At 40.1% G+C, this 72,089-nt stretch overlaps 2 protein-coding genes across 7 annotated transcripts in view; both read right to left on the bottom strand.

The window, feature by feature from the left end:
* Positions 1-17,345: 17,345 nt before the first annotated feature.
* Positions 17,346-47,337, bottom strand: LOC104865997 (liver carboxylesterase 1). 4 transcript variants are annotated; one of them, XM_010629820.1, is made up of 15 exons: positions 47,275-47,326; positions 45,086-45,090; positions 44,251-44,450; positions 40,327-40,471; positions 37,982-38,115; positions 36,000-36,153; positions 35,227-35,335; positions 32,665-32,765; positions 30,963-31,001; positions 25,781-25,921; positions 24,631-24,711; positions 24,220-24,367; positions 19,436-19,567; positions 18,436-18,508; positions 17,346-17,652 (listed from the first exon to the last, which is right to left on the bottom strand). In XM_010629820.1, the coding sequence occupies exons 1-15, from the start codon at positions 47,324-47,326 to the stop codon at positions 17,469-17,471; spliced, it is 1,698 nt and encodes a 565-aa protein (XP_010628122.1). In that variant the 3' UTR covers positions 17,346-17,468. The 4 variants fall into 4 exon arrangements, with proteins under 4 accessions (XP_010628122.1, XP_010628113.1, XP_010628104.1 ...); XM_010629811.1 differs by having other exon boundaries at positions 32,665-32,769; positions 35,231-35,335; XM_010629802.1 differs by lacking the exon at positions 45,086-45,090 and having other exon boundaries at positions 18,436-18,496; positions 19,418-19,567; positions 32,665-32,769; ... (1 more) ...; positions 44,251-44,458; positions 47,275-47,337.
* A 9,666-nt stretch (positions 47,338-57,003) lies between these two features.
* Positions 57,004-72,089, bottom strand: part of LOC104866183 (liver carboxylesterase 1) — a 47,895-nt gene continuing 32,809 nt past the window's right edge. For 2 of the 3 annotated variants that reach the window (XM_033758019.1, XM_033758020.1), the window contains exons 6-14: positions 71,591-71,698; positions 70,573-70,677; positions 70,270-70,308; positions 69,036-69,176; positions 67,406-67,486; positions 67,013-67,160; positions 61,059-61,190; positions 59,915-59,987; positions 57,004-57,248 (exon numbers count right to left, since the gene is read on the bottom strand). In XM_033758019.1, the coding sequence (XP_033613910.1) occupies positions 57,065-57,248; positions 59,915-59,987; positions 61,059-61,190; positions 67,013-67,160; positions 67,406-67,486; positions 69,036-69,176; positions 70,270-70,308; positions 70,573-70,677; positions 71,591-71,698 (1,011 nt within the window). In that variant the 3' untranslated portion in view covers positions 57,004-57,064. The remainder of the gene's footprint in view (positions 57,249-59,914; positions 59,988-61,058; positions 61,191-67,012; positions 67,161-67,405; positions 67,487-69,035; positions 69,177-70,269; positions 70,309-70,572; positions 70,678-71,590; positions 71,699-72,089) is intronic. The other variant, XM_033758021.1, reaches the window with a different exon arrangement.

Raw genomic sequence — 72,089 nt, 5'->3', positions numbered from 1 at the left:
GGGACCTCTAATTCCAGTTCTTCAAGGTAACTCCATACTGATTTCCAAAGTGGTTGCACCAGTCTACACTCCCACCAGCAGTGGAGAAGGATTCCTCTTTCCCCATAGCCCACCAACATTTGTTATTGGTTGATTTCTTGATAGCAGCTATTCTTTCTGGGATGAGGTGGAATCTCAGCATTGTTTTCATTTGCATCTCTCAGATAACAAATGATGTTGACCATTTTTTCATATGTTTATTTGGTATTTCTCCTTTTTTGTCTGATAAACGTCTGTTCATTTCAGATGCCCATTTTTGGATTGGGTATTTAAATTTGGAAGGTCTGATTTTTAAAAATTCTAGATAGTAGACCTTTGTCTGAGAAAGCTGGTGAAGAGTTTTTCCCACATTGTGGGTTCTCTTCACACTATCGGTTGTTTCTCTTGTTGTGCAGAAGCTGTTTAATAAGAAGCCCTTGGCAATTGAATGTGTTCTGGGTGGAGGCAGGTGGAGAGTCCCCGAAGTCCCTGGCCTAACTCTCCTGATAAAGCAGAAGGTTGTGGAAGAGTCCGATAGAGACTGAAAGTGTAGAAGCAAAGTTGTACTTTTACTCAGTGAGCATGCAAGAGTACAGCTGCCTTCTCTCGGAGAGACAGGCAGGGGTGCCCGAAATGGAGCCACCACTGAAGGCGCTGAAGATGTTATTTTTATAGTATTGGGGGGCCCATCCTGCCTCTGGGCTGGGGGTGCCCTTACTTGATTGGTTAATGATCACCTTAGCTCATTACTAGGGACAACAGGGAAAGGTCTTTTCAGGGTCTTTTTACATCTTAGTGCCAGGGTTCTTTTTCCTTTTGGTCTTAGCAAACCAAGCTTTGAAGGATACAGGGTGAAAACTGCAGACTGCTAGCTTTTCACAGGAGGTTAAGTCTGTTCTGCCAGCTATCTGGACTCCTCCAGGGCAAGAGCTGGAGGTGGGTGTCCCTCATCTCTCCCTGCCTATGGGTCTCTTTCCCTACAAATGGAACCACAATCATGCGCCAGTATCTTTTGAGTTGTGTTTCATTTTGCCTTAAGCGGTCTCTGGCCTATGTGACACAGGAGTGAATTGTGATATGATGAGATTTATATTTGGTTTCTGCCTCCCTCACTCTTGTGGCACTCAGCTCCTAAAATGCTTGGATTCTCTATGCTAATAAGATGACTGGTGGCAGGGGCTGCTGTATAACTTCAGAGGAAGGGCTTGTTACCAGGGATCAGCCACACAGGCAGAGATTTTCAGCCTCATACCTGGTCCTCAAAGAGAGGGAGAGAATCCAGAGTTTGAGTTGATTCACAACTTCCATTGATTTAATCAATTGTTCTTACATAAGGAAACCTCCATAAAAATCCCAAAGGACTGAGCTTGAAGCCTTCAGATTACTTAGCTCTCAGAAGCATTGGGAGAGTAGAAGCTCACTGAAGTTCATAGGAGTTCTGCACCCCTTCCCCCATACTTTGGCTTATACCTTTCTTTCATCTGGCTGTTCATCTGTATACTTGTAAAAGCCTTTGTAATAAACCGGGAAGCATAAGTATTTCCCTGAGTTTTGTCAGCCGTTCTAATAGCTCATCAAATCTAAGAAGGGAACCATTGATTTATAGCCAGTTGGTCAGAGTACAGGCTACTATAGTACAGTTCTCAGGGGGCCTTGACCAACCCAAACCTCCCCCCTTTCTGGCTGATAATTCCCAGTAATGACTGAAGAATGTGCTGAGGATGTACTATTGTGGGGTGCATGTGTGTGTAATTGTGTGTATGCATGTGTGCGTGTGTGTTTGTGTATTGCCCAGAGCAGCTTGTGCTCTGTTCCAGTCTCCACCAGGAATAGAGTGGGCTTTAGCAGTTCAGCCCGCATGGCATGATAACCCCAGGGTATAAAGTGCAGGGCAAGCTGCTTTTTGGGGTCCTCCAGCTGTGGGGCAAGTAAGACTCCTTCTGCTCCCGTCAGCTTTCCTGCGGGCTTCGGTGAACACCTGGCAGCAAACCCTAGGCTTCTGTTGTCCCTTGATGCCTGTATGCGAGTAATACAGTGACATCGCAGAATTTTGTTTGAGGGTGTTTTCTTCCCCTGGACGTGGATAGGTTGGTAGCCAGTGTACAGTAATGAACCTGCTTCCCACTTACAACCTGGAATTTGTAACTGGAATATGGCTTAGGGGACAATCTGGTGGGATGTGAAATCTGATGCTGTTTCCTAGAGGATCATGTCAGAATTGAGTGGACCTGTCAGACAGTTGTGTGGTGGCCAGTGGAGAACTGGTGTGTGTCACAAGTGTCACAAGTGGGAGTGAGTATGAGTGTAGAGAAGGGAAAAGATGACTACTCCTTATTGAGGGTTAGCCCAGGTGAGAGACAGTCCCTTTGCAGAACAATGCTTTGTAGAGTTTCCGGGGCCCTTCGGAGGTGCTAGAAGAAACAGGATTGGTTCTGTCTTAGAGGCTGGCAGGCTACTGGATCAAAAGGCATTTGATACAGTTTGAAGAAGAAATAAAATTTGAGAAGTTCTCATCTATATGACTCCTGCGTGATTTGGACTGCAGATGCTGAAAGAAGCAAGAAACTAGTCTTAATTCTATTCTAAACACGCCCGAAGAAACTCAATGACACCATTTGGGACATAGGTGGGAGTCTAACGCCATCCTTGAAGCGGGCGTGACTATATACATACCTCCCACAAGAGGGCAGCAGAGAGTCATGAGCCACTTTATACCTTTGGTCAGAATCAAGCCTCTGAAATTAGCGATCAGGACAGACCCAGGTGTTTTTAAACACAGTCCTGGGTAAGGAGCCAGGATTGCTTTGCACTTAAGAACGCAGGCTCTACATCCGGGCTTCTCAGGCTCATATCCCACCCAGCTCATTCGCCGTGGCTGGCTTCACGGTCAAGAAACCCTGTGGCCACAAGGCCCTCCTACTGTAGGACTCCACAGGTGTTTGTTGACCTGTTATCACTGTCTTAGTGCTCATAATACATTTAAAAATGAGGGCTCCTGTGGTTTTTTTATTTTTTGCAGTAAATTATGTAGCTGGTTCTGTTTGTCATTTGCTAGATGAGTTTTCTTAGGGCCTTGTGTTGCTTTTCATGGGGCCCTTGCCCAGTGTTCACTTTCGAGTGTTGCCCTGAAAATGATGTGAATATTAACTAAGTAATGTAAAATTACAATGACAAATACATAATAAATACCCAATAAAATTTAGTTCCTATAACTGTCTAGGGTTCAAAGGTGTGATCCATAATCACCAAAGGCTAATGTCCTCTTTGTGTAATGACCATCTGGCTGGCTATTTGTCAATCAGTCCCTCCAGTCCCATTGCCAAGCACTTGTTAAGGGCCTGTGAAAACAAACCTGACCTTGGCCCCCCACACTAGGAACTCACAGTATCACAGGAAAACCTGTGAACACGATTGAACTCGTCTCCCTTTCGATTCCTGGTGCCAATGTATAGACAAACACAGGTGAGGACAAAGACGGATGGCTACAGCTCCCAGGGTCTGAAAACAGGAACCCATGTCTGTGTTTCTGCCCCACTGTACCCACTGGGCAGTCTCGGGCATTCCTCCCTCCAAGGATCAACCAAATAAGAGCAACAACCTCCTGCCCCCGGTTGTCAGGAGATTACTAAGAATCCTTGACTTGCCAATGCTGCATCTACCACCAAGCAGCTGCTCACCGTACGCCAGGCTCCTCTTCTTCCACTTTTCAGCTCATACCCTAGCCCATCCAGTGAAAGCAGGGGCAGGAGGCTCTTTCCTGGCACCCACAACTGTCAGGTTGTGAAGATATGAAGATCACCTGATAGGAGGACCCAGGAGGGCACTGCAGGGGTCAAGGGCTCTATCATATTCTTCACTGCAAGATCAGCACCTGTTTGTCCTGTCTCCCAGACAGGAGCTTACTCTCTGAGCCTCTTTCAAGGGAGAAGCACAGAATACCTTTTCCTTTTGGTCCAGAACAAGGGCACTTAAAAAGTTCTAACGTCCATTTCTCTTTCTGGGCCACAGGAACCAGAATCAGGCTGGAACGTGAGCAATGACGCATCCTACAACAGGCTCAGGTGATATTAATGGGCAGCCAGGTGGGGAACCCCTCATCCAACGACTCTTTCCCCTTCAGGTTTTTGCTTCTTAAATCCTTCCTGCATTTTCTTATCTACAATCTCTTTTTCAAGTTTTTTCCTTCTTCCTTTTCCGGAACACACTGTTTCTGTTTTCAGTCATGTCTTACTTTGGATGAGGACCAAACTTACGCAACCACATTCCCAAGACTTAGCTGGTCATCGGTATTTAAGAGACTGCTCTGTGGATGGGTCTCTCACAGCCTCAGGTCTCTCATGCCTCTCTGAATGTTGCGGGGGTGGGGGTGGTTGCGAGTCCGTGTCACCTCTTGGAGCTATGCCGAGAGGGGTCAGCTGTGGACGGATGCAGAGGCACAGGCAGCACTGTGGTCGGCGGGGAGGATGTCTCATACCCCTGTAAAGTTGGGTCAGTCTGGAGTGTCCAGGCAGTGTGGTTCAGGGAACTTTGTGTAGTGACAGGGATAAGGGGCCCTCCAGCTTTGTTCCAGTGGTTCTGTTATCAACTTCTAGAGGACTTTGAACCAGTTTCTTTTTCTCTCTTAGCCTCATTCTGCATATGTAGAGGTGGTCAGTGTCCTTCCTGGTGCTTTCCATCCTTGACATGGTAGTAGACCCTTTTCATATCCTGCCAAACTTTATGTTCACTGTTCTTCTGCACCTAGGTGGCTTCCCTCTTATGTGTGACACTGTGCTGGGGCATTACCCTTGGGACAGGTCACAGTGCTCAGGAGCAGCCTTTAAGTGATGACAGATTTGGTGTATATATATCTTCTCTTCCCTGCTCACATGAGTCTAGAGTTTATTTTATACCATCTCCTGTTGGTCCTCACAACTACCTCCAGTTGTCCACTAGGAAATTTGCTTATAGCTCACCTGCATTACCTAATTTAATCCTTGTCTCTCTTTTCTACTCCTTTGACACTACTTCCTGGAACAACCGTCCACAAGACTACATTCAAATCCTTGTCTCACAGCCTGCTCTTGGGAAAACCAAACCCAAGACATGCTAGGCCTCTGTGATTCTATTATTACATGCGTATACATGGAAGGTTGTAGGTCTTCTTGGAGAATTGACCCCTTTATCATTGCCCAAAGTCCCTCTCTCTTCTTTGTAATATCCACCTAATATGAGCATAGCCACCCAACTTTCCTTCTGAGTGTCTGTGTGGTATGCCTTTTTCTTCCCTCTTACTTTAAACCTTCTTATACCCTTATTTTTATTGCAAATTTCTACCCAAAGCTTGCTTTGCAAGTCAAAACTGATGATGCCACCCCTGATTACAAGAATGTGAGAACTATTTTGTATAGTCTTGTTGAGGTCTCTGGGGGAACAAGGCAGGTTTCTCCAGCAGGTCTGACATGGCTCTAGACAGGAAGGAAAAACTCTGGCTCAGGGGAATTTGTGTGTGATTGGAGCAGGAGCCATGGTCAGATCTATGAGATTTGAGTTGTCTACTGGCACCAGAGGAAGAAATGCCTAGACTTTCTTATCAGCTTCTCCAGATAAGAGACGAAGAGGGGACAGGGGAGCAGTGAGGCTTAAAAGCTTTCAGCAACCAAATATCATAAAGTGGAATCAGGCTTTCATTATGCAGTACACAGTTGGCCCTGGTTTTTAAATCCAACTGATAATCTCTTGTAATTGATGGGTTTGAATCACTTTTATTATATATAATTTTTGATATGGTTGGATTAAAATCGGTCATCTTCAAGTAATTTTTCTATTTGTTCATGTGTTCTGTTTCCTTTTCCTGTTTAATTGCTTGTATTAGACTGAGAATTTTTTTATTTGTTTTTTCTTCACAATTGGGCTTTTACTTGTACATCTTTAAAGTTTTTTTCAGTGATAGTTTTGGGTACACAATACACATCTTTGCTTAATCTCATCATATATAGTACGAACCACATGGCATGTAAAAACCTTACAATAGTTATCTTAAATTCCTATCTATGTATTTTGTGCTGTTTCTGCTATGTACTTTATTCTTATACATGCATCAAACCCACAGTCCTTGGTAGTATTTTGTTTTAGATAGTAATTTAAAATAATAAGGTAACATTTACATTTATTTTAAAATTTTCTGTTTCAATATTTAGATCATTGATCCATTTTGATTTTAGTTTAGCGCATGGTGGGAGACATGAGTCTCGTTTTAGTCTTCAGCATCTAGAGAGCCAGTTTTTCCTAATAAAGAGGCTATCTTTCTTCCGGTGAACATGTTTGGCTTATTTGTCAAGTATAAGGTAGCTAAGTGTATTTGGGGAAGTTTCCGCATCTTCCAGTCTTTTCCATTGATCCTCAGGTCTGTTTATTTTTCCAGTACCTTGCTGTTTTTATTACAGTAGATCCATAGTATAATTTCAAGTCAGGGATTGTACAGCTTTCTGCCTTGCTTTGGTTGCCTGAATTGTTTTAGCTATACTTGTCTTTTTTGGTTCTAAATGAATTTTATGAATGTTTTCTCTAGTTCTGTGAGGTATGCTAATGGTATTTTTATTAGAATTGCATTAAATCTGTATAATAATTTTGGGACTATGGCCATTTTCACTATGTTGGTCCTTCCTATGCAAGAGCAAAGGATATCTTTCCATTTTCTGATATCATCTCTGACCTCCTTTTTCAAAGTACTTTAAGTTTTAATGTAAATATCTTTTACTTTCTTTGTTGGATTGATTTGTAACTATTTCAGTTTTTCAGTGCTATTGTTTTCTTCAATTTTCATTGAGTTTATTGGTACTTTTTAAGTATACAGTATAGTTACATTCATCATTGGGATCTTGTACATTTACATGACAGATCTTGCTTCTCATTTTTTCCCCATGCCGCTGCCCTCCCTTTTCCTATTTACAAAGACTTTTTTTCCTTTTCATATATTTTTCCCTTATTTCCTTTCCCCTACCTTTCCCACTTCCCCTACACCTTTAGCCCTTTCAGCCGCTGCCCTCCCTTTTCCTATTTACAAAGACTTTTTTTTCCTTTTTATATATTTTTCCCTTATTTCCTTTCCCCTACCTTTCCCACTTCCCCTACACCTTTAGCCCTTTCCTTCCTATTTCACAGTATTAATTATACAATTTGAATTTTATTTACACTTTTAGTTTTTCATGGCAGAGAAACTATTTGGTGTTTGCACATGTGTGTGTCCTATTTATTTCACTTAAGGGTACGATCTCAATATGCATCCATTTTCCTATCAATGACTTTAGTTATTTATAGCTGAGGTAGTACTTTATAGCTGATTAGTAGTAGTACTTTCTTTATAGCTGAGTAGTACTCCATTTTATAAAAAACACATCTTCTTTATCCAGTCTCCAGTTGATGGGCAAGCAGGCTGTTTCCAAGTTTTAGCTATTACAAATCATGCCGCTATAAATATGGGTGTGCATATATCACTGTGGATATCACTGTAGTATGATTCTTTTAATTCTTTTGGAATAATACCCATTAGAGGGATAGCTGGGTCAAATGGAACCTCTAATCCTAGTTGTTTGAGGTGTTTCCATGTTGATTTCCACAGTGGTTTCACCAGTCTACACTCCCACCAAAAATGGCGAAGGATTCCTTTCTCCCCATAGCCCTGCCAGCATTTGGTATTGGTTGCTTTCTTGATAGCAGCCATTCTTTGTGGGGTGAGGTGGAATCTCACTGTTGTTTTAATCTGCATCTCTCAAATGACCAGTGATGTTGAACACTTTTTCATATGCTTATTTGCTGCTTTTACTTCTTTGTCTGAGAAATGTCTGTTCATTACAGATGCCCATTTTCGAATTGGATCTTTATATTTGGGGGGGTCTGACTTTTTTGAGTTCTTTATATATTCTACATAGTAGTCCTTTGTCTGAGGAGCAGCAGGTAAAAAATTCTTCCCACATTGTAGTTTCTCTCTTAGCTATGTTGGTGGTTTCTCATGAAGTGTAGAAGCTTTTTAATAAGATGTGATCCCAGTTGTTGATTCTTTGTGCAAGTTACTGTGCTACTGAGGATTTGTTCATAAAGTCTTTGCCTATGTCAATGTCTTCAAGAGTTCTACCTATCTTTCAACAAGTGTTTCTGTTTTAATATTTAAATCCACTTGGATTTTAGTTTAGTGCATAGTGAAAGATAAGGGTCTATTTTTAATTTTTGATAGGTTGAAATCCAATTTTTCCAACACAGTTTATTGAAGAGGATATCTTTCCTCCACTGAGGATGGTTAGCTCCTTTGTCAAAGATGAAGTAGCTGAGAACATCTGGAGTTGTTTCTGTATCTTCCAATCTGTTCCACTGATCCTCAGGTCTTTTCCTTTGCCAGTACCATGCTGTTTTCATCACAGTGGCTTTGTAATACAGTTTCAAGTTGGGGATTGTGACACCCCCTATCATGTCTCTGTTGCTTAGAATTGCCTTTGCTATTCTAGTTCTCTTGTTCCAAATGAATTTTTGGATTGTTTTCTCTAGTTCTGTGAAATATACTGTTGGACTTTCAATCAGGATCACATTGAATCTGTATAGCAGTTTTGGTAGTATGGCCATTTTCACTATGTTGATTCTTCCTACCCAGGGGAGAAATTTCAGTGTACAGGTATTTTGCTTCCATCGTTAGATTGACTCCTAGATACTTCATTTTGGGGGGGATGATGCTATTGTGAAAGGAATTGTTTCCCTGATTTCTCTCTCAGTGAGTCTGTTGTTTGTGTACAAGAAGACTATTGAGTTTTGAGTGTTGAGCTTGTATCCAGCCTCTCTGCTGAAAGTGTAAATTAAATTTGGAAGTCTTTTGGCAGAGTTTTTAGGGTCTTCTATGTAGAGTATCATGTTGTCAGCAAATAATGATGGTTTAACTTCTTCCTATCTTATCTTTATTGCTTTAATTTCTTTCTCATGTCTAATTGCTGTGACTAATGTTTCTGGAACTATATTGAACAGGAATGGTGACAGTGGACATCCTTGTCTTGTTCCTGATTTTAGCATGAAGGTTTTCAGTTTTTGACCAGTTAATATGATGTTGGCTGTTGGTTTACATAGCTAGCCTTTATCAAGTTGAGGTAAAGACTATCTATTTGAATGGGTGTTGAATTTTGTCGAATGCTTTTCTGCATCTATTGAGATGATAATATGGTTTTTGTCCTTGACTCTGTTAATATAGTGTATTATATTTATTGATTTGTGTATGCTGAACCATCCTTCCATCCCTGGAATAAATCCAACTTGCTGAGGTGTATGATCTCGATGACCCTCTGTATTCAGTTTGCCAGTGTCTTACTGAGAATTTTTGCATCTATGTTCATTAGGAGGATTGGCCTGTAGTTCTCTTTTTTGGCTGGGTCTTTCCCTGGCTTTAGAATCAAAGTAACACTTGCTTCCAGGAATGAATTTGAGACTATTGCTTCCCTTTCAATTTCATTGAAATGTTTAATGAGTTGTGGCAATAGTTCTTCTCTAAATGTCTTGTAGAATTCAGCAGTGAAGCGATCAAGACCTGGGCTTTTCTTCATTAGTAAATTTTTAGTTACATTTTCAGTTTCACTGATTGTAATTGGGGTGTTTAGACTTTTTATATCTTTTTCATTCAACTTTGGTAATTCTTTGTTTTTCCCCTTTTGATACACTGTGGATCAAACTCAGGTCCTTGTGTTTGCACAGCAGGAGGTAGAACCACTGAACTAAATCCTTGGCCACAACTTTGGTAATTTTTAAGTATCTAGAAATCTGTCCATTTCTTCTGTGTTTTCCATTTTATTAGAGTACAACTTCTTGAAGTAGGTATTGATGATGCTCTGGATTTCTGCTGGATCTATTGTGACTTCACTTTTTTCATTCCTAATTGCATGGATCTAAGCTTTTTCTTTCCTTTTTTGACAAGATTGGCAAGGGTTTATTGATTTTATTTATTCTTTCAAAAGACCAACTCTTCTATTCATTGATTTTTTTTGTTTTGTTTTGTTCTCTTAGTCTCTATCACACTGATTTCTGCTCTGATATTTATAATTTCCTCCCTTGTACAAACTTGGGTTTTTCCTTGCTCTTCTTTTAATGCTATTGTTAAAGGTGTCATTTCCCTAATTTCTTTCACAATGAGTTTGTTATTCGTGTACTGGAATGCTATTGATTTTTAAGTGCTGACTTTGTATACAAATATGCTACTGAGTTTAGGTGTTAAATCTAGAATTCCTTTGGTGGTGGAGTTTTTGAAGTCTTCTATGTAGAGAATCATGTAATCTGCAAATAATGATAATTTGAACTTCTTCCTTTCTTATCTTTATTCCTTTTATTTATTTTTCTTGCCTAATTGCTCTGGCTAATGTTTTCAGAACTATATTGAATAATAGTGGTGATACTGATCATCCTTGTCTTGTTCCTAATTTTAGAGTGAAAGCTTTCAGTTTTTGACCATTTAGCATGATGTTGGCTATTGGTTTATCAGACTATTCCAGTTTGCTATAAGTTTTTTATCATGTGTTAGGCTTTCTCAAGTGCTTGTTCTGTAGCTGTTGAAATGATCATGTGATTTTTTTCCTTAGTTCTGCTGATATGGTTTATTATATTTATTCATTTGCGTATGTTGAGTCATCCCTGAATCCCTAGGCTGAATCCTACTTGATCATGGTGTATAATCCTTTTGAGTATTTACTGCATTCTGTTTTCCAGTAACTTATTGAGGATGTTTGTATATATGTTCTTCAGGAGATTGGCCACTGGTTTTCTTGTTTTGTTGGGGCGTTCACTGGTTTTGGTATAAGTAATACTTACTTCCAGGAATGATTTTAGGAGTATTGCTTCCATTTCTATTTCATTAAAGAGTTTGAGGAGAACTGGCAATAGATCTTCTCTAAATTTCTTGTAAAATTGAGCAGTGAAACCATCAGGACTAGGGGGTTTCTTTATTAGTAAACTTTTAATTACATTTTCAATTTCATTGACAAATATTAAAACAGAAACACTAAATCTGCTGGAAGAGAGAATAGGTAGAACTCTTGAGGACTTAGGTATAGGCAAAAGCTTCATAAAAAAACCTAGATCACGAGGGAAATAATATAAAGAATCAATAACTGGGATCTCATCCTACTAAAAAGCTTTGCACAGCAAAAGAAATCACCAACAGAATGAAGAGACATCGAAAGTGAAAAAAATTGTAGCCAGTTGTTCCTCAGACAAAGATATAATATCTAGAACATACATAGAATTGAAAAAAATCAGACCCCTCAAATTTAAAGACCCAGTCCAAAAATGGGCATCTCAAATGAATAGACACTTCTCAGATGAAGAAGTAAAAGTGACAAATAAATATGAGAAAAAATTTCAGCGTCACTGGTCATTCAAGAGATGCAAATTAAAACAATGCTGAGATTCCATCTCACTCTGAAAAGAATGGCTAATATCAAGAAATCAACCAATAACAAATGCTGATGGGGCTTTGTGGAAAAAGGAACCTTTCACTACTGTTGGTGGGAGTGCAAACTGATGTAACCACTGTGGAAATCAGTGTAGAGATTCCTCAAGAAACTAGGATTAGAGTTTCCATTTGGCCCATCTATTCCCCTTCTGAGTATCTTTCTGAAAGAATTAAAAGCATCATAGTGCAATGATATATGCACACTCATGTTTATAGCAACACAGTTTGTAATAGCTGAATATTGGAAAAAATCCAAATGCCTATCAGCCAATAAATAGATAAAAAGAAGTGGATTTTTTATACAATGGAGTACTACTCAGCCATAAAGAAGGTTAAACTTGAGACATCTATGGCTAAATGGATGCACCTTGAGACCATAATCTTCAGTGAAATAAATCAGACTCACGTGTGTAAATATTGCATTGTTTTTCTCGTGTGAGAAACTGAAAGTGTAAATAAGGTCCAAAATGTATAATAATATGAAATAGGAAGAAATTGTTCAAAAGGAAAGGGTAACTGAGGGAGAGGATAGAAGGAAGAGAAAGGAAATAGAAAAAAGAAGGAAAAATGGAAATAAATAAGGAGGAGAAGAATGTTTGATGGGAAGGGAGAGAATTGAGGAAAAAAGAGGCATCATGATATACCAGGTATAGGTAAAAATTCCCTGTGATGAAAGTGATCATTATGTATATCTGAATAGTACCAAGAAAATTAATAAAAATATAAAATTTTCTGTAGATCTTTACCTCTTTTTAATATAATAAGTTTTTATTTTTATGTTATATACATTCTGCATAAAGAAATTCCTTTAATATTTTTATAGCATAGAAATGCTAATAATAAATCTCTCAGTTGCTTATCTGCAGTTTTTATTTTTTATCTTTGTGGGATTTAGAATTCTGAGTTGAAAGTATTTTGATCTGGCACTATGAGACTATTTATATTTAGTGCTCCAACATTTTCTGGTTTGTGCAATTCCAAGGAGAAATCTGAAATAATGCTTTTCTTTGCTTCTATGTATGTAATTCTGATTTTCTCTGGTTACCTTTAATACTTTCTTATTATGTGTCTAGATGTATATATTCTTCTTCTGTTTAATTTTGCTTGGGATTCTCTGAGCTTCTTGGATCTATGTTTTAATTAGTTTTGGAAAATTTTCCACCATTATCTTTTTTTTTAATTGAGTGTATTGGTACATTTTAGGTATAAAGTACAGTTACTTTCATTATTGGGATCTTGTACCATTACATGACAGGTCTTGGTTCTCATTTTTTCCCCTTGTCCCCACCCTCCCTTCACCTCCTCCTCCCCTCCCCGTTTACAAACACTTCATTTCCAATTTTTCATGTTCTTATATTTTTTCTTTTCCCTTATTCCCTTCCCCTACCCTTCCCGCTTTCCCTTAAACCTTTAGCCCTTTTCTTCCTATTTTACATTGTTAATTATCCCATTAGGATCTTATGTACTATTATAGTTTTTTCACACCAGAGAAACTATTTGGTATTTACACGTGTGTGACTTATTTATTTTACTTAGGAGTATATCCTCAAAATGGATCCATTTTCCTGTGAATGAATCTAATTTCTCATTCTTTATGGCTGAGTAGTATTCCATTTTACAGGCAAACCACACCTTCTTTATCCAGTTTCCAACTGATGGGCAAATGGGCTGCTTCTATGTTTTAGCTATTACAAACTGTGCTGCTATAAACATAGATGCACATATATCACTGTGATATGATTCTTGTTTCCACCATTATCTATTTAAACATTATTTTCTGACCATTCTTTTTTTCTCTTCTTGTACTGCGATTTTAGTTGTACATGTGTTGAACCAAGGTATTATCCCATAGCTCCTGGGTCATCTGTCCTGTTTTTCCCCGCACTGTTTTGCTCTATTTAAACAAGGTGACTTTTGTGGAGCCACCACCCATTCCTTCCTCAGACTTACCAAATCTACAAGCCACTGGAGACAGTTGTCCTCTGTTTTTAAAATTCCTAACATTTCCATTTACTTTTAAAAATTTCTATTACTCTGCTTCAATGGCTAATTTGTTTTTTGGAAGACGCTGTATAGTTATTTCCACTTTCCAGTGTGTTAGTTCTGACATCTATGTTATCTTTGAAGCTGGGGTCAAGTGATTTATCTTGTGTTACTGGGTTGTTTCCTGTGTGTTTTAATGTTAGATTCAATGTTCTACATCAGGTTTAGGAGAGTAAAGAGAGAAGTAAGCAGGATGGATGACTAGAAATGGGCATGCCTCATCTTTTGTTAGACTGTGTGTGTGTGTGTGTGTGTGTGTTTGTGTGTGTGTGTGTGTCTGTGTGTGTCTGTGTGTGTCTGTGTGTCTGTGTGTGCTGTTACCTTGGTTGCTGCCTTAGTTACTTTTCCATGTCACAAAGAAACAATACTTAACATCCACAAACTAAAGGAGGAAAGGTTTATTTTGGCTCAGTCTGTAGAGGTTTCAGTCCATAGTCGGCTGGCTCCAAGGCAGCACAGTATGGCAGAGCAGAAACAGGACAGGCAGGAAGCAGCAAAGCAACAAAGAAGCAACATGGAGCCTCCCTTTCCCTTTCATTCCATCCCCAATACAAGGCCTTTGGTTGTTGTCACCCACACCGAGGGTGGGCCTTCCCATTGTCCACACCCAGAACTCTGCTAATCCAGTGAACTGATTTAGTTATTATACCCTTAATCCATATCACATACCCTTAGTCCACATTCACATACCCTAGATTTAACCACTTTTAAAAAAGCTTCACCAATGAACACATGAAGTTTTAAGGGGACATCTAAATATAAGCCATAACAGTTATCTTCAGTGCACCACTTGCTTCAAATTCTTATAAGGTTACTGTTAGATAGGGCTTCAAAATTGAGCAGTCCTTGAGATAGGCAACTGGGGGCTATGTGAAAAGCAAGTGAGGCATGAAAAACAAAGAAGATGTGATTCTTTTTTATTTTTGCTTCATTTTCTTAATCATTAGCCATACATAAAATCTGAACAACTTACGGTTTCAAGATGTAACCCCAAATAATGTAACTTCCTCTAAGCATGTGGATAAGCTCCAGGGCCAATTTAATGTCCAGACCATGGGGGCGGGGGTTGAAAAAAGTCTTGAGGTCTTGAAACAAATCAATGGAGACATTCCACCAAAAGGGTAAACAGGAACTTTATTTTTTATGAAGTTGGGCCAAACAAGCCCATTTTTTTAAATGATAGAACAAAGACCTGAGAGAAAGGAAATGATATTCCTGGAAAGCACATTTAATCACATAAAACTTGCCTGAGCCTTAATTAGATGCAACTGCCATCTTGGTGCTTGCCCACATTCAAGCATGAAGGTGTATTGTTTCTATTCATTTGTTATTCTGAAAACCTAATACTATGTAATAAATTCTGCTTGTCTCTGTGTGATTTCCCGTATGATGTTTCATCTGAATTCTCCTGTTAGAGACACAAGAACCAGTGGAGCTTCAGAGATTCCACATGGTGTTGGGACCTGGCTTCCTAGTGACATCACATTGAGCTTTTCCTATTCTAGCAAACTTGTGTGAGTGCTGGTTTCTAAAAGAGCTTCTTATTGACTTGTTCTACCTTTGGCTTTAGGCCTGTCCTGCACACCTGCCCTTCAGGAATGGCCTGTGTCCACACTTTCATTTTCCCTAACAGATTTCAGGTACTTGGTGCCTGGTATTTGCTGAGTTAAAGGTGGCCTCCAGGAGTAGTTTTTCTTGCCCTGGTCTCATCTCAACTTCAGGATTTTCTTCAGTCTTGAAATGGGCTTTCTCAGTGATTCTGCCTTCCCTAGTAGTAAAAAGTCTCCAATAATTCAAACCCCAAAGAGTTTCCTGTCCCACACTAGGTAGTATGAACTTTTAAAATTTTAATTTTTCTTCATTTCAGGAGGTCTATGGAGAGAGAAGCCCCTAAGAGAGATCAGTTTTCCTGATCTTCCCTAATTATTATAGGATTTGTTCTTTAAAAGAGAAGGATCTGAACTGGGCTTCATGTCTGCACTTAGAGGCTATTTTCTCCAGTTTCATTAACTGCTTCAAATTTTTCCCATGAACAGCTGATAAAGGTCCTCAGAGAAGGGTCTGTAAAGGGTGTAAACACCTCCATGGGTCTGCGGATCTATAATATTGACGTTCTGGTTTTTATTCCTTTTTCCTGGCATATAACTCCCCAAAACTGTAGAATCTGAAATGACAAATATTTTTTTGTGTTATTGATCTGGCTTATGGCTGGCATCTTCTAGGTAGCTTCGGGATGAGGAATGGTCACTGGAAAAGTAAAGGCAGGATTGATGGTCTGGGACTAGAGTCCCACCCCCAGCCCTCCTGGGAATGGAAAGGAGACTGAGGAGTGAGTAGATTGCTGATGTCCAATGATTTAACCAATGAGTCCTATGTAAGAAAATCTCCAAAGATAACTTAAAGGACAGGGGTTAGGGAGCTTCTAGGTAGCTGGATATGTGGTGGCTCCTGTAGGGTGGAGCACCTGGGAGGCCATGGAATCTCTGTGCCTCTTCTTCTAAACCTTAGCCTGTGCATAACTTTCATCTGTACCCTTGTTATGAAACCTTCACACGTGTGTCCCTGAATTCAGTGTGCCACTTGAGCAAGAAAATCAAACTCAAGAAGGGACTTGTGAGTTGATAGCCAGTCTATAAGAAGCACAGGTATTATTGGCATTCAAGATGGGACAGTCCTGTTCAGTTGAGCCCTCGACCTGTGGGATTATCCTCAGGCAGAACTCAACAAAGGTAGAAGACACTCAGCTAGTGTCTGCTGCAGAATTAGTTGGTGTATGAGGAAAAACAAACCCTGACACAATGTCAGAAGTAATCAGTGTTGTGAGTGGACAGAAGAGGAAACTGAGTATTCTTTTACTCAAATTCTAAGGATTTTATACTCACATTCTAAGAGACATTTGATCTTTAGCCTTTCATTAAATTTGGCTCAATTTCACATGTAGAATGACCCAATCTTCCAAATGTAGAGAGAAAGTAAGCTGAGGCTTACATTCCAGCTACCCTCAAAGTAACTGTCTTCACAGTTTCAGGAAAATCATCTGCCTTATAACTTCTGCTCTTTGATGCAATTAAGATTTTGAGGATAATCCAGTTGTTCCTTGCTGTAGGGGTGAAAGTGAGACTCTTTGGAGCTTTTCACATCCCAGCTGAATACAAAAGACTCTGCAAGAGTCTGATGCTTTAGGGAAGGATTTACTCCAATATGGTTATTTCCCAGACCTGAAGTGAACCAGGGTACAGTTTTTGGAAGGCACAGCCTCATAAAGGGGCCTGGAAGACTACTGTATACATTGAATAAGGGATTGCAGACCTGTGGAAAGATAAAAAAGACAATGCAGCAATGCTACAGACTCACTATGGAACCTCTCCTTTATCCCTTTCTAGCTATGGTTGGAATGTGCCATATCAGGCACCTCCATGGGCACCTCCAATAGAGGAGAAAGATACTAGGGCTGGGGATTTAGCTCAGTGGTTCTGCCACCTGCCTTGCAAGTGCAAGGACCTGAGTTAGAACCCCAGTGCCCCCAACACAAATAAAAATACTGCACCCTGACTATACCAGTCTCTTGTTGGAAATTTTGGGGGGAGGCAGAAATGAAGCAGGTCCAAAATCCCTTTAGTATTTTAATGTGCTTAGCCTGATGGACTCTGCACCTACAGGCCAAGCTATCCCTATAAAGACAGCCTTCCTATAGATGGAGCTTCTCTCTATATGTTCTCTCTGAAGAGGATGGACTTATCTCCAGCCAGACATGGACAGTGGTTTGATCTCCAAAAGAACATTTATTTCACAAATTGAAGATACAAGAACAAACATGCTTTCTCCCTGGCTGCTGCTATCCCCAACAATCAATTTCAGCCTCTACAAGATACGCCTTCTGCCTATAAACACCTTCTGTAGAATACCCCTCTGTTAGCTGCTCCGGGATAATGAGGCTGGCTGATCTTCTTGCTCACTTCTCAATGTGTTCTCTCTGGGGTGGCTTCTCCACTGCCTCCTTGGCCCTGAGTTCAGTCCAGAAAGTTGTTTCCTTCTCTTTTAGCCTCTGGGAAGCCTGGGTACTGGCACCAATTTGTAAGTATCCTTCCTTTTGATCATACTTTGGCCAGTGGGGCAGCCCCTCTCCATTGGGGTTCCTGGGAACAGAATCAAATACAAATTTTCCAAGGCTGCTCTATGGTCCCCATATTTTTCTAAGGCTTTCAGGGATCCCTTATTTTCCCAGAGGTCTCTATACCTCCAGAGATGGTGATCTTTCTACCTCCTCGGACAGCCTGTGGGTCTGTAGACAACAGTCAGAGCACTATGGTCACACGATCATGGATCTGATCACTCAGTGTTCAGAAGCCACCTTTCCCAGTAGATGTGGCCTACCATACCCTATCTCGCCCACCAACCCTGTTACAACTTTGCCATCAGCCTCACCCTTTGCGAGCAAAGTTGGCCCAGAACTTCATCACCATCTTGCTGAGGTTGATCTCCTCTTCTAAGACAGTCAGAGCACTATGGTCACACGATCATGGATCTGATCACTCAGTGTTCAGAAGCCACCTTTCCCAGTAGATGTGGCCTACCATACCCTATCTCGCCCACCAACCCTGTTACAACTTTGCCATCAGCCTCACCCTTTGCGAGCAAAGTTGGCCCAGAACTTCATCACCATCTTGCTGAGGTTGATCTCCTCTTCTAAGGCATGCTCTGGGGGAAGAGAAAAAACCTTTTTGCTATACAAATTATAGTTCATAGATCTGAAGCAATAGCAGCATGATTTGAAAGCTTGTTAGAAATTCAATATCTTGGCCCTTAAGCGATCATGGATCTGATCACTCAGTGTTCAGAAGCCACCTTTCCCAGTAGATGTGGCCTATCATACCCTATCTCGCCCACCAACCCTGTTACAACTTTGCCATCAGCCTCACCCATTGCGAGCAAAGTTGGCCCAGAACTTCATCACCATCTTGCTGAGGTTGATCTCCTCTTCTAAGGCATGCTCTGGGGGAAGAAAGAAAACCTTTTTGCTATACAAATTATAGTTCATAGATTTGAAGCAATAGCAGCATGATTTGAAAGCTTGTTAGAAATTCAATATCTTGGCCCTTACTCCACACCTACTGAGTCAAAATATGCATTTTAAGAAGACCTTAGTTAATCGTGTGCACTTCAAGCCTGAGAATGGCTGATCTAGTACATGAACATACAATCCAAGAATGAATTGGGTGCCTTTGTCTTACATACCTGGCTCCCTCTACCCTTTAGGGTCATAACTCCACACCCAAGTTTCCCGTACTTTGAGAGATCACTGTCTTCTCTGGGTCTCTTCTTAATGTCCCAAACACCCACATTTTACAGTCTAAAAAATATTAGCACTGCAAATACCCTAAGGAATCACCCAGTGGGAGATGCCCAGAGGCATATGTGGATCCAGCTATGAGGTGGGTCGCACAACATGCAACTGCAAAAAATGAAAGTATTGAAAACATTGGTGAAAAGATTTTGTCTGCATATTATATTTTTAAATAGATTAAATATACGAATTTTAAGTATATAGATATGTAAGGCACAGATATGCATAAATGTGTACTAGACCCTACTCAAAATTAGCAACAGTTCCACCCTTCCCCTCACTCACATTCAAATAGATTCTGGTGAATCAGAAATCAAGCAATGGCCCAGGACCCTACAGTGACCCACTGCCTGTGCTATTGATGTCACAGGTCAGGATTCTGAGAATGACTATGGTTTGGGGCACTTGATACACATCTTGCTGCATGTGTGTTAGAACAGAAGAAAGGCTGGGGCCTGCCCAATGTAGCTTGCTCCTCTGAGAAAAACCAAGAAAAGGAGAGAAAAATAAACTTGCCTGTGGCCACCATATCGAGGCCAGAAATCAGACCTCTTTACCAGCAAAGGGGTCATTACCTTTTAAAAATGGGATCCCCAAGACGGAGTAGACCTCATCCCCATGGTCTGCTATCACAGTCTTGGGTTTCAGGTCTGATGAAAAGCTTGGGCGATAATGGAACTCATACATGTAGGTAGGGGCTCCAGCATCTAAGAAGACATGGATCATGCACAGTTAACATTACCAGACACAAATCTGGCTGGTGTCAAGGTCTCTAGCGCTGTAGGAAATCTGGTTTTTAGCAGTGGAGAGAAATGGAGTCTCAGGAAAGCTCCTGAGTGGTTTAGGGCTACAAACTAGTTAAGGTGAAAATGGGACTTGAGTAAGATATTGGTTGAGTGAATGCATGAATGAGTGTTGAAATCATGTATCAATGCATTTAAAATGACCCTCACAAGGCCACTGTTTCAATGCACATAAACCTCTTTGCCTCCTGACTTATTTGTACACAATATCTTCATATATTCAGTTCACAGTGGATGTGTTGCATTGGTAACAAACTAGTACTGATTTATTTCTGAAAGTTCTATAGACTGAGTGGATCTAGTCAGCCTAATTTTTAATATTTCTAGTGTTTTTATCACCCATTCTTAGAAGAGTAAAGCAATTCCAAGCTGCTCCTCTGAAAGCAATAATAATTTAATATAAGCATAAGCAAAGAAAAAAACAAGCTGTCTCTTGTGTCTCAGGAAACTTCAGAACTAAAACTCTATATTTCTCTATCACCTTATATAACCCTGGTTCATTCTTGGTTCAAGGAGTGTTCATGCAATACAGTAGCATCAGAGAAAAGAGGGTCAGGGAAAGATGAGCCTACCTCTCTTTTGACCTCCCTTCTTATTCCTGCCTTTTTCTTTCACCCGCAAACCCCTCCTACCCAAGCCCTAAGAAGATATTATTTTCCCTTTTGATTGGATCATTGAAGCCACCAACACCTGTTCTCTAAGGTCTAACTCATAGACTCCAGCCTGAAATCCCCAAAAGTTGCATTGATCATAGCCCACAAAAGTTGGTGAAAGTCAACCCAACATTAGTCTGGTGGAGAAGTCTGACACCCTTTCCTCTTTGGATACAGTAAGAAACCTGGAAAATATGAAAAAAAAAGAAAAGAAAACTGAACAACAACAAAATCACTCTAATTCCACCATGTAAAGAAAGCCTCTTTTGATATTTTAGCGCAAACATCTTTTATGTATATAAAATTAGAATAAAACTGTATATGCTATTTTGTAGCATAACTATTTCTTCACATTATTTAATATTCATCTGTAAAATGATTCAATAATGTGTGCTATGTATGAAGATATAGAATAGTTTATTTAATGTCCCTCTCAACTTTCATCACTGAACCTGTGGTTTAGCAAGAATTGGCATTTGGAACAAATAACCTTCTGTGGCTCTGTAATCCACTTGTTAAGCAAATGCTTCAAGGTCAAGGAGAACTTGTTCAAAGGATAATAACCTTTCCTTTGCTACTCACATGTTTAGGAAAGGAAATGAGACCACAATCATAGAAGAAAGACCTTTTGTGGATGACAGGATGCATTTTAGGCAGCAAAATACCCACACTGAGGTTCACAAAATTTGTATATCACGAAATGAACCTTCAAAGAAAAGTAGGGCACATTTTGAGTCGTAATCAGAAACAACATGAGAAGAAAAGACAAGAAGAGTTCTAGTAAACAAAATTATGTAAATGAAAATGTAGTATGATTTTGTTTTGTTTTTGTAGGGGAAGTCTTTTTAAAAATTATTTTAATATTCCAAATGAGAGAGGAAATAAATCCATGCTCTTACACACTGAAAAGAGATTTTCTAGTATGTATCAACAACTCTAAAAATGTTCCTGTGGTCTAACCCAGTAGTTTCACTTCTAAAACCTAATATTCAGAAAGTTACTAGAGCTATGGTAAACATTAATGCACATAAGACTCAACAAAATGTTATTGTAGTATCAAAATATAAGCAGCTATCCTAAATATCTAATGGGAAAGGAATAGCAAATTTTAGGCACCCATTCTATGAAAAAATAGATATTTTCAATGGAGTTTTATTGACAGTAAGGGAATTCTTATAATGATCTCTGAATAAAATTGTGATATAAAATTAATTTTAAATGATATTCAAGATATAGAAAATTTATTAGAAAATATACTGGAAAAATTGGCAGCAGATAGTGCTGGGAATAGGAATTTTTAGTGATATCTAGTGTCTCTTGTGCATTCCAATATTTTAAAAACTTCTATAATTTGAACATATTAATTTATATTCGGAAACATTATTTTAATCAGGAAGAGTGAAACAAATACAAAAACGAAAATTGATAAAATCTGTGTAGTGCTCACAGAAAGACTCTGAACTCAAAGCTATAAAATATCAGAAGAAAGATACAAGTCCAGGATAGGGAGAAACCACAGGATGTGTAGGCAGAGACCCCCTAGATCAGACGTACAGCAGGAGACACACTCAAGTTCATGGAAGCACAGATTGTACCCCAGTGGGCCCTTGGGGAGGCTTCATCAGGAGGAGAAGGAAACAGTAGTTAGCACCTGTGTATCACTGTTCTGAGGGGTACCCGTGCACTTACTTCATCCACTGTAGGTGAGATTTATCCTGCTATAAAGCACTGAAGTATAAGACCTTTCCAAAACAGCACAGTCGACCACAGACATTTTTTTGGGGGGGCTTTAGACTAGAAAACGAAAGCTTCTATCCACAAAAAGGTCATATGAGTCTCCCCAAATGGCACCCCAGAAGGAGATACGATATGTGATCAAAATATACAGTACATAATTAGATTTTTTTAAACTTATTACAGTAAAAGACACACTGCCACTAATCCCTCTCAAAAAATGCTCCCCTGTGCTTTGGGGAGTATTTACCCATCATTCTTGCTACTTTCTACAGCAGTTCTACAGGTTCTCTTTCATGAGTGTCTTTATAATTGTATTTTTAAAACTATGGCAAATGCTGCTGCTGAATGCCAGCCATGGAAGGGCAGGCTCATAAAAACACGACAGTGTGTCCTCATCTATGTCATTCACTGGATTTTCCACCATGCGACTTCTGGCTCTTCTCAAAGTCAAAATGACCCTGAAAGATTTGAGTCAATTCAGAACATCAAGGCATCTAAGTCCAACCAAAGATACTCAAGAAAGCAGACTTCTGGAACTGCTTCAGAAAGTGGCAGGAATTATGGGATGTGTGTGTTCCAAGTGAGGGCAGGTATTTTGAGGGGAATTAATGGCAATGTACTGTAATACATTTTTTTTTTTAAAAAAATTTTAAATATTCACCATATATTTTGATCACACAACATATTTCCTTCTGGATGGGCTCAGCCAGCCCTAACTTTGCATCCCACCCACACAGCTTTGGGACAAAGTGGAAAGGTCCCATTATAGACTTCACTCTGGCCCTCATCTTGCCTATTGCTGTACACACTGAAGCAGAAAAACCAACCAGACGTTGACACACTCCAGACCTTCTCTTCATGCTCCTCCGATTCCTCCATTAGGGCTTCTTGATCTTAAGCAATCACTGATGCTGCATTTCACATGCAGCTTCCCCCAGTTCTGGTAGCTTTATCAGACTACTTGCAGCTACCTCTGACCTTGGAAATCTCAAGGTTAGTTTTAGGTGTCAGCTTGCCTGGATTAAAGGCTATAAAGGGAATGGATAAACCATTAATTTGGAGGTGTTTCTCTAAGAGTGTTTCCAGAGGAGAGTGATATGTGCATCCTGAGGGCTGAGAGAAAGCTCCATCCTCAATGTGGCCAAGACAATTGGCTAGAGTTGGAGTTGGGGGAGAAAAAGACTGAGAAAAGGTGATTTCTTCTCCTATAGCTAAGACACTCTACTCCTGTTCTTGGGCATTGGAACTCCAGGATCTCTGGCCTTTGGGCTTCAGAGCTTGTACCAGTAGCCTGCAAGGGTCTTAGACCTTTGATGTCAGATGAGAATTACACTTTGGACTTCTGTGTCCAGAGGACTCCAAACTGGTCTGAGTTGTGTAACCAGCATCCTAATTTCTCTGGGTTGCCTCCATAGCCTCCATAGCCTCCATAATCCCAAAACTGATTTGCCCTGTAAATCCCCTCACCTATTCATGTACATATATTCTATTTGTTCAGTCTCTCTAGAGACCCTAATACATCTTCAAAGATTCTTCATTTGATATTTGTATTCCATCCCCATTACTATCATAACTGCAAGAAAGGAGCTGCTGTGAGAGATGCTGGTGATGCCTCAGTTAAATCCCCTGTTTCTGGAAAGACCAGCCTGACTTCTACCTCCAGCATCTGTAGCTTTTTGCCTAAAGGATTTCTCTGGTAACTACAGACTACTCTCCAATATGTTTGCAGTAGGCCAAAACACTATAAACTTAACAATCCCTTAGAATAGCCTTCAATCTATGATAGTCCTTATTCATGGGTAAATACCTAACCCCCATGCCACTCTGATAGGATAATCCTGAGATGTGTCTTCTGTTTGATTCCCAATTCCAATTGTATACAGGGTACATGTGCTCATCAATGGATGGTGTCCCTCTTATTCCTATATCACTTCCTCATCAACTCACTGGTATTTTCTGGGATCACTTTTCTAAATAATTCATTGGATTTGCAACCTTTTCTCAAGAGTCTGTAGCAGCTATCAGAATTAGAAGGCATCTCTCAGGCAATATGGAATCAGTCATAAAAACCTAACTCTTCCCAGTTTCCACATCTCACTTCACTAACAGGTGGAGAGGCAAGATGGTGAGTGATTGTCCATCTTTCAGCCAATTTCTGGAACTCACCTCTGTGGCCACGGGCCACAATAACAGATGGAACAGCAAACATCACATCTCCCATCAAGGCGAGAAACAGGTCTTTTTTTTTGACAAGGTCATCTGTGCCTCCTAAATACTCCTCAGTGGCCACTGGAGCCAGTTTCTCAGAGATGTTCTGAAATGAATCAAGAAAATGATCACCCCCACCTGGAGAGTAATTCAGCTTCTCATGCCAGGGAAAAAGGCTTGTGAGAATGATGAACCTGTCGGGCCCTGTGAAAATTCCTCCTGGGATGATAAAGTGGGAAAAACAGAAGAATAGGAACAGAACTCCAGGTTCCTGATGTTGTTTTACCGTTGAATTGGTCTGTGATTTGGGGCTGCATGCCTGTACTTCATTGATTCTCAATCAATTCCCTTGATTCCTCAGACACTTACTGTAAGAGGGTAGGACTTCCACAAGAGTGATGTGGCTGTCTTTTGGTCCAGCTTGCCTTCAGAGAGTGGAAAGCCCATCATCTGTTTAAAAATATGGTCATATTCTCATGGGCCAGTGGGAATTAACAGGAAGAACCAAATTAACCAACAGAACAAATCAGTACACAATGAAAGTCCTGTTTTTCAGGTCTTAATGGCTCTTGTCTTCAATAAATGTGCCTTCCAAGCTGTGGCACTTGGCTACAACACTGAGCTGTAACACTCAACCATGCCTCTGAGCTGTGGCATTTAGCTGTGATGCTGAGCTGTAACACTTGGCTGTAGCACTGGGCTGCTCTGCTCTGTTGCAACATTGGGAGCTATTGTACTCCAGCATGACTCTCCTGGACTGCCAGCTCCTTCCCCTTCCTAGGGACTCTTGCATTTTTCAATTGTACAATTACTTTTTCTGCAGGCCTCCCAGCCTGGATGCTTTAGGATGCTTAAGTGAAAAGGCAGCGTGTCAGGAGCAATTCTACATAATTTTGGGAAAAATCATTTCACAATTAAATTATGATTAGGCCTAGTTCCTGCCTATAGGTTGGGTATGGGATGTTGAGACATAACTCCATTTTTGCCTCTGGTCACAGCTAAAACCTCAATGGTCCAGTGATGCTGTGATGCTCCAGGACAGGATTACATCATATAAAGACATCCTACGGAGAAACAAAATCATCTGCATAGTTCCTCCTTGCTCTAGGATTATCACTGCCACTGCCCTCTGAGTCATCTGTTGCATTTGTTATTCCCAGTGTACTAATAAAGATGTGGCAAGCTCAGGGTCTTTGTCTTTGCTGCCCAGAGCAGCATTGATCAGTCTCAAAGCTCGGCTTTTTTTTTAGTCTCACTTCTGTCTATATATTATTTAATTTTCCTTGTGCTGTTGTGGCTCACATGAGACTAGAACTTACTGCAGAAATTCTAGTTAATGTCCCCTTTCCCTGTTCCCTACAGCAGAGTGTTTGGGGCTACACCACACACAGGGCTATGTCCACTCAAACCAATTGGACATCTGCCCTGAACTCCAAAAGGGGTTGGATAAAGAAGAGTTCATGAGACCCAGTAATGATAGAGGTTTGACAGTGAATCTAAAAGGCCTCCACATTCTCACCGTTGGAATATACCAGCCAAACTCCTGCTTGTTGATTCCCACGATGTAGGGGACAGTGCTGAAGTTCTTTCCAGCCAGAATCTCTTCTGGTGCCTTTGGAAGCACCACTCCATCAATCACAGTGGTCAGGAAGGGATAGCTCTAGGTAAGAGAGCAGCAGTTTCTGTGACTCCACTTGCCCAGGTACCACCATATCCCCCTCTCTGCCCATCTGAGCACAAGGCTGACACTCCAAAACTGCATGGCCATGAGCAGTGACAACAGAAGCTCAATCTCTTAAAAAGAGGGCCGAGTCATTGTGACCTCAAAGGAAAGGAGAGTTACTGGTTAGCTTATGAAAGGGTGGAAAACTTCACTCAAAGTAAATATAGGTTGAATATTTCTTATTTAAAATGTTTGTGATCAAAAGTGTTTTTGATTTGGAAGTTTTTTCAGATTTTGGAATATTGGCATATTCATAATGAGACATTTTGGAGATGAGATCCAAGTTCAAGCATGAAAATCATTTACTTCTCATACACACCTTACACAGAGAATGAAGGTAATTTTATACAATATTTTCAATGTATCTGTGAGGGCACTGTGGAGGGCACTGGTTGCATTATGTCAGCCCTCAAAACATTTTGGATTTGGGAGGATTTGGGATTTCATATTTTCAGATTAGGAATCCTCAATCTGTCAGATTGATTAGGTACATAGTTCATTCACTATAATTTACAATATGTGATTCAATTTGAAATGTATGTATGTGTGTATGCATGTATGTATGTATGTATGTATCTACCTGTCTGTCTTTCTGTCTATAGTTGATTCTTGTCACTCAATAAGAATACTCTATAAACTTGCCACGAACACTGAATTAGTGAAGACTGAGCCATTGATCTGAGGGGAATTCAGGATAAGCCCCTGGTTACATTTTTTTGTCATTTGTTGAATCTGTCTGTCTTTCTGTCTATAGTTGATTCTTGTCACTCACAATAAGAATACTCTATAAACTTGCCACGAACACTGAATTAGTGAAGTCTGAGCCATTGATCTGAGGGGAATTCAGGATAAGCCCCTGGTTACATTTTTTTGTCATTTGTTGTATGTATAAGTTTTGTTTTAAGATATTTATGTAATACAGATTTCTCAAAAATAATTAATTGCAAGTAGTATTTATTAGTGACAAAACACCAGTCAGGAAGGGCTTAACATTTTCTTTAGCTTCAGCATCTTATACATTATACTTCTTAATATTTTATTTTATTAATTCACAAATTTATCGTTTTCCACAGCTGCATCACATGATATTGATATTATATTACTGCTTCTCAGAATAGACTCATTTACAAACAGTTAAATATCTTTCTCTTTTGGTTGTACTGTGTTGTTTACTCATTAACACTGAACTCACAGTCAATGGTACCATAAGACAAGGCTGAAGGAAGCTCATGCGCCACCTGTATTATATCTTTAAGCCACATCATAGCCTCCTGTATTTAGGAACCCTAGATGCCACTTCAACCCTGAGATCAGAAGCTATTTGAAACAAATAAATATATAAATGACTAACAAAAAGCACCAAAATGCCAAAAAAGAGAGAAAGCTATGGCACTAAATATACCACAAATGAACAGTTCTAGAATGGATAATGAAACAAGACAAAGCATTTCTTCGTTCAATTTCAGATGTGCATCACATGACTCAGTTCTCACTGCTCTGGGCATATCTGCCAACAGCCACAAAATACTGTGGGTTTGACACTGAGGTCACAAGCACATTTTTGCAAATAGGAGAATTCACAAGAACTGAATCTATGACTAATATGGGTTTGACTGTACATATATACTGTGCACTGTACTATGTACCTATTGATCTATCCATCTATAAACAGAGATCTTCACACTGAGCTCTTCACACTCAAGTTAAGAAGTGATAGAGCAATTAAGAAATGATAGAAGCCTCAGTTAAGAAGTGATAGGGCAATACTAATTTTTTTGTTGTTTTTTTTTTTTTTTTTTTTTCAACAGAATGTTTTGTTCCAGAAAAGTAACAGTTTGTGGGACTGGGCAGGCTCCTTCCCAATGTAACCAAATGTTTTGTAACTGTTTGAACTTTTTGTCCTCTCAGGAATGTTCTGTTAGTGCAGCCCTCTCAGGAATGTTCTCTAACCCAGCCCCTCTGCTTCTGTGAGCGTGTTCACACAGCTCGTGTTTCAGTAATGTTCTGTAATTTCACTCCTCTGCTTTCATGAGCCTTGCTCACCTATGCTGTAGATCCCTATATAAGGATGCTCTCATTTCTGGTAGAGCACTTAGACTTAGGAATATAAACTCCTCTGATCCTGCTGGGGTAATAAAGGTTTTTCTCCACCTCTTTCAGTGACCACTGGATTCTTGAATCTTCAAATTGTAACACACTAAAGCTTGGCTGTGCCTCAGAACTGTCAAAGTTGGCAATAGCATGGAACTGTTTCTCTTTGCCACAACAGAAGAGCACCATGAAGAATCTGGGATAAGCTAACACTATATTGACAAATATATTAATTTTAAGTTTTACCTTTGATCAAAAAACATGGTCACAGATTAAGAGTAAACTGATTCACAGGTCACCTTTTGGAAAGATGGTTCTGGGTAAAATTATATGTCCTGCTCAGTCACAAAGGTATAGTTATGAGCAACATGAATTCTGGACTTAGGCTACCTGGCTCTGAATTCTGGATCTGCTACTTACTAGCTGGTAACTTGGGAAAGTAACTTCACTTATATGCGCCTGGGTTTTCTCAGTTATGGAAACATCGGGAGCAAATGACTGAGCACACGCTAATGCTTAGCACAGCTCCTGGCAACTAGAAATGGCTCAATAAATATCATTTACCATTCACTAGCACTGCTATTAGATTCCACATGAGCACCTGGCCTATCTCCTACATTTTAGCTCCATACAAGAGGCCATATTTTTCTCTAGAACAGATAGAATGGGACAACTCCTATGACTTGAGATTCTATGGTTGCCAGGACCTGTGTCCACTCTTCAGAGGAAAGCGAATGATGGGCCAATTTGGCTAAGGGACAGGTTTGGTAAAGTAAGTATGATTGGATCCAGCACAAAGCACCCAAATCCTAACCCAATTGGGCTGAGACTAGAGAATAGGAGCTGGATACAACAATAGCTTAGAAAGGCTGCAGGGAGTGCTGGCAAAGGGAAGAAAATACATAATGGGCTATGTGGAATAGATGCTTGCTATCTGCAGTGGACTGAGTGAATAGTATTAGGGATGAACATTATCGATAGGTGAAAAGGTGAGAATTTCCAAACAGTAGGACCAGCCCAATCAAAGGGATATGGGTGTCAGTTTGTTTAATAAATCTAATTTCAGGAACTGTGAAGAGCCTTGGGATTGGAAAACTGCCTCAGGGTAAGGATAAAAGCCATGGCCATTTGATGTAGTGTATGTTTAGCACAATATCTGACACATCTGTGACACTCTATGTTTTGAGGTCTAACTGAATGGAGGTGAAGGGTTTTGTCTTGTAAGCAAGGTCAAGTTTTTAAAAAGGAGGATGACATGCTCTAAATATTTAGAAGGGCAAGTCTAGTGATACAACCGGGTGTGGAAGTAGTGAGGGAAAGATGAAATAGAAAATAATAAAAGTCTGGAAGACAGATGATGAAGGCCTGAGTCAGGCAGCATTTTGGAGGGGAACCATGAGAGAAACAATGCTGTCCCCTCAGTGGACACTGTGGCTGTCCTGTGAGGCCACATGACATCCTTCCTTCCTTTTTCTCACATCCCACATTTTGTCTTTCAGCAAGTCCTGTCAGCTCTTCCTTCAACAATATCCTGATCTCACCCATTTACTCTAGCCCCATTGCTGCAACCCTGTTGTAATCCACCAGGACCCTTTGCCTGGGCTCCTGCAGCACAGTGGCTTCCCAGATGGTCTCTCTACATCTGTCTTGCCCCTCCTCCTATCTAGTCTCTAACAGAATCAGAGACCTTTGTGAAATATGAGGTCAATTCACCGCTCTGTTCATGACCCCTGAGCACCACCTGCCCACCTCACTTTGAATCACAGCCTGTTTTCTCCCACTCACCACCCCATCTTCACCTCTCTGGATCCCAGCCTCTCATCTCCTCTCACCGGCATCACGCCAGAAGAACTGGCCTACTGCATCACGGCCTTTGCAGCTGTTGATTCTTTTACCTGGAACACTCCACCTCAGGTTTCCTGACTGCTTATTCTTTCTCATTCGGACCCAGGTGTCACCTACTCATCAAGCCATCCTATCCCCACAATTTATCTTCGCATTACTACCCACCTCTGCCTCCATTTCTCATTTTCTTTTTCTAACCTTCACTCTGACCATCACTGAACAAACCACACTGTTTACCTAGTTTTTCTACTGCACACTCCTTCCCCTGGAATGGAAGGCTTCAGGAAGGCAGAGAACCTTGTCTGTTTAACTTCTATATCCTACCTACTACAGATTCTGCTGCAATAGAATGTCCTTGTGAAATCTTTGCAGATTAGATGATTAGATCTCATTTCATTCTCAAAAAGTCTCTAAGAGAAGTGCTATGATCCCCAGGGAGGGAGCAGAGGACAGGATTTTTAGGTGCTGCAAAGTTAACATCACCAGACCTAGGAAATCCACCGGGAGGTAAGAGTGGAGGAAGGAGGAGAAGGGAGGGGACTGTGGGAGTTTCCTGGGTGATGGGAAATGGTAGTGTCCTCAGGGCTGAGATGCTATGCTCCCTTCAGGCAGAGCTAGCCAATGCTGTGTCCTCTTAGGAGACTGGTCCTCTTCAATCTGTGTCCTCTCGGGAGGTTTGTCCTCTTCCTGAGCCCCTTACCTAGTTCTCGCTGTCTCCAGAGAGTGGAAGGTTCTAGTGAGACCTAGTCCTACAGGGCCGTTTTGGGAGAAGAAAATGCAAATGCAAAGGGAATGGCTTAGTCTAGGGGACAGAATTCTAACTAGGAGAACTGGACTGGAAGTGAAGGAACTGGATTTCAATCCTGCCTCTGATTCTTTTGGCTGTGTTAACCAGAAAGTCACTACCCCTCCTCTACCTCAGAAATACACACACAAGGAGTGACTATGATTCCACAAAGGAGATTTCTTTCATTTATCGTGAATAGATGCTTAAAGGTGTTAACATTTAAAATTTGTGATTAAAAAAATCAAAAGTCCTTACCTCTCTGGGGTCTCCGTGTAAATTGAGAGTAAAAAATTTCTGTAAAACAAAGGCAGAGGATGGGGTAAGAAAATTTTCTTGGAGAGAAGCTGAACCTCTGAGCTGTGCCTCAAAGGCATGTATTCTCATCTAGCAGCTCCCTGGCTGGGTCTAGCAAAAGTGGGCAGGACATAAGCTTCATGAGAAAAGTGTAGAGGAGTAAGCCAGGGAAGAGGTAGGCACCAATAATGGAAGGACAAACCGTGAGACCCTGAGTCAAGGTCACTGGAACTCTGGGCAGGAAGTCCGCTATAGTGCCTACCCTTTTCTTATTAGCTAGATCTTCTTGTCCCACAAGGACATAAGCTGAAATATTTTCCTCTTTCCTGGCATTAGGAGGCAGTTTTGTTTTAATTCTTTAATAACCTTGGTCACCTTATGTGAACTATGAACTAAAACTCAAGCCCCAAAGTCACACTGGACTCAATCCATGGGCATACAGGCAATCCTCTCTGTTCTAGTGGTCTGCCATGGAGGTACTGGAGTATCTTCCAGTTTCCAAGGTCCATCCAGATTGAGAAATAAGGGACTCAGGTGACTTCTGAGCTCACATTCATGACTTCCCCTACAAATGAGTAGTTCCCATGGGCCCTGGATGCTGTTATCCCCCTGAGCTTCCCTATGTGGACAACTTGACATGATTGCCCATCAGTCTTTTGAGTGTCATTAGCTATATGGAGCATCCCAACTGGCTATAGTGAATGTGCTCTCTCTCTGTGTTCCCACTTCATTTAACCCATGGAGTACTTGGGAGTGCTTCCCTTTGGACAATTTCTTGTTCACAGGGACTTTGCTCAATTCATATCTGTTTGCTCCCCTTGACACTCTTCCTCTACACCTTTACCATGAATGGAAGCAGGAGTATAAGGCTACAAGGTGCAGCTCAATACACAGAGCACTTGTGAACTGGATGAACATATGAATAGAGGGTGAAAACCAGAAAATAGATGATGGATGGATTATTGCTTTTGTTGGAATGATGGCAGTGTATAGATATGATAACCGGATAATGCATAGATTTTAAAATTATTGAAGGAAGATGAATAAAACATTATGGATGAGTTGATATTTGATTTATAGAAGTATATCAATGGATTGGCTGAATTAGTGGCTGTATAGATGGATAATTAGAAAATGGATAAAAATGGGTTAATGGACCGATTGATGAGTGAACAGGTAGAGAGATGTTTCTTTCGTAATCGTAATTGAAGCACAATCTTAGAAAATCTAAAAGATTTGGTTATTGTAAGATTGTAATTTAGATAGATTCTTAATTGACTATTAGATATATTGACACTTTTCAGAAAAATCTTTGTGTTTAGTATCTTAAACCTCAAAATTAAAATTTGTGCTTACTTCTGTGAATATAAAAATATTTAATTTCCTACAAATACATCTGAATAAATAATGAGAAAATTTAAGTTTTTAGAGTTGGGGATTATATAATTTTTATTATATTATTTTTGGATATTTTTATCATTTGAGGTATTTCATAATAAAAATGGAAATACAAAATACTCAGTTTGGATCAGGGGGCTGACACTGACCAGCACAGGTGAGAAATTGACTTAGAAATTGATTTATTTAGGACAAGGGGAGAGCTGAATGGCTAGAGTCTAGGACCAAGTACATGGGGTGAGGTCACTAGAATGAGCATGCTTACCATTTTCAGTGTAGTCTGCAAGAGCTCTTCCTCTGTCTTCTGGCGCAAACAGTGAACCATGACAGCTGAAGAGGTGGTTTCACATCCAGCAATAATAGCAACTTGCTGCACAGATCACAGACAGGAGCAGAGTTCAAGAGCAGTGTTCCTTTCCTTTATCAGTACTGACAGAGGGGTATTATCTCATGCTAAAATTTTGAATGCAACAGTGGAGGCAGTAACCCGAAATATTCCAGACCAAAAGGGGTAGCTTCTGGTTTCTGCAAAGTGTTGCCTCACTTGCTAAATGTGGCATAAACCAGTTACAAAATAGTTGTGTCTTCTGTAACCTTATATCTGTTAAAATGGTTTGATGATCTGAAAACTGAATATCCAAAGAATAGCAGTATGGATGGGTATTGTAAGAATGGAATTACAAATTCAATTTTCTACTTTTTAAGTCCATTGGTACAAAGAGTTATTAAGTAAATCACTCATCTTCTAAAACAGAAAAGAAAGCTATTACTCTGAAACCACAGGGGAGTTTCTAAGCCCATAGGCAGATGAGGTGGTCATATGTACTGGCAGCCAACTGTAGCTGGGGAACAAGTCTTAGATGGATTGAGGCATGCCTTATGATGGGGCCGTGGTGCATATGCGTGGGTTCCCCAGTACCTCATACATGATGAATTGTAGAATCAGTGCTGGGGAAGAAAGGAAGAGGAAGGAGGGAGGGAGAAAAGAAAGAAGGGAAGGTGGCAGAAAGGAGAGAGAAAAGAGGGAGGGATGAAGGGACGGAGAAGAGAGGGGGAATGGGAGAAGAGAGAGAAACAAGAGTGTTGGCTTCCTTTCACTGTATAATTTCTAATTTCTGTTTGTTTACTAAATGCAGCCTCATACCTGCCGCCTCTGTTTCCATGAATAATAAGTTCCTCCTTGAACTAAACCTTGACACATGGGCACGTGTTCCAATAATCAAATAATTCTCAACAAAATCTCAAAAGTTCTACAAATTCTTTTATTTTGCTTTTATTTATACTTTGAATTTCTCTTATGACAGAAGCCATGTGGTATTTAAGCTTGTGTGTCTGACTTAGCATTATACTTTCTTTTTTTCTTTTTCTTTTTTTTTTTTGGTACTGGGGATCGAACTCGGGTCCTTGCACTTGTGAAGCAGGCCACCGAACCACTGAGCTAAATCCCCGGCCCCCTTAACAGTATACTTTCAGCTTTCCTACAACTAAAATATAGATAAAAATAAAGAAAACAGGGATCTAGGTCTTTTGTAAATGGATAGGGGACCAAGAGATGGAAGGAGAGAAGGGAGGGGAAGTGGACATAAAAATATTTAAGACACATAGTGTACATATACCAAGTATCCGCAATGAATGTAATTATGATATGTCATAAATGACTTAAAAGATAAAAAAGAAGAAAGGCAACAAGGGAAATGGATCTAGAGGCAGATGGAGAGAGGTGGGACAGGGAAAGGGAATAAAAAGTATCAAGATATGTTAAGTGCATATATCTATTTCCTAATATGAATATAAACATTTGTACTGCAAACATATATTAATAAAATTTTTTCTAAATTTTACAAGTTCTTGGTGCCTCTATTTCTTCCTTCCTGCTATATCTGGATGCTGCTCCAAATATTCCACCAAAACCAGCTCTCACAGATCTATCCACACCCTCCACATCACAAGCTTCAATGGACAGTCCTCAGAAGAACCATCAATGTTGATCACTTTTACCTTTAGCCCTCCGCTGCTACCCAGATAAATAAAAATCCTTACCACAGTTCCATACTACATGGTCCATGCCAATGTTCCCCACCTCCACTCACTATGAGTTCCCCCTGCTTTCTCTGCTCTGGCCACATCAGCTTCTTTCTTCACTCTCTTATAGTGAAGATGTTCAACTTCCTGATTCTGCCTCATCAATCACTGTTTCAGAAAGCCTTTCCTAGTAACTGCCCTCCTACACCAGCTAAATGCTTTTTAGGATTTTGTTTTCACATCAGATTCTGTTGTCTCTCCATTAGTTGTGTCACAATTCAAATCTTATTTGCGAGATTACACAATCTCCTTAACAGGAACTGACACTTTGAAAAGTTGTAAGGTATGTGGATATGTCAAAGTATTTGTTAAGTGAATGAATGGATGGAATATCCAGGTAGCAGCCCTGCTTACAAAGTTTCACTGAGAAATCCTTCAGACCCACATCCTTTATGTGAACCTATAGAGATATGAAATAATCACAAGCCTCTGCCCACTGCCCAACCTAGCATCCTGCCTTGATGTACTTTGAGAAATGTGGTCATTGGATAGTGTGTTTTACTGACCGAGCTCTAGTTCCACCTCTGCCCCATGCTCTTGCTGATCTTGATAGATCATTTCCATGCTCTGCTCCAGTGCTCTTGTTATAAATTGGGTGGATAGATCAGGCGTCTCCTTGCCTCGGACTCAACCACTGTCACTTCAGTGATTCTTCGATGATGTCAACTGAATTCCACCACCAGAAAGACCCCTGTGGATTCCTCCAGAACTTAGGAGAATGTGCAGGAGTGGTCCAAGGTGAGACCTACCTCAGCCCCAGCCCGGGTACTCTTCCTGAACAGACATGGAGTGAGGGCCACACCACTTTCAGAAATTGCCCGGTGGAAGAGGTTCTTGGTCAAGGGTGATAGTACCTGACAAGGAAGTGCAGATGAGAAGAGTTTATGCTCAAAGGGAGAGGGTCAGTGACTCACTCTCTGTAAGGGTTCTTCATAGAGCCTTAGCCTAGAGTATAGAACTTACAGCACATGATAGCTCTTATCTGGCTTGGCCTGATTCTTGGACTCATTTTAGGACCCAGCTTTGCTAACATAACCTCAACAAGGAGGAGCCCAGAGTCAGAGACTGAACAGGACATTTGTGGGGCATCCTGATAATCAAAATAATGGAAAAGACATTTTGACAAATTCCAGACACAAATTATGATTCAGCATTTCTATTATTCAGAATGTATCTTAGAAAACTGATCTTGGAGGCACACCCACCCCTAAGTGAGGTAAGCCTACGTGTTTAAATGATTAGAAAGTGGAGAGAAAGAGTTATCCAAAGTAGGAAAGGAAGAATGCCACTAATTCAGGCTACAACTGGAGATTCTCATAGCTCAAGGACCTTAAGCTGAACTCTCTCTTTCCTGAGAGCCAAGGAGCATTTGGGCCTTGGTTCTCCACCATCTGATGCAGTGTAATGACTAGTCAGGACTTTTCAGCAAAGATGCGTATGGCTGGAGTGGCTGGCCTCCAAGACCTAAAAGCAACCTTGTAAAGCCAGAGGGAGGGACCTGGTGTCAGGAGCACTTACAAGAACAGAGACACTTTCACTTCCTGATGACTCTCCAAAGATGGTCACAGAGTCTGGGTTCCCTCCAAAGTTGGCAATGTTGTCCTGGACCCAGTGCAGAGCAGCTACCTGGTCCAAGTGTCCCCAGTTTCCCCTGCTGTGTTTGTCCCCAGTGCTGCAAGAGAACAGGGTGAGGATGGGATGGGGGGATGCCATGGAGAGCCCCCAGGACCTCAGGTAGCCCAAGATCTTGCTACTGTTGGATGGAGTTTGTCTCCAAAGGGCTTATAGGTGAGAGGCTTGGTCCTTCATGTTGCAATTTTAGGAAGTGGTAGAACTTTTAACAGGTAGACACTGGTGTGAAAGGTGATTGGGATATGGTGGGTTCAGCCTTCAGGAAGAATTAATGTAGTTCTTCATGGGACTCTGGTTAGTTCTTGAGAGAGGGTAGTAATAAAAGAGCAAAACCAGCCTCTCTTTACTTTATGGTTTCCCTGACTATTACATGTATACCCACCATGATGGCATCTGCCATCAGCAAAAGGCCCTTACCACAGCTGGTACCATGTTGTTTGGACTTTCAGGTTCAAAACTATAGGTTAAACCCTTTTACTCATGGTGTAGCCAGCCTCAGTTACTTTGTTACAGTACAGGAAAATGGACTAATATAGAAAACTGGTATTGAAGAGGCTATTGATATAGCTTTACTTGAAAATGTGGAAGTGACTTTGAGAAAGAAAGATTTAAAAACTTTGAAGAAAGAGGCTAGAAAAAGTCTCTAAATTGCTATAAGTGAAATGCTATGGGTGATTCTGGTGAGAGCTCAAATGACAAGAGACCAGAAAAATTGTCTCAGATGGAGATGAGGATCTGATCAGAGTAAATACTACCCTTGTTACATATTGTAGAGAACTTGTGTGAACCAGATCCATGCAATAGGCTTTGTGGAAGGCTAAATTTGAGAGTGATAGAGTAGTTTATTTAGTAGAAGAGATTTCTAAGCAGCAAAGCGTTCAGGCTATTAAGTGGAAAACATTGACTGCTTTTAGTGTGATTTATGTTAAGATTGGAGAGAAAGGGGAAGTAAAGTGGAAAGATTTAGGAATTTTCACTTGGAAGGGAAGGAACAAAGAAAATTATGTAAAAGTTGACCCAGGTGACTATTTGCTAGAGATTAACAGGGATAGGAATCATCAGGACAATTGCAAAAGGCTTAAAACCATTTCAGAAATCCCTGAGGTAGCTATTCCCATCCCAGGCCCAGAGGCCTTCCAGGGCACAGTGGTTTCAAAGACAAAGCCTGGAGCATTCTTTATGAGCTTGTTGACCAAGGATGCCTTGAGATTCTGCTCCCTGATCTGAGTCTACTCTTGCCATCAGAATGATAGATGCCCTTGTAAGGAAGCTGGGAATCCTCAGTAAAGGTGCGACAGACTCAATCTGTCGAGAACACTATTGACTTGATTCTTGCATGTGCCAAATACCAAAAAGAAATGAGTTGAGTGGACTCCTGCACTCCTCCGGGAAGCATTGCTCACTGGAGTCAGAAGCTCTGACAGTCTCCTCTCCAGGGATGCAGTCCTTCACCCACAAGCATTTACTGATCTCCCTCCACCCAACATCTTTCTTTTCCCTGAGAAGATGTATTTTCATTGAACTGTTTGGCTGGCTGCTCATTGCCACCGTAGAGGACTGCGGCAGTGTGCTAGGGCAAGACATGTGAAGGGAGATGAGTGTTAGAGGTGGAAACATGAAAAATGGGCCATCCAGGATGAAGAAGAGTTTGACAAACTGAGTAGCGCTGTAGGCAGAAGAAAAACCCAGAAGCAAGAGGTCGAGCTTGACTGGTGAATAAGAAGGTAAGTGGGGTCCAAATATTAAGAAACACAAATGCTTTCTTAAGGAACTTAGCAAAAGTGCCTTTGAATGCTGACATGACTATAACTGGGCCAAAAACTTTTGCTTGGATGAGAAATGTGAAGTGAAAAGAGTGAGTTCTTTACCTGAAGAATCCCCAGATTCCCAGGCGGTACTGAATGGTCACCACCACCACGTTCTCATGGATAGAGAGTGGCACTCCATCAAATGTTGATGCCCCACCAGATAATAAACCACCTCCATGGATCCACACCATCACCTGAAGAAGCAACCAAACTGGTTATAGGAGGCATAACAGGAAACACATAGGATTGATTGTCTCTTGCTGAAGACTAAGGAGGTATCACCCAAAGTAATAAACACAATTATGAGGCAACCCTGGTATTTCAGTTTCATCTTAGTTAATTCTTTAGTGGTGAATTCACCTTCCCTGTACAGGATTGATTTTTCAAGACGAACACATACCCCTGATTGTGCCCCTTCCTAATGTGCCTCCACTCTTCTTTCTCCACAGCACAGATTCCAACCACTTCTTAAGCCAGGCTCACATCTACCCTTCTCCAGGAAGTCTTTGACTAGCATTACCTGAGTCTGAGTGCCTACTGTGATAAGTCTGTGAGGAGACTTGAAGAAAAGAGGGGATATGATAATTCTTAGTGTTGTATTTAAAAAGCTCATTCTAGAGCTAAGTAGTGAGCATGGAAAAATCAATATTATAATAGTATTGCTTGATAAACAAAAGAATGTATGAACTACATATTATATACTGTTTTAAGTACTTTAAGAAATAAACTGTCCCCGGGGTAGATACTAATCATTGTTCCAATGACAGAAAAATTGAGGTAGTTAAACTGTCCAAGTTCCTGCAGCTAATAAATAAGTAACATCAGGACTTTAGCCAGCCTGCCAGGTCACACAGTTCATCTGCCAACCTGTCCTGGACTGCACCCCTTGATCACAGCTTCCTAAACTGGTTGTTAGGACAAGAGGAAGATCCTGCAGCACCACCTAGTGTGTCATCAGTGCTGGCTCTGTGTACTTAGCCAGGACTGAGATGAAGCTTGACTGTCATCACTGCGTACTCATATGTGATTAATCCCATCTGAGGGAACACAGAATGGGAGAAATATAGAAATTTCCTAAGGCTCTCAGCCACTCAAAAGCAGATCTAGGATGTAAACTCAAAAATCTCTCCGTACTTTTCAAATCTGTGTTCATAGATAGAACGACATAGGCTCTCAGGCCCCTTGTTTCTCCCACATCTATGATCTCTGTTTGTGTGCCAGGTAGACACTGAGTCAAGGTCATCTATGACTGAAAACTGGGCCCCAGGGCTGGTTGGCAATGATACTTTGATGAAGTCTGTGAAGCCCAGATGGCAAGATCTTTGAAAGAAGGGTTCCGTATGGTCATGATTTCCTGTTACCCTAACCCCCAAGTCTGTGTATACAGGGGCAATGAGTACATAAAAAATCGAAGGAGAAAAAAATGAGGGAACATTTGTCCCTACTTCCTTAGGCCTTACAAAGCATATGTGGGACCAACCTTGAATCCACAATTTCACACTTCCTTCCTCACTCTTGCACTCTGTGCCAGGGTATTCCTAGATACTTAATGGGTGTTGACACACTCTTTTCTTCTATTCTACCCCTCTTTTCCAACACACCCTTACCTAACCTTTGGCCTGTAAGTAGCAGCTTTCCTCACCTCTGACTCTTCATTTATTTTGGAATTACTGAATCATGAATCATAAGCCATGTTACATACAATTAGGGAGGAAAATGAGCCACAGAAAATCCCAGATGTTTGGCTAATAGCAAATAAAATCACTTCTGAGGTTGTCTGAGGTTCTTGTCTCCAACACCTGGCATGGGACAGTGAAAATTTTCACAGAGGCATTTTGGTGTGCTAGAGAAAGGCCAGTCACTTGGTTTAATTTCCTAGTCTATGTCCAAAGACATTGGCTTGAAGATCTGAAAATCAAAGTTCCTGTTTTATTGATTGTAATATGTGACTTCTCCCCACTTTCTTGTCTTAGTTTTTTAAAAGAAAGTGTTGGGGTTGGAGATTAGTTTAGTGGTAGAGTTCTTACCTAGCTTGTGCAAAGCTCTGAGTTTAAAACAAATAATGCCATGTTACTGGTTTATCTCTAGGACTTTTCCCAGCTCCAACTTTATTGGAAATTGTTTTTAGCTAATTTGGATATTAAATTCTTAAACTAACAACTAAAGAAATAATAGTTTTACTTTTATTATTTTGAGAGAACTTAGGAAAAATAAAATATGCTTTTTATATATACAGCCATCTCTTCCAGAAGCTCACTGAGGGAAACTGAGGTATTTAAATTATCTTTTGATAATAATCAGCCATGATGCCTCTGCCTTGGGTTGTCTTTGTCCACTCTACTCTTCAGTGGAAGGTCCTGGATGCTGAAAGTCCCAGGTGTGAATCCGACATTCCCACTGCTTACTGTCAGTCGGCTTTTGCTTGTCAGGTTAGCAGGAGAGTAAATATTCAAGTAAAGACAGTCTTCTGAGTACTCAAGAGGAAAGTTTTCCAGTCTGTTGGAAAATATCTCGGAGAGCACTGGACCTGTTCCTGTGAGTTGGGAGCACCTGGTGAAGAGAGAAAGAACCCCTGAATTCAGACAGATCTAAGCCAGGTTCTTCTTAGCCCAAGCAAAGCCTTTGACTGGTTTATTCCCATCAGTGGAGTTGTTATAACAAGATTTAAGACACCAGAATGGATAGGAGGCTATCTGGGGGTCCTGGTAAAAGCCCTTGGACTTTCTAGGGTCTCCAAAGGCCATGCAGAGTGAGCAGCCCTTGACAACTGACTCTCATCAAACAGCAGATTCTAAGAAGTCCCGATTTCAGACAGTTAAGGAACCATCAGGCTTGTACATGGCACTGCTGAGGGAAGAAACCTATGTAATACAATGAAATGGTCTCACCATTATCCACCTCACATCAGATCCTGAGGTGGCCCAGGCTCAGGTCCAGAAAGAGTTGGGATGTGTCTCTCTAACCACTGGGTCAGGCTTCAGGTTTGGTTCCTGGGCATCTTCCAATACAGCTTGGGTCTCTTCCTTGGGTCTTCCTCAAGTCTATCTGCACCAGGGAGCCCCAGTAACTTTGGAATCCTTATATGAGTCATTTCAAATCTGGGCTAACAGTATTCCCTATGGTTGAAGAGGTCACAGGCTCAGAGAACACAACATTCAGTCCATTTAAAATCTCTGGAAGCCCCACTGAAGATGGGTTGATGCACACAAAGCCAGAGTCCAAAGATTGGAGCAAATAATCCCTCAGCATGCAGGTATTGTAAAACAAGCATCAAGAATATTTAGGGAAATATGACTTCATTGAACAGAGTTAGGCACCAGAGAGCAATAGTGAGAGAGAAATATGGTCTCTCAGACAAATAATTCCATATAGCCAATGTTCTGCTTGTTTTAAGGAAGTTCAATAGATTTCAAGACTATAAAGGCAAACATTCATAAATGCATCAGAGAAATTAAACAGAATGATTGAGATGTTAAAATGAATTGAAAGCCTGCAGTTGAAAAGTGCAATGAAATGAAAGATTTGTTTGGAAGCATCAAAAACAAACTTCACCAAGTGAAGCAAAGAAGTAGTGAGCTCAAAGCAGGTTATTTGTAAACACATAGTCAGAGGAGGAATAAGGAGCCATAAACATACACCTGAAGACATATGACCTCTTCTATACACGGTGACAGGAAAACTAGCTATCCACATGAATCCAGATTGCATCTAGACTTATATCAAAACTAAAATCAAAATGGATCAAAGATCTAAGTATTAAAACAGAAAAATTTAATCTGCTGGAAGACAACATAGCTAAAACTCTTTGAAGTCATAGGCACAGGCAAGGACTTTCTGAAGAAAAACACAGTTGCAAAGGAGATGATACCAAGAATCAACAAATGAGAACACAGCAAATTAAAAGGCTTCTGTACAGCAAAAAAAAAAAAAAAAAAAAAAAAAAAAAAAAGAAAAGAAAAGAAAAAAAGCAGAGTGAAGAGACAACCTGCAGAATGGGGAAAACATTGATCATTTGTTCCTCAGACCGAGAACCAATACTCAGAATATATATAAATAACTCAAAAAATTAGATCCTCCCAAATAAAAGACCCAATCAAAAATGGACCAGTGAAATGAAAACAATAGATACTTCTCAGAAGAAATACAAATGGCCAGTAAATACATGAAAAAATGTTCAACATTGCTGTCCATTAGAGAAATACAAATTGAAACAAGACTAAAATTCTTTCTTACCTCCAAAAGAATGGCCATCATCAACAAATCAAACAAAAACAAATACCAGTTAGGCTTCAGAGAAAAAGGGAATGTAAAATAATATGATCAGTATGGAAATTAGAATGTATATTCCTCAAAAACGAAAATTAGAAATTCCATTTGACCCACTGATTCCCCTTCTAGATATCTTCCCAAAAGAGTTAAAGACATCTAATTGCAGGGAAACATGCATACCCATGTTTATAGCAGTAAAATCTGAAGTAGGCAAATTATGGAAGTAGATTATATGTCCAACAACAGATGAATGGATAAAGAAAATGTAGTATTTACACAGAATGGAGTGCCATGGTGCCCTAAAGAGGGATAAACTTGAATAATTTGTAAGGAAATGTGTTCACCTTGAGACCATAATATTAAGTGAGATAAATCAGATATACAACCTTAAATATCACATTGTTTCTCTTATATGGAAAAATCCAAAGTATAAATAAATTTAGAAGCAAAACAAAAGATAGATCATAGAAAACAGAGAGACAGATCTTTGTCAAATAGGAAGGGGATCAAGAGATGGAGGGAGACGGAAGAGGGAGAGAAGGGGATGAAAAGATAATTAAGATGTGTTATGTATAGGTACTAACACCCTAAAAAAGAGAGTAATCATTATGTACTGCAAAGATGTACTAAGAAAAAGCTAAAAACTAAAAAAAAAGAAAAAAGAATGAAGTGAACTTATGAGATCAGTTGGACAATCTCAAATGAGAAAATATTCAGGTTATTAGAGTCGAAGAGGAGGATGAGAAAGACAAAGAGGTAGAAGAGATGGTAACTGAGAATGTTCCAAACCTGTAGAAATACAGTAATACCCAGATAAAACAAGGCCAAAGATCACGCAGCAAGATCCAGAATCAAACACTGAAAGATTAAAGGCAAAGAGAAAACCCTGAATGCAATGAGAGAAAAGAAGCGAATAACATAACAGGGCTCCAGAAAACCTTTCCCAGACAAACAGAATCAGAAGGGATTCATTCTTTCCTACTTGTCCTACAAGAAAGTTTAAAGGGAGTTCTTCAAATTGAAAGAAAATGACTCCAATGTGGAACAAGGAAGCATGCAAAGCGGGTGTGCTTTCACTGGTCAAAGTAAATATACAGACAATTATTATTATGTTAAAATTATAGTTACCCTACACAAACTACTGACACCTTTAAAAAGACACTACTAAAATAATAACTACATGAATTTATTTATGATAAAGAATATAAAATTATGTGATATCAAAAAATTCAAAATGGGAAGAATAGATAGTGCAGATTTGGTTTTCTTTTTTATCAAACTTATGGTACCATCAGTTTAAAATATTTATAATGTCTATATTATAAGGTTTTTTGTAAACTTTATAGTTATCACAAAGCAAAGAACTATGATAGATACACTAAAATGAAAACATACATTAACGCTAAATCAAAAGGTTAAAAACACTAAAGAAAACAACTTAATAGCAAAGCAAGAGAATAAGAGATGAAGAAAGGACAGAAAATCTACAAAAGCTAAGATCCTGATAGAGGGCAGTGGGGACTTGGGGCTTTTTGTCCCAGCCTCAGGATGATTGGAGAGTAGAAGCCTTTATCTGCGCGTGAAGAGGTACATTCATTCAGACACACCTGGGAGCGGAGAACTTACAAAGTCAATGTGTCTCACATACCCACATCTTCAGCCAAGTTTCAAGATGTCCCTCATCTGCTCAACTGTTTTTTCCAAAGTACTAATCACTACTTATACTCTAACATATCACATATAATTCATGTTTTTACCTTGTGTTTTATCTCTCTCCCTCCCAGAATGTAAATTCCATGAAGCCACGGATCTGTGTTTTGCTCACTAGTGGGTTCTGAAAACCTATAACACGCTTGGGAACATCACAGTTATACAATAAATACGCGCTGAATAAAGGGTCCTAGACAGATGTGACAATTCTGGAATGCTTTGTAAATATCTAGTGTTCCCTAGGAGTTCAGAACAAAGTATGAGCTGCTTAGAGAATTGTTTTGTCTCCTGCACCATGCTGGGTCAAACAAGCTCAATGAAAGAGGCAAAAGCAACCTCCCCCAACTTACATGGGAGGGTAAGAGGTGGTGTTCTTCACATTGTCCCATGGCTCTGCTGGCTGTGGAGGAGCAAACCTCAGGGATCCAAGAGGGGGCTTGGCAAAAGGGACTCCCAGGAAAACGGCCACAGGCTGTGCAAATCCTTCCAGGCTGATATATTTCCCCAGAACTTTGCCATGCGCGGTGTCTACCACTGGGGGCGAGGATTGCTGGGTTGCTGAACATGGAGAGGAAATAAAATCCATCAGAGGGGAAAGCTTAGACCTAGATTCCAGTTGAGTTTTGCCACTTTTTAGGCATGTGACCTTGAACAAAGTCACCTACATCATTTAGGCTTCTTAGGCAAACAAGCTTTTATGTACAATAAAGATTGGGAAATAGTTTGTTATGTAAAACGAGGATGGGGAAATCTGTCTTTCTTCAGAGGCCTGGTTGAAAGAGCAAACTAGAATTAGAAGTATACAAGCATTCACCACAAAATGAATGCAAAAAGGAGAGCTGCTGTCAGGAATAAACAAGGCTTTGAGTTCCTACTTACAAGCTTCTGGAAGCTTGTGTCTTTCAAGATGCAGGCGCTAAACTACAGACTGGAGGAAAGACTGAACAAGAGGTGGCTCCCATTCTCAGGAGGGCTGATCCTGTAGGGAGATGGAACCACACATGTGCTTCATCTAATTCCGGGAAGAAAGAGGTTGCATCCTGCACGAAGAACCCCACTAGACAGGTTCCGTGGGAGAGTGGATGGTAAGAAGTCACAGGTAATAAGATGCTTCAGGAGGAGGTCCCACAAAACTGGAAGACAGAGGCATCCACCTGAAAGTGGGGGTGCACAGCATGGGTGTGCGTGACCTCATTGCTGAGAATAAAGCACAGAAATGGCTTAGGTGTGACTGAGCGCATGCACCAGAGAGGTGGCAAGAGAAAGGTATAGCATCAGGGAAGCTGAGAGAAGAGGAAGAGGGGCCGGCAGGAGAGCACAGTGCTTCAGAGAGGTGACAGTGGATAAAGTCAGAAGATAAATCTCTAGTTGTGGCCTGCATTATCTCAGTAATAATTTTTCAGCAAAATGAGGTGAGTAGAACCCAGACTTCCAAGGGTGAAAATGTGAAAGGAAAAGGGAGGCTTAAACAAGAATGGTAACAACAGCAATCACCCCTGAGGTTCCATGAGATGGTACATACTGAACAGTTACCGTATGCCAAACATGCTTTCTGCATCCCTTCAGTCAGTCCTTAAAAAAGCCTTGCTATGTGGGCAATAACAGAACCATGTTACACACCAGAAAACGGAGGAATTGGAAACAGCCCATGTGTACTTCCTAAAGTTGGAAGTGGGTGGTACTGTCAGGGTGACTAGAACTGAAGGAATGTTCCACTCCAAATTTGGGTCCCTTCTGAACTCTGCCTTAAGGCAGTTTGAGGTCTGTCACATCACCAAAGAGAAGATATCATGTAGATGGGTCTTCTAGAAGGGGCCTGTCAGGGCACTGGTACCTGAGTACTATTCTGGGTTTGGGAATCAGAGATAGACCAGGGCATGATTTTCCAGGTGGCCTTGGGAGAGTCTCAATTTCTCAGTTAATACAATAGCACAAATGCATGTTGAGGTCTCTTGCTATAGACCTGTCTTAATAAATTGTTTAATTCTGTGTTTAATGCTTCTGAGACCTTACCCTGGAGCAACTGTCATTCCTTGAGTCCCTTCAATTCAGATCTCAAATCACAATCACCTGCTTTATCAAGGTCTCATACCCCCAGCCACCATCTGCTTGCTCCAATCACGCACAAAGAGACACCAGAAGGACAGACTCTGTGCCTGAAAATCCATGAAGTTATTCAAGTTAGCCAGTCCTATACTGGATTTACCTGCCCCCCTCCTCCCTCTAGAGAAAACCTTGATAAACGACCTTGTCCAGAGTCCCCTCCTTGCTCTCTCCCTGCTCACTGACCCTGGTGTTTCCCTTTTTCCCAAGCAGCGTGACTTCTCCTCTTGGGAACTATGAGCGACAGATATTTTCCCAATGGCCATTGAACCTTGGTCTAATTTTACCATATGTCAAATCTCTTATTAAGAAATACACATTGAAGATATACTCCTAAGTGAAATAAATAAGTCACACATGTAAATACCGAATAGTTTCTCTGGTGTGAATAAACTGTAATAATACATAAGATCCTAATAAGATTACTGACATTGTGAAATGGGAAGAAAGGGGCTAAAGGTGTAGGGAAGGTGGGATGGGTAGGGGGAGGGTAATAAGGGAAAAGAAAAAAATGTGAGATAATGAAAAGATGGAAATAAAGTGTTTGTAGATGGGGAGGAGAAGAGGGGGTGACGGGAGGGCAGGGACAAGGGGAAAAAATGAGAACCAAGACTTGTCATGTAGAGTTACAAGAGCCCAACAATGAATGTAACTGTACTGTATCCCTAAAATGTACCAATAAACTCAATTAAAGCTGAAAAAAAAAGAAATCCCATTTTAATCAACCCCTTTATCCATCCATTTCATGCACTCTAGACCAGGACCATCCTAAGTGCTTTAGAATCAAAACTCCGTTTTATCCTTTCTATCAGCCTCAGAGGTAGGTACAATTGTTATTCCTATTTTAGAGATAGGACTATCCACACACAGCAGTTTAGGTACTTTGCCTATTAACACATAGCTCAGAAGTCCTGACCTGGGATTCAGATCCTCACACTGGTTCCTATGTTGCTATTTTTATTATTCTGCTAAGCACCACCCAAGATATGGCCACACCAGGAGTAAGAATCAAGGAAAAAATTAATTGAACTCTCTTAGCTTCTCATGTGTGAAATTAGCTTACTTCCCTCCTCAGCCTGCTGTGTGCAGTTGAATCTCTGCTATCTCTATAGGGTTAGGTCTGGCTGGGCTGTTCCAAGTCCATGTCCAAGTCCAAAGGGTGAACACCTCTGTGGGTGTGGATCTGTCATTGTCCAGCATCACCTCTGATCTCTGCCTGGACAAGGATTTCCAAATGTGCTCCCAAGAGTTTGAATTTCAGAAGGACTCACCCCATGCTGTGCAAGCAGAGAGAGAAACTAGGACCAGAGCATAGAACCACATCATGGAAGTCCAGAAGCTGCCACAGCCTGTGAGTCTCCAAGTCACTCTCTGAAAGGCTTCTCAGGTCCCACTCTAGATGCTGAGGCCCTGTTCCTATAGCTTTGTCCTTGCAGCTGGATTAATTATAAGTGGATTAAAAAAAAAAAAAACTTTTCCCCTTCCAAAGAGTTCTAGAGGCTGATGGGAGCTGGAAGTCAGGCCCAGCTGAGTTCAAGCTCTTTTATCTAAAGAGTCCAGACTCAGCTCTCAGATTACAGCTATACACAAACTGGTACAACAACTTTTTATATAAGACCTTTTCCTTTGTGGGACCCTAGCTTCAATGCACTAGAGCTTCCCAAAAGCAGCCACAGAAGCAGATGCCTTTGGGTAGAGCACACCTTGGGTCTAAGGTTCTCAGAATAATCTGGGAAATTTTAGAGCCCCTCGTATCCCACAGAGGTGTTCATTTGCGAGTTTAGGGCACATCTCTTAGTTTCCTTGGGCTGAGGTATCTTAAAGTTGTGGGCTTTCAAGTTTGCAAGCAACCTTACCCTTCATCTAGACAGCTTTTGATGCTTAAATTAGCTTTGCGATACTCCTGCCATTGCCTCTGCATGCTGGTACATACTTCCAGGACCAAGGAACTCAGTTATTTTCAAAGTAGGGGTTTGAGGGATAGAATGTTGTTACAGTAAATGAACTCCTTATGTCAAGTCCCTAACACTAATCATCCATCTGTCCATTTATCCATTCATTCTTCAAATATTTCCCCAAATGCCTGGCCCTTGACCACTGTTCTGCTTGTGAATTTAATTTTCCAGATCATGGATTTTACTGCTTAACCTTTCTACATATTACTGAAAAAAAGCATATTCTAACTTGATGATTTGGACTGGCTTCTATTCTGTCCAAGTTCTACAACATCTCTGTAGCCACAACTCAGTAGTGCTTGAGTGGAGACTTGTCCTCTGTTAATGTGCTGTCCTCTGCTGGACATGGGGAAATTCACAGGTGAAAACAGATGTTTCTTCCTAAAGTTTTATTTTAGTTTTATGTATGGTACAAACACAAGATTATTGGGGAGAGGGGATAAAAAGGCTTTCTGTAAAATACTAGTTTTACAATTTCACTAGAAGAAATTAGATATTTTATGTTTTTACAATGATGGAAAACAGAGGTGAGTGTGAAATATGTCATGTGGTTGTTTAGGAAATGTGCTTATAAAATGGAAGTAGAACAGTTTAAGAAAGGCTTGGCCTTGAACCTGGTTCATATGGTTCTGAAAAATTGGATGTCAAAAATATTTTAAGAAGTACTAATTCCTAAAGCTGTTCATCAAATTATGTCCATAAGTGCTAAGACTATTAAAGCAGGTTTTTTTTTGGGGGGGGTGGGAAGTTTCTATCAACCTGGAAAATACATATGACACACTGCTCAGATGCAGCAGTTCTTAGTGAGAGGCATGCACCAGCATGTTTGAAAGCAGAAAAATTAGGTTTCCAGGTCCCATTCAAGAATATTCTGCTTCAGTTGGAAAGTAGTGTGGCCTGGCCATTGGAATCTGGAACAGCTCTCCAAATAATTCTTTTATTATACTCTCATAGAAAATCATAAACAGAAACATGCATACATACACACACAAATGGATATAAAATATCATTTATATATTTTCTAGTTATTTTTCTTGTTGTTGACACAAAATACCTGACACCCAAGGTTAAAGGAGTAAAGATTTATTTGGCTCACAATTTGTAGTGGTTTCAGTCCACAGTTGGCTGGCTCCAAGGCAGGGTGGCATAGCAGTGGAGCATTGCAGAGAAGAAATGGTTCATTGCAGAGAGAAGGCAGCAAAACAGCAGAAAGCAAGCCCCAAACAGTAACCCTTTTCTGTCTCTTGTATTGTATATAAGCAACTCACACTTAGGGTGGGTAGCACTCAAACCCAGGCTGAGGCCATCTTAGTCCTAACATCACACTATGAATCACAGTATCACATCCTTGATCCCAGCAGCACACCAGTCCAGTCACCTCTGAAAAGCTCCACCTATGACCGTCTGAGGCTTTGGAAGAACATCTAGATACAAGCCATAACATTCTACCCCTGCCCCCCAAATATTCATACACATCCATTTATTTAAAAGGTATTTTGTCCGTCTATAAGAGTTACCAAAGTCCTAACAGTTTCAGCATTGCTGAAAAGTCCAAATCTAAAGTCTAGATTTAAGGCAAATTCTTAGTTGTGAGTCCCTGTACAAATGAACAGAAAGCTCAACACTTCCAACATACAATGGCACAAGATAAATATTACCATTCCAAAAGGTACAAATAGGAGAATAGAAAGGAGTGGGACTAAAACAAATCCAAAATTTAGCAGGGAAAACATTAAGTTCTGTAGTTCCATGTCCAGAATCTGAGGCAGTCTCTGGCAATAAGTGATCTCCAAAAGGATTGGGTGACTATGCCCCTACAGCACTGCCAATGATTGAAGCTCCCATGTCTTCTTACTTGGGCTCATTTTGCTTACTTCTTGTAGCTTTCTTCAGGTGGTCCATGTTCTCCAACCTTTTGGGGCCACCAATGAACAAAACTCAAAATGTTTTAAATCATCCTACTGGGGTTTTTGCTCTTATTTCTCAATATAGATCTGACTAAAACCCCGTAATAGTAGCCATGCCCTGCTGCAACTTTAGACTGTCTTGAAATTTCTTCTTCAAGATGAATATATCTACTTTTTAATCCCAGTCTCAAACAAAGTCTTTGGACATAAGCAAAATGCAGACAAACTTTCTGCCAAAGCATAACATACATGATCTGGATTCCAACAGCCAATGGAGTCTTCCTGAATGTGGTATTTCCAGGCAGGATTTTTATCAGCATTCTGGTCTTCTAAGCTCTGACCAGAACCTCTCACCAAATGCTGTTTAAAGTGCTCCATGGCTGTTTTTTCAGCCAGTATCTCCAAACCTTTCCAAACTCTTCCTGAAAGACAGTTCTAAAAGCTTCTGAAGCACTAGGTCAGGTGCAGTCACAGCAACAACCCCACTCTTGGTACCAAAATATGGCTTGGTTACTTTTCTCATTGTTGAGGCAGAATACCCAACACCCACCCATTAAAGAAGGGAAATTTTTTGAGGGGTTTACACTCTGTAGAGGTTTCAGTTCATAATTGACTGACTCCAAGGCATGGTGGCAGACAGAGGGGCATTAGAGAGGAAAAGCACTTCATGGCAGAGCAGGGAGGATACAGCAAACAGCAGGCAGCAGTGACAGCAGCAGCAGCCCTCTTTCTGCCCTCTGTATTCTATCCAGGCTACCTGCCCTTAGATGTGTAGCACTTGCATCCAGGGTGATGGGCCCTTAATTCCAGCATCACATCATTGATCTCTGCATCACACACACTAGATCCAGCCACCTCCAGAAAGCCTCCTCTATGACAGCATGAGTCTTTGGGAAGATCCCAGATACAAGCCATGACACAAACCAAAATCCCTTGGTTTTCTAAACAACTGAATTGTGATTTCTTTGACCTTGGGATGTGGGTGCTGAAAGGATAAGAAAGAGCAAAAGCAGGGGCAGGTACCTGGAAAGTTGTGCTAGAAAGGGCTGGGGGTTTAGCTCAGTGGTTCCACTGCCTGCCTTGCAAGCACAAGGTCCCAAGTTCCATTCCCAGTACATAAATAAATAGTGGTTTTTTTTTTAACTCACATGGCAACTTTCCTTTTTCCAGACCAAACTAACACTGAAAGGAAAAAGATTTAGAAAGAGAATAGGCTTGTAGTTTAGGGGTACAATGCATGCCTTGAATGAATAAGGCCCTAGATTTGATCCCAGGAATGACAATAATAATGAGGAGAGAAATGTTAAGGGTGATGAGGGGTGGGGTGGGTGTTGAGCCACCAGCAGCCCTAAAGTAGAAGTCAATACCAAAGAATTTCTAGGCTTCTGGCAAAGAGCATAAGTTTGGGTTAACATGAAGCTTTGGGAGAACTCAATGAACTACTTTCAAATAGAAACTGAACAGCATTTAAAGTGATCAGATATTTTGATCAAGGTAGCTTCATTTCCTAGATATAAGGGCTCATCAACCTTTGCCAGTCAATAAAGATAATGCTGAAATAAATGGAATCAAGGGAAAAAAAAACAAATGATCATCTCAATAGATGCAGAAAAACTTGCTAAAATTCAAAATCCCTTCATGATAAAAGCTCTGAATAAATTAGTTATTTAAGAATCATGCCTTGGTCTGTGAGTGTAGCTGAGCAGCACAGCCTGGCAAGCACAAGGGCCTGAGTTCAATTCCTGGTACAAAAGATAGATAGAGAGAGAGAGAGAGAGAGAGAGAAAGAGAGAGAGAGAGAAACTTACCTCTACATCATAAAGATCACATGTGACACATTTGCAGGAAAATATCTTCTGAATGGAGAAAAATCTAAAGCCATTCCCTTTAAAATCAGGAGCTAAGATGTCTATTCTCATGTTCCTTAATCAATATAGTGCTAGAAATTAGCCAGAGAAATGTGGCCAGAGAAACTAATAAAAGGCTTACAAATAAGAAAGGAAGAACTGTCACTGTTGGCAGGTGGTATTATACTGTATATAGATAACCCTAAAGACAACACAAAAAGACTAATTAGTACTATTAAAAAATGGTTAAAGAAGAGCAGGATACAAAAGCAACCTATCAAAATCAGAAGCTTTTCTATAAGCCAATAATAAATATTCTGAAAAATTAGAAAAGTAATCTGATTTTCAGTAGCCACAGGAATAAAATAATGAGGAATAACCCCAATTAAGAATGGGAGAAAACTCTACAGTAAAAATTAAATAATCAAAGGAAAGCAATTGAAGAGGATGCTGAAATGTTGAAATGCTGCCAATGTTGATGGGTTGGAAGAATTAATATTGTTAAAAATGTCTATACTAGCCAAAGTGATCACAGATTCAGCACAGTCTTGAATATAGTACCAATGACATTCTTCACAAAACTAGAAAGAATATTTTTAAAATTCACATAGAAGAAAAAATGATCCCAAATAAGAAAAGTAATTTTAAGAAAAAACAACAAAGGAGAAGGCATCACAAATAATTAAATTTAAAACACTATAGAGCCATCGTAACAAAATCAATATGGTTTGAAACAGAATAGAATACCTGAAAATGACTCAAGCATGGTAGAACAAGACTGTAATCCCAGTACTTAGGATGCTGAAGCAGAAGGACCACTGTGAATTTGAGGTCTGGCTGGGCTACATGGTGAGTTCAAGGCCAGCCTGACATACATAGTGAGATCCCATCTCATAAAAAATAGCAAAAAATAAATCTACATATCTTCAGCCAATTTATTATTAAAACAATTATAAAAGTATATATTGGAGAAAGGACAGCCTGTTCATCAAATGGTTCCGGAAATACTGGATAGCCATATGTAGAAAACTGAATCTTGTCCCCTCACACCCTGTATAAAAATCAGTGCAAAATGGTTTAAAGACATTAAAGTCTGAAACTCTAAAATTACTAGAGAAAAAAACAGTGGAAACCCTGGCAAAGATTTTTCTAGATGAGACTTCAAAAGCACAGAAAAACAAAACTAAAAATTGACAAGTAGGATTATATCAAATCAAAAAGATTCTCACAGCAAACCAAACAACCCAATGAAGAGGAAGCCTGCAGAATAGAAGAAATTTTTGCCAGCTATTTAGTTGACAAAGGATTAATATGCTGAATATAAAGAATTTTAAAGCTTAAGAAGGAAAATGAATAATCCAGTTTAAAACGGGCAAGTGATCCAAATAGACATTTCTCAAAAGAAAAAGAAATTAGAGTGGCCAAGAAATATATGAGAAAAAATTCTAAATATCATGAGCCATTATGAAAATGGAAATCAAATCTGCCATGATATTCCACCAAAACCCAGTTGTGAGGGCTATTATTTAGCAAAAAAAGAAATATATATATATATATTCTGGTGAAGTTGTGAAGAAAATCCAACAATGTATACCATTGTTGGCAAGAATGTACATTAGTACAGCTACCATGGAAAACAGTATGCTGGTTCCTCAAAATATCTAAAAATTAGAACTAGTACAATGCAGCTCTAACGCTCCAGAGTATATATCAGAAGAAAATTAATCAGCATGCAAAAGAGACACCTTCCTGCCATGTTTATTATTGCACTATTCACAATAGCCATAATATGAAATTAGCCTAGGTGCCCACCATTAGATAAAGGTATAAAAGAAATTTGGTATATACACCAAATGGTGTATTCATCAGACATAAAGAAGAATGGATTTCTGTTATTTGCTGGAAAATAGATGGGCCTGGAGAACATCATGTTATCTGGAGTAATCCATACACAAAAAGTCAAGTATTACATGTTTTCTTTCATATGTGGTTATTAAAAAAAGAAATATAAAAAGAAAGAATTAAAGGTGACCTAAAAGTAGAACAACTATGGGACTTGGAAGAAGGCAGAGGGATGAAGTCAGGAAGGGGATTCCGCGTGTAGAGGAAGAGTGGGTGGACACGATCAATATTTGATGTATGCACAGATCACAATATCACAGAGGATCCTATCAATTTGAAAGATCATTGTGTTGATAATTGTAAAATTATTTAATAATTAATAAGAACGTGATTGTGTTTTTGCACTTGTGGAAAAAAGGCAATAACTGATATTTGATGTATAGTCAAATTGCCAGTGAATAAGAAGCAATGTGGCTCCTTACCGAAGTGCTTTCCAGAGCATAAAAACAGTACATTTAGGGGCCTGTCCTTTGATCTTACCTTTCTGCAAACATTTTAAAAAAATGAAAGTCGCCCTTGCTACAGTTGGTTACAACATCATAGATGTCCAGGATAATAAAGCAGATTTTTTTTTAGGGAAGATTGTAGTAGTTTGGAAAATACTTTTGCTACGCTGCTATGATCCTCTTTTTTTTTTTTTTTTTTTTTTTTTCAGGATTGAACTCAGGACGTTGTGAGGCTGGCACAGTGCCCCTGAGCTAAATCCCCAGCCCACACTGCTATGACTCTTAATGAAAGGTGTGCATTAGAATGCCTACACATTGAACAAAAGAAATGTTTAGCCTATTACAGAAGATTCTACATCAGCTGGGCTGGGAAGTGATTGGATATTTGAATCATGGGAAATTCTTCCAAGTGATTCTTCTACTCACATTCCTTATCAAAAAGTCTCAATTAACCAGAGGCCAAGTGCTTTTATCTATCAACTTTTATTCCATAAAACATCTGACCACGTGTGGGGAGGAAAAAGGAACAATGAGGGTCTTACATCTGGAGGATTTAGAACTGAGTTCTGTTTAGCAAGCAATCTGCCAAAATGGTCCTATGATTGAGGATGTGTGGTGTACTGGTAGTATATAAATGGTGTGTTTAGACCTAAAATGCCCACAACAAGTCATGTGTACTCAGAAGTGTGGCTATTGAAAGATGATTGGATCATGGGGATGCTGTATTCATGGGTAGATTCATTCATTGGTGAGGTCAGTAGGTTAACATGCTATTAGGAGATGAGTCTTGGTGAGAAGAACCAGTCCATTGGAGGCCTGAATTTGAAGAGCATATTCTTGTATCCAGCTCCTCCTCCCTTTCTCAGCTACCTGAGTGCTATGGATTGAGCAGATTTCTTCCAATCCTTTTCCCGTGTCATTTCTTCCTTTAAGCCAGACAACCTTGGACTGAATCCTCTGAAAATTCTGACCCAAAAGGCACTTCCTTTGTATTGTGGGTGTTGAGTATTTTATCCAGAGAAAAGAAATCTGAGTAACCATGATGTATACAATATTATTACTAATGGTAATTTTTAAATCCTTTAAGTATCATTTCCTACATCCAAAAATTACTGTCTTCAAATCCTTGTATTAAAACAAGGACAGACAACATGCAGTGCCTGGGTGATTCTGTTATTAAGTGTGTATGCAGTGAGGAGATTCATGGTTTTTAATGAATTGATCCCTTTGTTGTTTGGTAGTGCCTCTCTGTTTTCCTTGTAATATTTATTTAATATTAAATAATGTAATATTTGTAATATATATAATATATATATATATAATAATTTGTAACATTTATTCATCTAATATGAATATGGCCATCCAACCTTTTTGTTCAGTATCTGTTTTGCATATTCATTTTTTTCCACTTTTAGCCAGTGTCCTTATATTTATGGTGTGTTTTTACCCAAAATTTGTTTTGGAAGTCAAGACCGATGATGCCACAACTACTCTAGGAAGCTAAAAACAATTTTTACATGCATATTGAGGTTTTGTGGGGGGCAGGTTAGGCTCTCAATCATGGCTTGAGAGAGCGAGGAATAAATACTGGCCCTGAGCTCTTACATGATCGGGCCATGTTAGACAGGCTAAGGCTTGGAGTTTTGATTGACTCCAAAGGAGGAAGAACCCAGACTTTCTCATCAGCTTCCCCAGATAAAAGGCAAGATATGATAGAGAAGGAGTGAGGAAAAGGGAAGAAGTGTTGGAGGGATGAGAGGGGAAGGAGACCAAAAAATCCCCAAAGAATTAAGATCCCCATGAGGAATGTGATTGTTATGTACTGCAAACTTGTACTTTTAGAAAGTTATGAATTGGGCCAGGGATTTAGCTCAGTGGTTCCACCTGCCTTGCAAGCACAAGGTCCTGAGTTTGATTCCCAGTACAAAAAAAGTCAGTCAATATCAAAATATGGAGTCAGATTCTTCACTATACAGGATTTAGTTGAGTGATGATTTTTAAATCCAACAAGACATTCTTATTTCATTGATACTTTTAAATAACTTTCATTTAATGGATTCATTATATGACTGAATTAAATTCAGTCATCTTAGCAGTATTTTCCCATGTGCACATTTGTGTGTTTCTTATTTCTTTTTATCTGTTTGTCTACTTGCTTTGAGACTGAAGATTTTTATGATTCCATTTTATCTCCATTGGATTATTTTGCAGTATTTTTTAAAAAATGGTAGTGGTTGTTCTAGGTATATAATATTCAACTCAGAATAGTTAGATATGGTAAAAAATGTAATATCACTTACATTAAATTGAAAGATCTTTTAAGAGTACACTGAAAAGTAATATCTCCCAAATTTGACTCTATTTTTATTGTACTTTTCCTACACTCATAGGCCCGTGATTCAGACCCTACACTTTCAGTCTCCTTTAGCAGTAGATAACTGGGACAGGTTACTTCGCACATCTGCTGACTCCATGGTAACACCCAGGAGTGCTTCTTCTAGTCCTGTTCTCATCACAACCTTAGAGGACCTAATATCCCTCAGTCTTAGAGATGGAGCTTTCTCATCCTGCCTCTCTCCAGCAATAACTGATCTCTAATGAACCAGGGCAGAACAGTTTCTTGTTCCACACTAGAAAGAATAGAACATTTTCCTTCTCTTCAGCTTCAGTAGGTCTTCACTAGCCCCATGAGGGTAAAAGGATTTTCTGCTCTTTCCTCAATGGTGTAGGACTTTGTTCCTTTTCAGGTAAAAGTTCTCAAAACACTGCCTGCACCCATAAGGAGGATAGATTCATCTCCAGCCCAAGACAGAATTGGTCTTGAAAAGAACATTTATTCCCCAAACTGAGACCATGAATACCAACATTCTCCCTCCCTAGATTCATTCCACTCCCACAGTTCTCCAGTCTCTACAGTCTAATGCCTTTTCACTTGCCAAGCACCTTCTGTAGAATAAGCCTGTGTTGGATGCTTCAGGCTCTCAGGACTGGCTTCACTTCTCATTCAGAGATCACTGTGTTCTCTCAGTGGTGTTTTCTTCTTTGCACCCTTGGTCGTGAGCTCAGTCCAGAAAGCTACCTCTTTGTCTTTCAGCCTCTTGGATGCCTGGGTGGTAGCACCAATCTGCAGATATCCTTCCTCCTGGTCATATTCTGGCCAGTGAGGCAAGCCCTTGCCATTGGGGTTCCTGGGAAAAGAAATAAAGCACAGTTAACCAACATTTACAGGGCTCCCCATGTTTCTCTTTCTATCTCCCTCTTGGGAGGGGAGGTGGTGGCAGCTTTTGCAAATGAGTATAGTTAGAGGGAAAAAGTCACGGAAGATCTACTCTGGAAGTGTGTGTTGGGACCCTCACTACTTTGATTTCCTCTGTCCTGGCTGCAGTGAGGTGGGAATCTCTGCCAACCACATATTTTCCACCATGAAGTTCAGCCATAATATATGGGCTAAAGCAGCCACATAAGACACCTCTGAGACCATGAGCCAAAACAAACCTTTTCTTCTTCAAATTGACCTAAAGTATTTTCTCCAAGCCCTGGAAATCTAACACAGAACATTGGTGTTGAGCAGTAGTTCCTTGCTGGGTCTATTCCTGGTGGTGTAGTTTCAAAGAAGACTTTGAATTGGTTGGTGGGAGGAATTTGGAAACTCTATGACTTTATAAGTGGAGCTTAATGGATGGTTCAGATGAGAGGTCACAAGGTGAAAATGCTGATAGGAATGTGGAAAATAGAGACTGTGTCCAAGAGGTTTCAGATGAAACTACTGGGGCTCTATTGGGAACTGCATTAGAGGCCATCCCTGTAACATTCTGGAAAAGAACTTGTTTGCTTTTTGTCCATTCCCTGAGATTTTGAGCAAGGATGAGTTTAAAGGGGACAGGCTAATAAATACGATAGTGGAAATTTCAAAGCAGCACAGGATTAATGAGTATTTCTGGCTGATTTTAGCCCGTGAGAATCGGGAAAAAATGCAGAGTGGAAAGAGTGAAAGCTTGTAGTTTTTTGTAAGGAAAGGAGGGTGTTTATAGTTGTGACTGAGAAGCAAGAGCTACTAAAGAGACTAGCACTATAAAGAACAAATACATTTGAGCATTTTCTTACGATTTTACTGTATCTATTTTACATTTTTGTCCTCATTTACACTTTCAGTTTCTCACGCTAGAGAAACAATTTGGTGTTTACACACAGGGTGTGGGAAAAAAGAAGAGAGAGAAAAGAAGGAAAAAAAAAGGAAACAAATCTTTTGTAAATAGGCAGGGGTGGAAGGTTTGTAGGGAGGGAAGGGGAACAGGGAAAAAAGCAGAACAAGACGTATCATGTAAAGGTACAAACTATTATGACTGTCATCATAATGTACACCTAAAATATACCAGGAAACTTAATGAAAACATAAATAGAAACCCAGTGTCTTCACTGGAACAATGGAAAGTTGCCCTGAGGGGATCTTGGGAACTTGCCAGATATTATTGACCCCTATGCTCAAGGATGCAAAAGAGTAAACTTTTTTCAATGACTTGGCCTTGAAAAAAACCATTCCAGGGACGCCCTGCTCCCAAAGGTGGCCAAGGAAGTTGTTTCTCTGGGTTTCATTTTCACCTGTAAACCCATCCAGATACCCAGAGCCTACTACAGCTTTGGCCTGAGGGTTCTGATTACATCTCAGCCCAGGGGCAGATCTTGTCCTCCATATGATGCTTCCTGTTCCGACGGGTTTAAATTAAGAGTTAAGGGGTCCTGGCGGCTTCCACTGATATTTCAAGGAAAGCCTGGGAGATAAGAGAGGGTACATGAGGGTCACGGCCCCTATACACAGTCCCTGATGGGGTGTGTGAAGCTGAGAGGGCAAAGCTTAACCTGCAGTGGAGATCCCAGAATGTTAGGGACGCTAGGAATGTGGAATGTCTGCCAGAGAAAGCCAGGAAGGTAAGTCAGCCTGAGAGAGAGAGGTCATACACGCTGCACACAGCAACCATGGAGACAGGGCTACTGAAGCCACTGGCGGCCAACAGGTCACTGCTAGGTACCCAGGATCTGGAAATTCTGCTTCAGGATATAGCATTTGCCCTCCTAAGACTTCTCTTGCTGGTTTCACTTGTCCTTGATATTTTCCAATCCTGTCTTTTGGAATGTGAATATTTCCCCAGAATAGTTGAGGAAGTACAAACCTTAGAACTAGGTAATTGTTACTTCATTTGTGCAGGTGCTCACAGTTAAGAGTTATCTTGAGTTTCGGAGACTTCCAACTTGGACCTTTGCCCAATTCTGAAAGTACTTACTACAATTATGGGAAATATTGAATGTGGACAGAATATATTTTACAATGTGAAATCAGCATGAGCCTTTGGGAGCCAGAAAGGAATATTATGGTTTAGATTAGAAATGTTCACCAAAATTCATCTGTTGAGGGTTTTAACCCAAGCTGATGGTGCTTGGGGAGGTGGCTGCTGCCTAGCTGCAAGGTGGAGTCTAGTTGGATGAAGTAGGTCAATGAGAGTGCTCCTTTGAAAGTGTGTTAGGGTCACAGCCCCTTCACCTGTCTGTGCCTTCTGGCTTCCATGAAATAAGCAGCAGTACCACAGTTCGTGCCATGGTGGTCTAGCTCACTACAGTCTCAAGTAACTGGAACCAAGTGACCTTGGACAGCATCCTCTGAAACTGTGAGCTAAAAGAAACCTTTCCTCCCTGAAATTAATTTATCTCAAGTATGTTCTCACAGCAACAGAATTCTTACTAAGGTAGCTCTCATTTTCAGATGAGTACATAGGGTTAGGGGTTTGGTTACTGAAGCGTCAAAAGTTTTCTCTTCCCCCAAAGGTACATCCAATCACACATCACCCTGTTCCAGCCTCACCCATTACGTGCAAAGTTGGCCCAGAATTTCATCACCATCTTGCTGAGATTGATCTCCTCCTCAGAGGAACTACCTGTGTGGAAAATGAACAAGAAACACTTTGGCATTCAGAGAGGAGTAGATGAGCCCATGGAGTAGCAATAGCCAAGAGGGTGGTAGAAATGGAGGCCTTGGATTTTATTCTACATCTGCTGAGTCAAAATTTGTATATTAAGATGATCATGGTTATTTGGTGCATACATTCAGCTTGAGAATGACTGATATAAGACTGCACAATAGATATGTAGTGTGTCTGTAAATTGGCTTTCATGGCCACTTAGACCTCAGAATCAAAATGTCAACAGAGGCTGTCCTTTACCTGCCAAGATTTGAAGCTTCTAATCTTTTCTCAATGTCCTACACACACCTACAGTTTTATAGAGTCTAGAAAATATCAAAATTTCAAAGATACTAAGAATTCACAGAGCAGGAAGTTACCAGAGGCAACTTCATTAATGTACATAATATATGTGTCATAAAAGGTCATTAGATGGATCACATATTGTATGCAACTACTGAGACTTAGGATGTTGAAGACATTTGTGAAAGATTTAATTAAATATTATATTACTGTGCATATATGAGCTTCATATATATATGTGTCAAAGATACTAAGAATTCACAGAGCAGGAAGTTACCAGAGGCAACTTCATTAATGTACATAATATATGTGTCATAAAAGGTCATTAGATGGATCACATATTGTATGCAACTACTGAGACTTAGGATGTTGAAGACATTTGTGAAAGATTTAATTAAATATTATATTACTGTGCATATATGAGCTTCATATATATATGTGTGTATAACCTATTGATCTCTCACCCACTCACATTATTATATCCTCTTGTGAGTGAGAAATCAAGCAGTAGCCCTATAAGTAACCACTTCTTTTCTCATTGAGGTCACAGTTCAGGACTCTGAAAGTGACTACAACAGTGGTGCATGATACATCTGCCTTCACGCATGTTCGGACATAGGAAAGGTTAGGTTTTGCTGTACATTGTTCAACCCTGTCACTAAACAGGACAGAAGAAATTTGCTCAAGGCTATCAAAGAGATTGGCATCTAAGCTTCCTAATTTGAGCCAGCAAAGGACCATTACCTCTTAAAATTGGGGCACCGAATACTGAGGCTAGCTCATCGCCGTGGTCTCCTACCACTGTCTTGGGTTTCATGGCTGGTGAGAAGCTGGGGCGATACTGGAACTCATACATGTAGGTAGGGGCTCCAGCATCTGAGAAGACATGGATCATGCACAGTTCACGTTACTAGATATAAACTTCAATGCTGTCAAGTCCTCCACCTTGCAGGAAGCCACTAGTTAGCAGCACAGGAGAGAAATAATGTTACAGAACATTGTTTGACTTGCTTAGGCCTGCACTGCTCGTTTAAGTGATGGTGAGATCTGAACCAGAATTGATTGATAGCACGAATAAATACAGTGCATCCAACTGACAGACAGGAAGTGTTTTACTGATAACACACTGGTGTTTGTTCATTAAAAGAGTACCTATGGCCTAATAGGTGTCATCTATTCAGCTACATTTTGAGTCTTCCCAGGGATTGCGTCACCCATTCAGGGAAGAGTAAGGCGTTTCTAAGCTTCTTTTTTGAACAGGTGGATAGTCAGATGCAAACATATGCAGGAAGGGGAAAATATACTTCATATCCTTCAGAAAAAACACAAAACTCTTGATTTCATGTTTCAGTCATTTCATATATCCTATTTCTGCTTGTAGAAGTATGTCAAGACATTATGATAAGACAATGCCACAAAAGATAAATGCTAAGGAAACTTTTCCTGATCTCTCTTCTCACTTGTATTGTACCTATTCACCCTGAATGCTCCCTAGGGCATGACCCAAGATGCTGCTTTTATTTCTAAATGAATCACTGGAGCCATCAAACCCTGCTCCTTCTGGACTAATACACACTGAAGGACTAACAATGACCATATCAACATTCTGTTTTGTTTTGTTTTTTGGTTTTGGAGATAGAACTTGGGACCTTGTGCTTAGAGGCAGGCAGCAACACCACTGATCTGAATCCCCGGCCCTTCTCAACATTTTGCATTTGTTGTAAAGTTTACAGATAAATCATATTGACAGTAACATCAACCATACATTAGGCTACTGGTAAAATTTTACACTTTTACCTACTTGCCTAGAGTGAGAAATATGAGAAATACAGGAAAAATGGAAAGAAATAATTCATAATTCCACATTCAGAAAATCCTATACTTCAAAGAACCTAAAGACTCCACCAAAAAGCTTTTATAGCTGATAAACAAAATTCACCAAAGTAGACGTAATCAAAACCAACATAGCAGATCAATAGATTTTCTACTCATTAATGCTGAACTAGGTGAGAAAAATCAGACTAATGATTCCATTTCTAATTACTTCAAAGAAAACCCTAAATACCAAGAAATTAATGTAAGTGAGGTGGTAAAAGATGTCTACAATGAGAATATCAGAAAACAAGATTGTACTAGAAGATGGAAAGACCTTCATGTTCCCAGTTTTTTTGGATTAATATTATTACAATTGACATGTTACCAAAAGCAAATTGCAGAATTTAATATAATCTATCATGGCTCAATCAAGAAGAAATAGTTAGAACAGACCAATAATATGTAAAGAGGTTGAACCAATAACAAAACTCGCCTTCAAATAAAAACCCTATACCTGATGGCTTCACTGATTAATTTTGCTAATAATTTATAGAAAAATTAACATAAATCTCCACTTCATCCAAAAGACAAAGAAGAAAGAGTTCCAAATTCTTTCCATGATAACAGCTGTACACAGATATCAAAGTAAGGTAAAGATATTACAAGGAAAGAAAATTATGACTATAAACTTAATAATCATAGATGCAAAACTACAAAAATGTTAACAAATATAATTCAACAATACATTATAAAGATAATCTATTATTGTCAAGAAAGTTTTATCTCAGCCCAGGGATTTAGCTCAGTGTTTCTGCCACCTGCCTCACAAGTGCAAGGTACTGAGTTTGAGCCCCGGTACCAAACAAAACAAAACAAAACAAAACAAAACAAAAGCAGAAAGTCTTATCTCTGAAATGCAGAAACATTTCTTCATATATAAATCAGTAAATGTAACAAACAACATAATATCAAATCACTAGATGCCAAAACAGCATTTAATAAAACAATCATCTTTTCATGATAAAATATTCACCAAATTACGGATCAAACAAACATACCTCAGTAAAATAAAGGCCATATATGAGAAACCCATACGATCTGACAATATGTTCAATGCTAAAAAATGGAAAGCCTTTTCTATACAATCTTAAATTTAATAAGGATGCCTTTTTGGACCCTTCTAGTCAATATTGTTTTGTAACTTGTTGTCAAAGCAATAGAGAATCAAAAGAAATAAAAGACATCCAATTAGGAAATGCAAATACAAAACTGTCACGTTTTATTGATGACTTTGTTATACACACGGAAAGCCCTACAGGCTTTATTAAAAATACATACGGAAATTAATACAGAAGAGCTGTAGGATACAAAATGAAAACACAAAAATCATAATATTTCTGTACATTGACATTGAACTATCCAAGAAATAAATCAAGAGAACAGTCCCATTGACACTAGCTACAAAGATACAAAATAAGTAGAAATAAATTTAACCAAGGTAGTGAATAACTATACACTGAAATCTATAATATATTGAAAAAATAAGACCGCAATAAATGGAAAGATATCCCATGTTCATGGTTTGGAAGAATTAATGGTGCTGAAATGTTTGTACTACTCAAAGTGTTCCGTGGGGTTGCTGCAATCCCTATGCATGCTAGTAGAGCACAACATCATTCTTCATAGCAACACTGGATCTTAAATTCATAGAAAATCACAACTTTCCAAATCAATGTATTATTCAGCTTTTAATCTCGGACACAATACCCAACACCCACAACCATTCTGTGAGTTTCCAACTCCGTCCCTGCTCACACTAGTAGATAAAGAAGGCAATCAGACCCCAGATATGTCCTGCACACAGGCACCACCAGGCATCAGGGTTAGGGGAAGGACACCAATTCTGTGACTATCAAATCTCATGCTGAACCTGGCCTCTGGCTGAGCGGGTGGGGGTGTGTCTTTTAGTTCAGGAGATCTCTTTCCAGCCTGAACATGACTCCCTAACCATGGCTGCCTCCTGTGGTTGTCCCTTACTCTGTTACTTTGGGAGTATAACACTGAGAAGCCTGAATTGAAGCTGTTCTGTGGGCTGATCTGAGTCTTAGGTTCAGACATCTGAGCCCTTCTTGGAATGGGGTCTGACCAAGCATGCTCTCCAGGAAATATGGTGGCCACTTGGGCTGGAGTCACTCACCAGCTGTTGTAGTTCACAGTATCCACTGGTCCTTTCCACTACTATATCTCTCCCTGAAGCCTTCTGGAGCCTCCTGCTTTACTTTCTGTCTATAGATCTGGTCTTTAAGTGTCTTCCAATATTTAAAACTAGAAATTCCACTTGACCCAGTTATTCCCTTTTCAGGTATCTTCATAAAAGAGTTAGACATCATACCATAGTGATGTATGCATGTCTATGTTTATAGAAGCTCAATTCATAACAACTAAATCTTGGAAGCAGCCTGTATGTCCACTAATAGATGAATAGATCAACAAAATGTGATATTTATACACAATGGTGTACTACTCTGTCATAAAGAAGGATAAATTTGAGTTATGTGTAGGAAAATGGGTGTACCTTGAGACCATAATGATAAGCAAAGTAAATCAGACATAGTTGCTTAAATATCACATGGTTTCTCTTATATGAAAAACAATATACAAAATAAAGTGCAAAATAAAAGAGAAAGAATAGGAAAAATTACTTTATTCAAGCATGGACAATGTATCTAAAAGTTGATTTAATGTTATTGTCTCGTGTGTTTTATATGTTTTCTTTTGGCCTCTTGATGTGGCTTTTCATCTGTACATATGACAATTTTGTGAAGACTTAAAAGATAAATAAATGAATCAAATATGGCAAAGAGGGAAGTAGAGGGAAAGGGGGCAGGAAGGAATTGAGATGTAATATAAACACTATGTCATCCAAATGTAGTAATAAAAGGAAGAAGAAGAGAAAAACATAACATGCAATAAATGTTAGCAAGGATCTAGAGAAAGAGAACATATTTAAAGTATCAGTATGAGTGAAACTATCACTAATCAAAAAATTGTTGTTACCGTATGACCCAGGTTCTGAGTACTTCTGAGAATGTACTGAAAATAACTGAAACTGATTTATTGAAGAGAGGTCTTCACTCTAGTGTTCATTGCAGTACTATTCATAATGATCTGCACACAAAATCAAACTGATGTAATGGAAGAGTGCATAGGAAAAATGTGATATATCTATATGAAGACAGATATAGATATATGGATATGTAGGTTTATATCCATGTCTATACATATGTTTACTGAATACTACCAGCCTTCAAAAAGAGATAATTCTGTGCTCTGTAACATCAGGAATGAAATTGGAGAACACTGTGCTAGATGAAGCAAGGCAAGCAGAGACTGACAAAAATCTCTTGTTATCTCTTATATGTTCAAGTTGAAACAGTTAAACACATGAGACCAGGAGAAAAATGGTAGTTACATAGATCAGGCATAAGGTAAAGAGAGAAATGACAGTGGGAAGTTACAAAATTTAAGAGAGGAGGAGCATTCTTTTCTTTGATTTGCTTTTTTATTTATTTTAATTTGTATTGCACAGTGTGGCAAATACAAATAATAATAGAATAAGATATATTCCAGAATTTTTCAGAGGAAATTTCAAGTCTTGTCATTATAAAAATGTTCCATATTTCAGGCGATAGGTATGCTGATCAGTTGGATGTAATATTCTATATATCAATAATCATTTTATTTACACCATAAATTTATATAAATGTAATTTCTTAATAACTTTAGAGTAATACAAATATTCTTTCTCTCTTTCTCAAATATCTTATTGTACACTGTTCATTCTTTTTCTTCTTACCTATAGATGCTCAAAGATAACTGCAACTGCTGCAAGTAAAATACTGAAATGGGAAAGTTACGGCACAGCTTTTTCTTATGAAGTCCAGAATTTTAAAATCTTTCCAGAATTTTAGGGCGAGAGGTCTGTGCCACAGACAACTTCTGGGTTTAAGAATAGAGGCAGGAGGGTACCATGAGCTTCCCCGAATGATAACCAGAAGATGACACCCATCTAAGTGAGCTCATCTGTCCTGACTTCATACTCTGTTCACACAGCCTTGGGTCAGCATCAGGTGGTCCTGGAATAGTCCTCAGCTGGCCTTCAATTGGCTGACACCAGCACTCAGCAAGATGGACAGAAGCCAGAAGACAATGAAAATCACTACAGCTCACCCCTCTCCCTTTCCTATTGTCCTCTTCTTTTGATTTTCTTGGTCTTAGATAATCTTCTCATCACATACTTAAATCCTACATGTCCCCCGATTCCATACTGAACTACCTAATGTAAATCTAATTTCAACACTGAAAACCTTCAAAAACCATCCTTCAGTCCAACACACCGTAACCTCAGGTAAGAAGGCGGCCTAGCAGATGCTTTGCTGTCTCATTTCTATCTTCTGTTTCTGGACAAAGCAGCCTGACTTCTACTTCCTGAAGCCTTTGCTCTTTGCTCAGAATTGGCCTCACACAAGAAACTCTTACCCATGTTTGCTGCAGATAAATATGCCAAAGAATTAAACATATCTTGAGATAACTTTCACTCAGTGATAAATAGGCATTGGTGGATAAATACCACCTTCCTTGCCACACAGACAACATAACCCCAAGATGTTTCTCCTGCTCACTTCAAGGCTCCTCAGCTCTGGCTTACCAGAGTGTATGTACACTTGGCTATGCATCGTTGATTTGTCTACAATTGTTTCCTGGGTCACCTTTCACGTCTGATCCTCAGCAGTTTTCACATTTGTCTATGCTAGCAGGTGGGCAGGTCAGACACTATAGCTGGTAATTTAATGTTTCTCTACCTTCTAAATTCCGTGACTCACCTCTGTGGCCACGGGCCATATAGACAGATGGGACACCAAACATCAAATCTCCCATCAAGTCCAGGAACAAGTCTTGCTTTTTGACTGGGTCGTCTGTCCTTCCTAAATACTTCTCGGTGGCTACTGGAGTCAGCTCTTCAGGGATGTTCTGAAATGCATCAAGAAAGTGACTACCCCCATCTGGTGAGTAAGGTGGCTTTTCCACCCAGGAAGCCTCGTTAATGGCCAACCTCTTGAGCTTTGTGCAAATCCTTCCTGAAGTGAGAAAGGCAGAAAAATGGGATAGAACTCTAGATTCCAGATTATTTTGTGCCATAGAATTTGTCTGATATTGGGAAAGCCCCCACCCTTTGCTTGTTCCTCATCCAATCCCATAATTTCCCAGTTACTTACAACAATGGGATAGGACTTCCATAAGAGTGATGCAGCCGTCTTCTGGTCCATCTTACCTTCAGAAAGTGGATAGCCAAACATCTGTTTTAAAAAGTATAAACATTTATGAATTCTCATGGATTAACGGGGAGAAGCAAACGGGCCAACTAACCAAGACATTGTCAAAAGGTCCTGGTTGGCTCTTGATAAGCCTGGGTCTTTCAAGAGTTTAAAAAAACATCAATGTAATATATGGACTTATAGCCAGAAACTCAATGAGTACAAAAAACACACCTTAATTGTATGTATCTGTCAGGCTGGAGGCACAATGATAATTCAAGCAGCAAGATAACATTTAGGCTAGAACACTGCTGAAGGACAGGACTCAGGGACAGTGGACACAGACACAGATGACTGAGGAAGACAAAAATCAATCATCATGACTTTGTTCCTTTGATAACCTCTGAGATCTTTCCAAAGTGACAAGTGCAGAAATCTTAACATGTGATACTCTGTCCTAATCTCTGTACACATAGACTTAGCCCAAAACTCTAGAGGAGTTTAGAAGTTTAAGTCTGCGTCCTTGGCTGATCCCAAACCCCTGAAATGCCTGAGAACACTCAAAGATTTCAGCAATAATCACCATTTTCACTAATTAAAACATGGAATACAAATACCAGCCCCTGATCCCTATCTCAGAGAAGTTACTTTAGAAAACTTGCTATTTCTCTGCTTTGTGAAGTTTACATCTCCTGTCCAAAAGTATTTGTTCAAGGCCCTGTCTTCTCTTTTTCAGATTTTTCATAACCTCTCTGGAATGAAAACATTTGGGAAGGAAATTCTTGGTCTCTCTGTCATTCCCTGTACAAGGTGAAGCTGAAGTTCAGGGAAGGCCTTGTTTCAACTTTCATCACGGCTGTCATGAAGAGAGAGAAGCCTGTTTCTCCCTCAGAAGATCACGGATGAACAAATCCACTGGTTTTGCCACATGTGTGAATTCACCTCTCAAACCCACATGGATCCCTGAGCTCAGGCATCTGGAAACATCACCAGACTTGGTGTCAGGGATTCGAGTTCAGGTCATACTTGACCTTTTCCCTATTGCTATCAGATTATTTACTGAATGAAACCTGCTCTAGTGCTACAACTAGTGTCTAGCTTTAGCTTTGTCAGAGGAAAAGCCCTTCTTGCCTCTTAGAAGTCAGTTGTAACTCTAGCAGATGTGAACTCTCTGAACTTTTCCAGTGAGGATCCTGAGAACACATGTGAGATCGGATACCTGTGGGTCCAACTATACAGTGGACTCTCTTGCATCTCAGGCAGAGTCTCCTAAAATCCTTGGTTTTCCCCATTCTAGGCCTCTTTAATTTTCCATCTGCATAATCATTATCTCTGCAGCCCTCCCAGACTGTACTTTGAGGATAACATGATGAGAAGATGATGAAAGAGTGTTTGAGGAAAAGATTTCCCAGGGTTGTCCCACCCAGGGCAGATGTCCATTCAGGAGGTTTCCAAGGAAATATCCACTTGTGCTCATGTGGTCAGCAGTCTACACTTAGTGGAGGCTGAAGAAGGAGGCACTCATGGAACCAGAGATCAAGGGAAGATCAGTAGAGGAGTGTATCTGTCTAAGAGGTTTGTGTATTCTCACCATTGGAAGGACCCAGCCAAACTCTTGCTTATTGATTCCCACAATGTAGGGGACAGTGTTGAAATTCTTTTCTGCCAGAATCTCTTGAGCTGTTTTGGGTAGCAGCACTCCATCAATCACAGTGGGCAGGAAGGGATGACTCTAGGGAAGAAAGAAACACAAATTCTGGGACCCCCCCACCAAGTAACACCCATGTGTCCTTCTCTGACATCTGAGGGTTTGGCCATTGCATAGACCCCTTGGATATAGGCAGTGGCCACAGAATTCAGGGCTCCAACAATGGGGTCTAAGTCTGTGTGTTCCAAACTGCAGAACTTGCAGCTCTCTTCATGCTGCAAATTCGGACATCTCCAACTTCCTTTGACCTCCGTTACAGCTTTCACATCACACCCTCAGCCTCATTCTTCATCCTTTCCGGAAGTCCTGCCAGGCACTCAGATACTATCACCTTGGCCTTACCAGCTTTTCTTTGAAATCTAGGTCGAAGTTCTGTGATGAAGTGGGTTTTTGCAAGAGTTCAGAATAGAAGTATTAGGGATTCCCAGAGGCATCTTTGGAGAAGGAGCAGAGATAGGACATGATTGCCATATGGTGTCCAACTAATGTCACAAGAGCTTAGCAACTGTTAGGATGTGAGCAGGAAGAAAGAAGGATCCAAGATTCCCTCCTTGCACAGCTAATCAGCCTCATGATTCATTGTAGGCGCCAGAGCTCCTCATGCAATTATCTCTGCCTCCTGAGAATGAGCGATTCTAATGTAGCATCCTGTCTCACTGTGATGTCGGGAAGAGGAAATGTAAAAGAAAAGACCATAGCTAAGCCTATGAGGTGCAGATCTGCTAACTAGAGCCCTGGACTGAAAGACAGGGGAGTGGGTGCCAATCCCACGTCTGCTCCTCCTGGCTGTGTTACTCTGGCTTCCCCTTCTCAGGTCACAGAATTGTACACACAGAAGTGACAATCATTCCAGATTTATTACCTTTTAAAGAGGTAAATGTAAAAGAAAAGACCATAGCTAAGCCTATGAGGTGCAGATCTGCTAACTAGAGCCCTGGACTGAAAGACAGGGGAGTGGGTGCCAATCCCACGTCTGCTCCTCCTGGCTGTGTTACTCTGGCTTCCCCTTCTCAGGTCACAGAATTGTACACACAGAAGTGACAATCATTCCAGATTTATTACCTTTTAAAGAGGTAAAAGACTCATAATTTGTAATCATATAGTCAAAGATCCTTACCTCTCTGGGGTCACCATGAAGATCCAGACTAATAAATTTCTGTGGAGACAAAGGCAGAGACTGTGGTGAGAAGCCTTCCTGGGTTACATGTTGATTCTTTAATCCGTGCCCCAGCCATATCAGGCTATCCCCACTGGGGATATCTCTTTGGCTGGGCTCAGAGAACAAGGACACTACATGGACTGCACTGGACATAAGTACAGAAGAGGGGAGTAAAAGGCTTTCTTTAATGTAAGAGGGCAGCTGGACAGATGAAGTCTGTGACCAAGTATAAGCAGTGGGCCACCTAATGGACAAAATTACCAATTTCAGTGTGGTTTCCAAGAGTTCATCCTCTGTCTTCTGGCGCAGGCAGTGAACCATGATGGCTGATGTTGTGGTTTTGCACCCGGCCGTAACAGCAATATGCTATAGAGATCACAGACAACAGCAGAGTTCAAGAGCAATGTCTCTCCCCTCTGTCGATGAAAATACAGAGTTTCTATCCATTGCTAACTTTCTGAAGGTAGTAGAGGATAGTTCTGAATACTCTAGATGGAATTTCTTGGTCTCTGTAACTATTTGTTATTACATATTACTTACTACATATTTGGACTCAGGAAAGGCCCTCAGTCTCTCTAAGTCTCAGCTACACAATATTTGCATCTATGATACCCTATCTCTATTAAAATTTACACAGTCTCCTTCCCCATTATCATACGGAATCACGCACACACTTACACAAACACACACACACACACACACAAATGGGCATGATATTTTCAAAATTGAACGTCTTGAAGACAACTGGAATGGAATGCAAGTGCTCTAATCCAGAATTCCAGGGCTGGAGATTTAGCTTGAGGTGGAGATTTAGCTCAGTGTTTCAGCTTCCTGCCTCGAAAGTACAATGAACCAATTTAGATCCCTGCTACCAAAAATAAATAAATAAATAATTTTAAAAAGACAGTATTCCTGTCTTGGTTCATCCTACATCCTTTACTTACTACACATTTGTACTCAGGAAAGCCTCTCAGTGTCTTTACGTCTCAGGTTCATCATCCATATGAGCACACTTATTGCTCCCCTATGAACGCATCATGTCTCTCACTCACTACAACTGGCCTAGAATCTCAGGAGACCTGAGTAAGCCGACTCACACAATGACACACAAGAAAGTAGAAAGAGTGATTCTAATGTGAGTTCTGAGGAAACCTTTTCTGCTAAGTCACTCCAATTTCAGGGTTGTTTGCAGCACCTTAGCTACATCCCACAAGAAAAATCCTGAGGATTCAAGAAAAATAGGAAAAAGGGTACCCAAGCTATGCACAGTGTGTCCTACCTCAGCCAAGGGCTTGATGTCCTTTCTGATGGATCCACCAGCAGTCGTAGCCACACCACTCTCAGAAATGGCCCTGTGGAAGAGGTTCTTGGCCAGGGGAGACAGCACCTGGGAGGGAGGTGGAGAGGAGGACAATTTACGTTCACAGGCTCTTTACGCTTCCTTCTGTTTGCTCCTCTGACCAAGATGTTCACCAAGAGACTCTGGCACTTCCTGAACAAGGGAGTTCCTCACCTGTCTCACCTGCTTCCCTGGCCTCACACCTGGGACAGTGTCCCCCCAACAGTACCTTAGTGGGATTGCGCTAGAGCCTACTACCAAAAACAGAACAGGAAGTGTGTGGCACATGAACTTCCTTACCATCGTAAGTATTGGAAAGGCGATTTGGTAAATCTTAGCCACAAATTCAATTTCAACATTTCCAGTACAGAGAACTTAAAAGGATTTTTTTTTTATAAGAGGTCTCACTATGTAATTCAGGGTAGCCTTAAACTCACTA

Source organism: Fukomys damarensis, unplaced genomic scaffold (assembly GCF_012274545.1).
Source record: "Fukomys damarensis isolate Sample0158 unplaced genomic scaffold, DMR_v1.0_HiC HiC_scaffold_32, whole genome shotgun sequence".
Classification (NCBI taxonomy): Eukaryota; Metazoa; Chordata; class Mammalia; order Rodentia; family Bathyergidae; genus Fukomys; species Fukomys damarensis.
Note: the sequence above shows the minus strand (reverse complement) of the source record. Positions and strands in the feature narration are given on the sequence as shown.

Bases quoted from the DNA above. Each gene is read 5' to 3' on its own strand.
- LOC104865997 (XM_010629802.1), bottom strand. From the start codon at position 47,329: ATGATGTGGTTCTATGCTCTGGTCCTAGTTTCTCTCTCTGCTTGCACA. The intron at 36,154-37,981 runs GTAAAGAACTCA...GTTCTCTTGCAG, and splicing joins GGAATCTGGGGATTCTTCAG to CACTGGGGACAAACACAGCA. The intron at 32,770-35,230 runs GTAGGTCTCACC...TGATCTGTGCAG, and splicing joins GTACCCGGGCTGGGGCTGAG to CAAGTTGCTATTATTGCTGG.